Source organism: Bidens hawaiensis, unplaced genomic scaffold (genome assembly GCF_021521415.1).
Source record: "Bidens hawaiensis isolate Kalapana, Puna unplaced genomic scaffold, B.hawaiensis_p1.1 tig00010738_1, whole genome shotgun sequence".
Taxonomy (NCBI): domain Eukaryota; kingdom Viridiplantae; phylum Streptophyta; class Magnoliopsida; order Asterales; family Asteraceae; genus Bidens; species Bidens hawaiensis.
This window is the reverse complement of record NW_027491823.1, coordinates 74,916-147,004: the sequence shown is the minus strand read 5'-3', so window position 1 is coordinate 147,004 and position 72,089 is coordinate 74,916. Positions and strand designations below refer to the sequence as shown.

Here is a 72,089-nt window from a genome sequence, read left to right as displayed (position 1 = left end):
TGTAAAAACTTACTTTTATGGGGTAAAGAACCTAAACCTTCGAAGGAGGCAGTATTGTTTCGGTACAAATGTGCTAGAATTGAGTTAAGAGAATGGTAACTGACTCATAGATTGAATAATCTTTTATACTATTAGGTGGATTATCTTACAGAGGGTATTCTATAATCACTTTATCTCATTAAATTGTTGATTGTCTTGAATTTTCCTTCACATCCTAACTTGACGATGACGGTGTCTGGAGAATGATAGCTATACCGATTTAGTATGCTCTAAAGACTCCCTCAATACAGTATTGGCGATCTCACAAAGATTTTATTTAGTGAATGTAAATTTACTAATCCAATCTTTTACGGGAATGATCTCATTTTGATTGTACAATAATATGTGGAACTTAGCATGTCTGGAAACACCTCTTTTGCTTATATTATTACTAGCATTCGCTACAGAGCTGGCCATGAGGGGTGACAGGGTAGTCGACGGTCACATGTCCGACACCCGGCTACGCCCGAATTTGTTTTTAAAAAAAAGTTATATGTACTTTTATGAAAAAAATATGTATAATCAATGTTTCAACACAAGTACATAAGTACTAGGTTGGTCTAATGACAAAGAGGTATGACATTTAACCAAAAGGTTGTGAGTTCAAGTCTTATTTGAGACATTTTTAAGTTTATTTTTATAGAAAAGTTTTTTACACGACTCAAATCATAACCAAGTAAGCACATTTAAAATTAAATTGTTTAAATTCAACAAAATGTTACTTTTACTTTGGGTCCAAAAATATTTCCGTCTTTGGCCTAAAAAAAATTTCGCCTTCTCGGAGCCGGCCCTGATTCGCTACTAGGTCATTCATAAAATTACCCTGCCTTCCCTAATAATTTCAGATTGGGTATCGTTAGCAACACACGCTCGTCCAAACGAGTATTTCACATAGACAAGGAATTCCATTAATCTACAGGTCGTTTTGATTTTTTGGAACAACCCTAAGAATTAGCAAATCTTTTTGGAGACTATCTTTAAGGAGTCAAGATAATTCACTCTTATGAAAGTATGAAACTAGATATGCGTATCTGGTTGAGTAAATCAGCCATTTGTATGCCAGTTGGTGCTAGCTATATGCATACTTGTTATCTTTGCATTTGGTTCACTGGAGCACAATAGCAGCAACATATTCACATGACTTCACATGGATTTCATTAATGGCGAATCTTTTATGGACCTTCCTTGTTTATAATTATCAAGGTTAATTGTGAACTTATGAAAGAGTTTGCTTTAGTCATCATGGAAGTATGTTTAGGACTACATTTATTTTTTTAAAATATCTTGCTTTTACTTTAAGAGGAATCTAACTCACTTTTTCTTTAAAGTAATTTACTACTTGAAACAATCACATGCCTGGAAATTGATTCGAAAACAAGTCGACTTTGTAACACACGATACTTGTGAATTTGTGATTTTAGTTAAGAATCTCGAAGGACTCGTAACAATCAGATAAGTTATTTGTGATTTTGATGTCTAGTTCGTAGATTCGGGTCGGTTTTTCGTATGATTCATGTGATGGGAAAGAAAAATAATTTGATTCAATGTAGGGGGTTGCAGCAGTTCTTGATGGGTATCATTTAATGTGTTTCAATAAGTGTTGTTTCAATTGGCTGGGTGTCACATGAGTTTTGCCTCCCCTCCCTTTTGAGCTTAACTTTATTTTAATGAAACATGTTTCTAGCCATCCTTTGTTATTTTCACAAAAAAAATTATTGTTCACTTAAATAAACAATTATGTAGAGTCTGGTTAATAACAAAACTTTGATGCTTGAAGTTCGAGGTGTGTAAAAGTTTGCCAAAATTTTATAAAGTCAGAGGAAACAAACTAATATTAGACTAATATTGGCTATATTTGATTTCATATTTGTGGTTACAACAACTCACGTATAGGGTGTAACGTGTAAACAAGTCAAGCCATTCGTGAGTTACTTAAGATCACCTTTGTAAAAACTCAAATTGAGCCAACTTAAATAAGCTTGAGCCTTTAACTAAGCCCATTTGATAAACGAGCCCCATCGCTACTTATCGAGCTCTAGTAAGCTAACAAGCCTATAATTTGTACGTAAAATTTGGTAAAAATAACTAAATAATATATATTAATTGAATATATAAACATAATACATGAGTTAATAACATATATTTGTACATGAGTTAAACACGAGCTTGATAAATTATTCATCAAATGAAGAAACACTAACCGGACCCCGGGCAGGTTACTGGTAACCTGGGGGTTAGATAGATGTTTCCCACGAGGGGTTAGACCCTGAGAAGATGGTTCTTCTGATAACTTGCAAAACAGACACCGTGAGCTTGTCACTGAGAAGGGGGGGATTCCTCCTTGTGACCACCCTCCGGCGTGATGAATCAGACTAGATTGCTCTTTAAATATAAATGTATATTAAGAGATTGCTAGAGCAGACATCAGGTGTAATATGATGATATAAGATAAGATATGATGGTCATATCATTTGTGGTATTTATAGCCGAAGGTAGGTTTCCAAGGAGGTATGGCCGGCTGCAACAGTGTTCCTGTTCCACCAACAATAGCCTACGCACGTGCCCTGCTGGTAGTTGGTGGGTAGGTAGCGGCTGATAGCGACCAGGCCTGCTGTATACTATTCCTTTTCCACCAACTGCCGGCTACGCACGTGGTATGACAAGAGTTGGTGAGTAGGCAGCGGCTAATAGTGACATACAGTGTAGGAGCATGCTGCTCGCCATACTGTTGTCCATAAGCTGTCGTATCTTTAGTCAGATCTTTTTCCCATACCTCGTCAGGTACAGTACTGAAGATCTTCCCGTATCGTACGGACTGGCTTATTTGGGCGGGAGTATTCCCCCTCCCGCCCTTGTGCGGGATTGTTCCCGGCTTCGCTCATTCCTTCAGGTGACACTGAATGATTGAGAGCTAAGTGCCTTGTGCGTGTAGCCTTGCTGCGCGGGTGGCCTTCCCTAATGGCTTGTATCCGAGGCTGCGGGGACAGGCGGAGTCCTTCACCATTGAGAGGCATTTCCTGCGGGAACAGCTTGCGTACTGCGCGTAAGGACGTCACGTCTCTGAGCATGGTTGGTCCTGCGGATCCAGTTGGTTTCTGCGCAGACGTCCCTGTTCAAGGTGAGTCTTGCGGGTCCAACTGGGCTCTGCTGGGACCTACCTCTTCAAGTCCCCCCAGTCCAATGTTCTTCTCATGCGTGTTTAATAAAGTGAGGTGAACTTTTGGACTTGAGCAAAGGGTTTTTGAAGAGGGTTTATTAAGGTTTTCCATGGGGATTCTTCCCGCGGAAGTCCTTGTCACTTGCAGAAATTCCCGAGTTTCCTGCTTGGTCTTTGGGTATGATGCGGGTAGGTCTGTAACCTCCTCGCAAGTCAGGAGCGTTGAGTCCTACTTTTGTGGATTCTCCATGCGGTTTTGGTTGTTTTGAACATAGTGATCAATTATGTTAAAACCACCAATTCCATCCTGGAGCTTCAAACAACGTAGTTCTCGACGTTCCCGCTATGCGGGGATGTTATTTCCGTTTCCGCAAGCATTGCCCAGAAGATCCTTCTTGGTTTCAATTCCCAGTGGAGCGCTAGGTATGTGAAGGGTTTTGCCTTAACACTGTATCAGCGCTCGTCTTGCGGTTACTTTACTTCCAAGGTATTCCTGGCGTCAATTCCCTGCGGGTGCTAGGTATGTGAAGGGTTTTGCCTTTACACTGTGCCCGCACCAGTCTTATAGTTACTTGGTTGCCGAGGAATATTTGGCTTCAATTCCCTGCGGGTGCTAGGTATGTGAAGGGTTTTGCCTTAACACTGTACCCGCATCCGTCTTACGGTTACTTGTTCGCCAAGGTTTACTTGGCTTCAATTCCCTGTGGGTGCTAGGTATGTGAAGGGTTTTGCCTTAACACTGTACCCGCATCCGTCTTACGGTTACTTGTTCGCCAAGGTTTACTTGGCTTCAATTCCCTGCGGGTGCTATGTATGTGAAGGGTTTTGCCTTAACACTGTACCCGCATCCGTCTTACGGTTACTTGTTCGCCAAGGTTTACTTGGCTTCAATTCCCTGCGGGTGCTAGGTATGTGAAGGGTTTTGCCTTAACACTGTACCCGCATCCGTCTTATGGTTACTTGTTCGCCAAGGTAAGGGGTATTTTCCCGCTTACTTTTTAATATTTTTAAATTTTGAATTTTGAAATTCGAAAGGTTGGTGGAAAGATAGGAACAGTCCAAACCTCTGAAACGTCGTGCGACGGTTTCTTCTGACTGTGTCAGGACGTGCAGGAAGTTATGGTGACGTGACAGTACATGGTCATTCCAAACGCTTTTTCAGGCGCGTGGGCGCGATTTTTCGGGCGCGTGGCCGCGAAATTAATGGTACGCGTCCTGTCAACAGCTGTTGCCAGCTTGCTTTTTGCCACGTGTCACAGTTTCATTGCACATTCGATTTCTCTCTCCTCCGCATTAAATTCATCGCATTAATTGCGATTAGTATATAAAGGGGGAGAGGCCTCTTTATAATCCACACTTTCACCATTCTCTTCTTCTTAGCGATTTCCGGCAAATACTCACATTTTCAGGCAAGCATTTTCCCGAAACCGTTTTCTTCTTTCTGCAAGATGTCTTCACGTGATCTCGAGTCTTCGGCCGATGACAAGAGTACTGCTGGCGAGTGCCAGTGTGCTCTGCCCGGCGATCTGTATCGGTATGTTGTCAGGAAGTTCATGCTCGATCCTCTCGAGCCTGAGTTTCCTGAACCCCATCAGACCGTGTACGATGTAACACCCCGACCAAAGGCGGATTATACATCGGGGCGCCACATATTGTTTCATTACTCGTGACACTATTGGGTGTCAATATTTAATAAATACATTCATTCGCGCACGCGCAAAGTAAACAAGATAACATAAATCACATAAATCAATATATTATAAATCATAATATTCGAACAGTAATAACTTGTCTTGATACATTTTAATCTAGGTCCAAAATAAAGAAAACTTCCTACGTGTCCTCAAGCTCCAAAACAGCTACAGCAAACCTGAACATGTGTTAAAATAAACGTCAAACACTTGCGTGTTGGTGAGAAATCAAGTTTAATACAATACATAGATAACAATAAATCTGCGCGCAACATGTGTATGTCTGGTTGTCAACAGGGGTGTAATCTGATCGGGATCAACTCTAAGATTCATAGACTGCCAGTGCTCACAATTGAGCTCACAAACAAGACAAACTGTGCATGTGCAAACAAAAGAGAAAATCATAAACGATAGTTCTCCCGTGTTCATCTAATGGTACCATGAGAACTGCGGAATAGACCGACAAGACGGTTAATGATCCACACATACAAATAAACAGCCAAGTCTACGTCCTCAACACATGGGATACTGCGCGACTAAAGTTCATAAACAGTTTAAGACTCTAAGGTTGTATGAACACATGAACATCCCAAAACGTTAAAAATAAAAAGGGATTAGGTACGAGATTACTCACTTGATAAACGATGCGGTGTAAGATAAAGCAGGAACTAACTTTAAACAGCACAAGTTAACCTATAAATAAGATTATTGTTTTAATGATTTGTTTTAATGTCTTGATTATAAGTTAGCATAATTAATAAGTAAATTATTATATATAATATATTACCGGAAAAGCAGGGCAGAACAGGGAGGAAGACGGAGGCAGAGAGGAGACGGCAGAGAGAGCAAGGAGGAGGTTAAATTAAGTGTTTGTGTGTGATGTGTTAGGAAAAATAACATTATTATTTATAGAGAAACCCTAGGGAACACAATCCCTAGAAAAGGGGAAAAGATCTCCAAGACAAACAGAACAAGACAAAACAAAAGATAACAAAAGATATCAAAAGCAAGTTCAGAAAAGTAAAAGATATCAAAAGATATGGCAGCAGGGAAAAAGAGAAAAAGGCTGACAGGGAACAGTAAAAAAGCATGGGCGGGTCAGATAAAGGTACTGGTCAAAGCATGGAAAAACAGATCTCAAAAGATAATGTCAGTCACTTTTTCTGCCAACCAATGGGGTTGGTGCGCATGCTGCGCCGAAAGTAACTTTTCAGACATAAGACAGGTTAGGTCAACAGCTCAGAAGATAAGACATCACAAAAGCAAACGGCTAGATTAAACAGAAGAAAAGATAAGTCTAGCGCGAGAAAGCTGCGCGCGAGAAGGCTAAGGCGCGCCGCGGGAAGAATCACATTTCTTAGCGCGCCGCGGGAAGAATCACATTTCCTAGCGCGCCGCGGGAGGAACTACAATTCCTAGCGCGCCGCGGGAGGAACTACAATTCCTAGCGCGCCGCGGGAAGAACTATAATTCTTCGCGCGTCGAGGGATGAACTACGATTCTTAGCGCGCTGCGAGAAGAACTACAAATCCTTAGCGCGTCGCGGGAAGAACTACCGTTCTTAGCGCGCTGCGAGAAGAACTATAATTCTTCGCGCGCTGCGAGAAGAGTTCGTCTCGCGTATCGCTGGAACAGATGGTCTTCACGCAGGCTTCCTTGCAAGGAGTCTGGCGCGGGGAGCTGCGCAGAGAACCTTAGGCGGGAAGGAACAAAGGACAGCAAAGAGTAAAGGAGAGAGGGAAACAAGGCTTAAGGGCGGGACGGCGACAAGAGGGAAAAGAAGGCGGAAAGAGAGAAGAAGAGGGACGGGACGGCGGAAGGAAAGAGAGAGAAAGAGGCGGGAAGGAAAATATATTATTATTATTAAAAGTAAAATATAAGTATAAATAAATATTAAATCACAAAAGAAAGAGATCGGGTCAGAGAAACGGGTACCTGGGTCGGGTCGGATCGGGGCAGATGTCACAGTCTCCCCTACTTTAAGAAATTTCGTCCCGAAATTTATCTCGAAGTAGGTTGCGCAGAGAACAGGTGCGGGTACTTGATCTTCATCTGATCTTCCCTTTCCCATGTAAACTCGGCTCCGCGCTTGGACTCCCAGCGAACTTTCACGATAGGGATGCGACTGCGCTTGGTTTGCTTAACCTCGCGATCCATAATCTCAACAGGCTTCTCAACGAAATGCATAGATTCATCAACTTGAACTTCATCAAGTGGAATGTGAAGGTTCTCGTCAGCTAAACACTTCTTGAGATTGGATACATGGAACGTTGGATGCACATTACTGAGCGCGGGCGGCAGGTCAAGTCTGTAGGCAACTTTTCCTACACGCGCGAGAATCTTAAATGGTCCAACATATCGAGGAGCAAGCTTACCTTTATTCCCAAAGCGGACAACACCCTTCCAGGGCGACACTTTGAGGAGAACAAGATCACCAACTTGAAATTCGAGAGGCTTTCGCCTGCGATCTGCGTAACTCTTCTGTCGGCTTCTGGCAGTCAGCAGATGATCACGGATCTTGGCGATTTTATCGGTTGTCTCTTGAACAAGTTCGGGTCCTGTGATTTGAGCTTCTCCCACTTCGCTCCAACAAATCGGGGAGCGGCACTTACGACCGTAAAGTGCTTCAAATGGGGCCATACCGATACTGGAATGATAGCTGTTATTATAAGAGAACTCAATCAAAAGCAGGTGTGAATCCCAATTACCTCCAAAATCAAGAACACAAGATCGGAGCATATCCTCAAGAGTTTGAATAGTTCGCTCAGACTGACCGTCAGTCTGAGGATGATATGCCGTACTCATGTCCAAGCGAGTTCCTAGCGCAGATTGGAGAGATTTCCAAAAGCGAGATATAAAACGGCCATCGCGATCGGATATGATGCTCAAAGGAGTACCATGGCGGCAGACAATTTCCTTGACATAAAGCTGCGCGAGATGCTCAACACGGTAATTTTCACGAATGGGCAGAAAGTGAGCAGACTTAGTCAATCGATCCACTATTACCCAAATGCTATCATGTTTGTTTGCTGTCAAAGGTAACTTGGTAATAAAGTCCATCGCTACACATTCCCATTTCCACGTAGGAATTTCTGGTTGTTCGAGCAAACCAGATGGGCGTTGGTGTTCAGCTTTTACTTTAGAACAAGTCAGGCATCTAGCTACGAACACCGCAATATCCTTCTTCATACCGGGCCACCAATAAGTAATGCGCAAATCCTTGTACATCTTATCAGCGCCAGGATGAACGGAATATCGAGATTTACGCGCTTCACTCAGGATATCAGCGCGAAGATTCTCATCAAAGGGAATCCAGATGCGATTGAGATAGCAGAGAATTCCACTCAGATTGGGCACAAAATGTGCTTCCGCGCCACACGCTAACTCGGCGCGAAGGTTACCATTACTGATGGATGCGCGCTGCGCGTCACGAATGCGCGATTCAAGGTTGCTTTGAATCGGCGCGAAGTGAAGCTGCGTGCGCGGCAAGATACAGTTAAGCTGGCAGGGTTTTCGGCTGAGCGCATCGGCTACCACATTAGCCTTACCAGGATGATACCGGATCTCACAATCGTAATCGCTGATGAGTTCGTTCCATCGGCGTTGCCTCATGTTAAGTTCCTTCTGATCAAAGATATGCTGAAGGCTTTTATGGTCAGTGTAGAGGATACACTTAGTACCATAAAGGTAGTGTCTCCAGATCTTCAAGGCAAATACGACTGCACCAAGTTCGAGATCGTGAGTTGTATAATTCTTTTCATGAACCTTAAGTTGCATTGATGCGTAAGCGATAACCTTGCCTCGTTGCATAAGAACACAACCGAGACCTTGGTTGGAGGCATCGCAGTACACGACAAAATCATCATTACCCTCAGGTAGCGCAAGAACAGGAGCTTCACATAACAATCGCTTGAGCGTCAGAAAGGCTTCTTCTTGCTTCGAGCCCCAAATATACAGTTTACCTTTGTGCGTTAGAGCGGTTAAAGGCAAAGCGATCTTAGAGAAGTTCGAAATGAATCGCCGGTAGTAACCAGCTAAGCCCAAGAAGGAACGGATCTCAGAAGGAGTGGTCGGCGTAATCCAGTTCTTGATTGCTTCAATCTTGGATGGGTCGACATGAATACCCATCTTGTTTACAACATGACCAAGAAACTGTATTTCATCAGACCAGAATTCACACTTGGAAAGCTTGGCAAAGAGCTGCTCGGTTCTAAGCTTTTGCAACACCAACCGAAGATGTTGCTCATGCTCGGCCTTGGTCTTAGAATAAATCAGAACGTCATCGATAAACACAATCACGAATTTATCCAAGAAAGGCCTACACACCCGATTCATTAGATCCATGAAAACGGCGGGTGCGTTGGTTAAACCGAAGGACATGACCAAGAATTCAAAATGGCCATAACGAGTTCGAAAAGCAGTCTTCGGAACATCTTCATTGCGGATGCGCAACTGGTGATAGCCAGAGCGGAGAACAATCTTGGAAAAACAAGAGGCACCTTTGAGTTGATCAAAGAGGTCGTCAATACGCGGTAAGGGATACCGGTTTTTAATGGTGAGTTTGTTTAACTCGCGGTAATCAATACACATGCGAAACGATCCATCTTTCTTTTTAACGAACAACACCGGAGCACCCCAGGGCGAAGAGCTAGGGCGAATGAATCCTTTAGCAGTCAACTCTTGAAGTTGGCTTGCCAATTCTTGCATCTCAGCGGGCGCAAGACGGTAAGGAGATTTAGCTACGGGGGAAGCACCAGGGACAAGATCAACACGAAACTCGACTTCACGAGCGGGAGGGATACCAGGAAGATCATCAGGAAAAACTTCAGGGAAATCACGCACAACGGGGATATAGCGAAGCTTCTTTTCTTCAGCAGGCTTAACCACATGGGCTAAGAATGCAATACACCTTTTCCGCATGAGCCTTCGGGCTTCGGCGCAAGACATAAGTTTAAGACCGCGGGAGGGTTTTTCGCCGTAGATATGCAGATCACCATTGTCTCGAGGTATGCGAATCATCTTCTTGGCGCAAATAACTTCGGCGCGATTATGCGTAAGCCAGTCCATACCAATGATAACATCAAAACTTCCAAGAGGCATGGGGATGAGGTCGATTAGAAAATCGTTTTCGTTAAGGTTAAGCGTGCAATCTTTAATCACTGAGTTAATTAAAACAGTTTCACCATTAGCCAATTCAACTGAAAAATTTTCTTTTAAATCGTTGCGCGGTCGCGCAAGCTTCTGCTCAAACGCGCGAGAAATAAAACTTCGATCGGCGCCAGTATCAAAAAGTAAAGAAGCATAAAATCCGTAAAGCAAAAATGTACCATTAACTACGTCATTATTCGCTTGCGCTTGGTGCGCGGTTATGTTAAAAGCTCGTCCGCGTGTCACTTGGTTCGAAATCTGGTTCACCGGATTCGCTTGCGTAATCTGAACTTGTAGTCTCGGGCATGCGTTCCGGAAATGACTGGGATCACCGCAGTTGAAGCACGATCTGGGTCGTGGGTTTTGGTAGGTTGGTTGTGGGTTCTGCGGGTAGACTGGTGGTGTTGGCGCAATTGGGTTGGCGGGAAGGACTCTACAGTTTTCTGCAAGGTGACCAGCGCGGCCACATCGGTTACAAAGTCGACATGGGACTTGAGGTGGGTGGTGGAGTCTACAGGTTGGGCAAAAGGGGTGGTTTCCTGTGTAAGGTTTCTTAGTTGGCGGGGCAGGGAGTGCTGGATTGGTTAGGGTATAGTTGTGGACTACAGGAGGTGGTGGGTAGGCTGACAGTGGGTTAGGCGCGTATACTAGAGGTTGGTAGGCGGGTTGCTGGACTATGGGCGGGCTGGTAAGCGCGTAGACTTGTCTGCGCCTACGTTTCTGGTTATGGTTTGAGGGTTCTGGTTTGGTTTCTGCGGGTTCAGAGACAGTTTTGGTGGGTTTGGTCTTCTCAGTTCCCCGCAGGAACAGGGTTCCTGCTCTGACATGGTTGTCGCTGAGCACAGCGGCCAACTCGATGGCGTCAGAGAGGGTTAGTGGGTTCCTGGCCCATACAGAATCTTGAATTTCCATGGGGAGACCCCCAAGGAATTTCTCTATGGCTCGGCGGGAAGGGGTAACAAGGTGAGGGACAAGCAGGCTTAGTTCATGGAAGCGCGTCGCGTACTCGCGCGCTTCGCCACTATATTGCTTCAAGTTCCAAAATTCTTCCTCCAGGCGCTTAACTTCGTTGGGAGGGCAGAATTCTCGCGTCAAGAGATCCTTAAATTCCTCCCAGAGCATGCTGGAAGCAGCTTCTGCGCCACGCGCATGAGCTACTCCATTCCACCATGTAAGCGCCCTTGATTCCAGGACACTGGAAGCATACAGGGTTCGTCTGTCTGAGGGGCATTGGGTGTGGAGGAAAGTGTTTTCTATTTTCTCAAGCCACTGGAGCATCACGGTGGCTCCTTCAAGACCTGTGAACTTTGGAGGGTTACCCGCGTTAAAGGACTTAATGTTGTAACCAGAGGTGTTGGTATTGTTTTGGCTCAAAGCTTGGGCTATTGCGGCGGCCATTTCCTAGGAACGTTGCAGCGAACGTCTGCGCGCGGCTTCTTTCTTCTTGAGATGGCGAGCTGATAGCGGAGGCATTCTATAAAAGTTTTAATTTTAGTTAATATCTTGGTTTTAGCGCAAAGTATAACCTCGAAAAGCTTGGTTTCACGGAGTCAGTTACTGTCAAAAGTTAAAGTAAAATAAATGATCCTAAATGCAGACTTAATAAAGGTAACAAATTCGAATCAGAAATCGACAATTCATGTATCACCATGACTTTTCGGATTTTCAGATCCAACGAACGAATATGTAAGAAAAATCAATAAAAATCGAAATTCAACAAAAATCGAAATATCGCGGAATAAAACATAAAATCATATACTGCGCAAGCGCGAGCATATTCATAAATAACGAGTAATTAACAATAAGCGCGAAATCATGAGATTTCTCTCATGCGCGAGAGGGGACTCTTAGGTATTCTAGGCCGTTACGTCTAACCACCTATCCTAAAGTCAACGAGCTCTGATACCAATCTGTAACACCCCGACCAAAGGCGGATTATACATCGGGGCGCCACATATTGTTTCATTACTCGTGACACTATTGGGTGTCAATATTTAATAAATACATTCATTCGCGCACGCGCAAAGTAAACAAGATAACATAAATCACATAAATCAATATATTATAAATCATAATATTCGAACAGCAATAACTTGTCTTGATACATTTTAATCTAGGTCCAAAATAAAGAAAACTTCCTACGTGTCCTCAAGCTCCAAAACAGCTATAGCAAACCTGAACATGTGTTAAAATAAACGTCAAACACTTGCGTGTTGGTGAGAAATCAAGTTTAATACAATACATAGATAACAATAAATCTGCGCGCAACATGTGTATGTCTGGTTGTCAACAGGGGTGTAATCTGATCGGGATCAACTCTAAGATTCATAGACTGCCAGTGCTCACAATTGAGCTCACAAACAAGACAAACTGTGCATGTGCAAACAAAAGAGAAAATCATAAACGATAGTTCTCCCGTGTTCATCTAATGGTACCATGAGAACTGCGGAATAGACCGACAAGACGGTTAATGATCCACACATACAAATAAACAGCCAAGTCTACGTCCTCAACACATGGGATACTGCGCGACTAAAGTTCATAAACAGTTTAAGACTCTAAGGTTGTATGAACACATGAACATCCCAAAACGTTAAAAATAAAAAGGGATTAGGTACGAGATTACTCACTTGATAAACGATGCGGTGTAAGATAAAGCAGGAACTAACTTTAAACAGCACAAGTTAACCTATAAATAAGATTATTGTTTTAATGATTTGTTTTAATGTCTTGATTATAAGTTAGCATAATTAATAAGTAAATTATTATATATAATATATTACCGGAAAAGCAGGGCAGAACAGGGAGGAAGACGGAGGCAGAGAGGAGACGGCAGAGAGAGCAAGGAGGAGGTTAAATTAAGTGTTTGTGTGTGATGTGTTAGGAAAAATAACATTATTATTTATAGAGAAACCCTAGGGAACACAATCCCTAGAAAAGGGGAAAAGATCTCCAAGACAAACAGAACAAGACAAAACAAAAGATAACAAAAGATATCAAAAGCAAGTTCAGAAAAGTAAAAGATATCAAAAGATATGGCAGCAGGGAAAAAGAGAAAAAGGCTGACAGGGAACAGTAAAAAAGCATGGGCGGGTCAGATAAAGGTACTGGTCAAAGCATGGAAAAGCAGATCTCAAAAGATAATGTCAGTCACTTTTTCTGCCAACCAATGGGGTTGGTGCGCATGCTGCGCCGAAAGTAACTTTTCAGACATAAGACAGGTTAGGTCAACAGCTCAGAAGATAAGACATCACAAAAGCAAACGGCTAGATTAAACAGAAGAAAAGATAAGTCTAGCGCGAGAAAGCTGCGCGCGAGAAGGCTAAGGCGCGCCGCGGGAAGAATCACATTTCTTAGCGCGCCGCGGGAAGAATCACATTTCTTAGCGCGCCGCGGGAGGAACTACAATTCCTAGCGCGCCGCGGGAGGAACTACAATTCCTAGCGCGCCGCGGGAAGAACTATAATTCTTCGCGCGTCGAGGGATGAACTACGATTCTTAGCGCGCTGCGAGAAGAACTACAAATCCTTAGCGCGTCGCGGGAAGAACTACCGTTCTTAGCGCGCTGCGAGAAGAACTATAATTCTTCGCGCGCTGCGAGAAGAGTTCGTCTCGCGTATCGCTGGAACAGATGGTCTTCACGCAGGCTTCCTTGCAAGTAGTCTGGCGCGGGGAGCTGCGCAGACAACCTTAGGCGGGAAGGAACAAAGGACAGCAAAGAGTAAAGGAGAGATGGAAACAAGGCTTAAGGGCGGGACGGCGACAAGAGGGAAAAGAAGGCGGAAAGAGAGAAGAAGAGGGACGGGACGGCGGAAGGAAAGAGAGAGAAAGAGGCAGGAAGGAAAATATATTATTATTATTAAAAGTAAAATATAAGTATAAATAAATATTAAATCACAAAAGAAAGAGATCGGGTCAGAGAAACGGGTACCTGGGTCGGGTCGGATCGGGGCAGATGTCACATACGATGCCCCCAGAGGCAAGATCGGGGTTTATGCAGCATTCTTTGTCTATGGGAATCTTAGGTTCCCATTGACAAAGTTTGTTTACCGTGTCCTTGAGAGGCACGGTGTTCATCTAACCGAGTTGCACCCCATGGCGATCGCCAAGATTCGCCACTTCGAGTGGGTGTGCCGGATTTTGGGCATCGAGCCCCATGTTGACCGCCTGATGACCTTCTACACTTGGAGGTGCATCCAGGGGTGGTATACCCTGACAACCCGTATCAAGGGTTTGAAGATTTGCGCGACCGAGCGCAGTCTTCGCGCGTGGAAGCGGGAGTTCTTCTTTATCTCCGCTCGCGCCATTCCCCTTGCCATGAAGTTTAAGAATGGGCAAGCTCTCCCAAGCCTTCACGCCTCCAACTACCAGGAGGCGGAGTGGTTTTCGAGGATATCTCGGATCCAATCTCCGGTTTACCGGTTTGCGGAGTCCGGGATGGTCATGTTGGGGATGAGCCGGGTCTGGAAGGCGGCGGACGCGCAGAAGGTTCCGATCGTCCTCGAATACGGTTCGAACTCTGTTCCTTACGGTATGCTTTCTTTCCTTTTGTTGATTTTAAATTTCTTCTAACTTTTTCCCTGTTTATTTCAGAGGGGAACGACCTGAAGTCGCTCCTTAACCCGCGGGAGGCTGACGGTCCCGCACGGATGGGTACTCGCGCTCTTGACGAGAACGAGTTGCCCATCCTTGAACAAACTGCGGATCGGTTCGTGGAGGTCTATCCCATAGGCCATGAGATCCTTAGCGCCAGGCGGCCAGGTAAGGCGCTCTTCAACCCTCGACCCCTCAATGTTGAAACCTCTGCTGGAATTCCTCTAATCGTCTGTTCTGATGAGGAATCCGCAGATGGTCCTCTGTTGGTGCGGAAGAAGAAGGCTGCCGGCGGGAAGGGAAAGGAGAAGGTGGCCTCCACTGCCGATCCGGTGCCTCTGTCTGACTCGGAGACTGAGAGTGAAGAGGTGGCGGGGAATCCCGGTGGTGATAAGACCACTGCTCCGGAGGTTGCGACTGTCCCCTCCGGAGAGCCAAAGAAGACGACGGTGACCGGCACAAAGAGGCCGGCTCCATCGGGTTCGTCCCCGCCTCCATCGATGACCGGCACAAAGGGACCTACCTCTTCATCAGATGAGCTCGAGCTTAATTATTTAAACTTGAAACACACTGAGTTCCCATAAGTTAAACAAGCCAAGCTTGAGTTTAGAGAAAGCTGAGACTCAACTTGGCTTACTTACAACCCTACTCATGATGTACCTTCGACAATAAAATAAACTATATGAAGTCTACATATCTAAAAGTATAATATCAGGTCATTCCGACCTTCAAGTCAATATTAAGCTCAACGCAACTGAAGAAACGTGGATCTACTCACTGGTAGCAGATCTACTTTCCTCGGGTTTGATTATACTATTTCACCGATGGTTCTTCTGGATCTGTGTTCTTCCACCTACAAAACGAACAGCGCCGTTACTTACCCCTCAGAAAGGGACAGAGGGGTCCTCTTTGGGGTAACCCTCCGGCGTGAGAATCAGTATGTTGTGGAGAAGATAATAATAATATGTGTCAGGGAATCTCAAGAGTATTGCTTAATAGCTCAATACCCTCTGATTGTGAGACTGTGTTTGTATGTAACTGACTGTGAGTGAATGTAATTCAATATGATTGAATGTGATATCACTGCCAGTAACTGTCAATGATTGAGTATGAATGTGTCATCAAAGTGGAGTTGATGCTGTATTTATAGTGCTAGGGTTTCCACTGGTTGGGCTCAACCTCGTTGGCCTCCTCCAATCGCACTGCGCCACGTGTCCTCTGGGACACCTGGCGCTTTCTCGTTGGTTGTAATCACGTGGTAGCACATGTGTCATGCTGAGTTGTCGACCTTTCATTTGGCAGCTGTCAACATCAGCATATTCTTACTCCTTAAAAAGATGCCTTCTGGAAGGTTGTCTGACGTGCACAATCAAGGTTGCCCTAATCCTGATTTGGATAAGGACGAGGTCGATTATGTGCATGTGTGATATGCGCCAATCCTGAGGATGCGCGAGGTCTTCTCTTTATTCTCACGCGCAGATATTTTATGCGCAGATGTGATATGCACGAGCATGTGATATGCGCCGCGCGCTGATGCGCTGCGCGCATATGTGATGCGCGAGCATATGTGTGCCTGGGCAGATGTGATATGCACGAGCATGTGATATGCGCCGCGCGCATATGTGATGCGCGAGCATATGTGTGCCTGGGCATATGATGCCTGAGCATGTTTTGTATGCGCCATGCGCATAGGTTTTGGCTTTGTGCTTTCATAATATCTTTATCTTGTGGGTTGACCCGCCTTGCTCGGTGTTGAGGCGGGTACATACCTCTTCAAGCCCCCCCAGTCTAATGTGTGTCTTATCTCGCGCGAGCGCGGTAAGATGGATATTAGACTTACTGATTTTTGTCTTTTAATGGGGTTTTGTCATTTTCCTGGTTTTTTCCATGGTTGCGCGAAGTTCTATCCATTTGGTTGAAACGAAGGGTCCAAGCACGTGGTTGGTTGGTGGTGACGTGCGCCGTAAACATGTCAGACGTTTCGTGTGCTCGAGGTGCTACAGTTGCCTTTCATGTCCCCTCACACAGCTGTCTTGAACACGTGTCGCGCTCGCATTGGTTAGCACCTGCGAGTGGGGGCGCGTCTCTGTTCCGTGGCAGGTCGGTTACATTTTTATGTCCCCTCAACAGTGTTAGGGACACGTGCCGCGCCCTCGTTGGCTTACACCTGCGAGTGGGGGCGCGTGAAATCCCATCAGTTACCACTTTTCTCTCTCCTGGGCCTATAAAAGCAGGCCCTTAGAAAAATTTTTTATCTTCATCTTCATTGTTGCTATTTTTCGAGTTTCTGCCTTTCATATTCTGAATTGAGTATTTTCATCGTTTCGAAACTTCTATTATTTGCTGCTGCAGTTGTATGTCTGATAGTTCAGACTCGTCTAGCCCCTCAATCACCTCTATTGCCTCTCGAAGACGCCGTGTGAAATCTGTGGTGATGTCGACACTAAAGCAAAAGGGGAAAGGGAAGAGGGTTGTTGAGACCACATCGGAGGAAGTAGGGAGGACCAAGGCCACCAAAAGGTGGAATGAAATCCCCTGCAAATTGAAGCAGGCTGATCTCGACAGCCTTATCGCCTCTCAGGGCTTTCCCACCCTGTTTGGCTGCATGTTGCCTAGGTCCGGGCAAACGACGGCGGACCCGCCTGCCGGCTATATATCCCTATATAGCCACTTTTTCACCCACTGCAACCTTCGTCTCCCGATAACAAGGTTTGTGGGTGCACTGCTGAAATTCTATGGGATTCATATATCCCAAGTCCATCCGTTTGGACTCGTGCGCGTGACTCACTTTGAGTTCATGTGCAAATCCCAGCGCGAGGAGCCGACTCCTCGGCGCTTTCAGTATTTTTACAAGCCCAAGATCCAAGACAATTGGATCTCTTTTATTCCTCGCAGTCAGAAGGTGAAGTGCTCCACTGTTTCATTCAAGAGCCTTCATGACTGGTCTGAGAGGTTCTTTTACATAAGGGCTGGTGTGATCCCCATCCGTATGACCATGCGCTCTATCTCTTCTGCGCCTGCGGATGAGGGTGTCCTCAAGAACCCAACTGGCGCCTGGGTTAAGAAACTGACCGCCGAACCATCCCCCGCTAAGAAAATTCGCGAGGAGGCGCTGGTGGGGGTCGGCATGAGTAAGCTATGGGCCGACAGCGCGCTTGAGCCCGTTATCCAAGTCGACGGGTTGTGTAAGTTTATTTTTTTTTATTGCTTTATTTCTTTTTCTGCGCGAACATAATTCTTTTGCTGATATCACTTGACTAGTTTTTGCGCAGTCACCAAGGATTATCTCCTTGCCGCTTATGATGATCAAGTGGAGGGTGGCTCCGTCGCGCTTGGCGCTGGGGAGGTTGGTTTCCCAGATCGCTTCGATGACATGTTCATCCCAGTGGATCTGGAATTTGACTTTGACAGTGACGCGCCTGGTAAGCCTTCGCACTTATGCTCATTCCTTTAGAATACCCAAGTTTATTAACAGTTCTGTTGGTTGTTTTTGCAGATGCGCTTGAAAACTACGAGCTGGAGCTCGCGGAAGAGGAGGAGGAGGAAGAGGAGGCGCCCCTATTAAAACGCAAAGCTAAGGAGAAATCTGGCGCAGGGGCCAGTAAGAAACAGAAGAAAGATGACACCCCTGTCGCTCATCCCCATGCTCAAACGAAGGGACCTAAGGAAACCCAGGTGTTTACCACCAAGGTTTCTTTAGCTTCCCTGCCTGTGAGAGTGGGCAGACCTCCTGTCCACTTGAGGTATGGTGGCGTCACCTCCTCCGTTCGCGCGGCTGAAGAGAGAAGCAGTGCCGCGCCTGCAACAGGTATACTTTGCTTGTCTTCATCTGGTTGAATTGTTATTAAACCTTTGCTCCTTTGAATGTTTGCAGAACCGGCGACGGTAGCAGATCAGCCGCAGGCGCCACAAGGTGCTGAGGCTGCGCCGGGGGCTGCTTCGGAGTCCCCTGTTCTACCCTCTGAAAAGGGTAGAATGAACTTTATGGCGATGTTCGCCGCGCGAACAGAATTGCGCCAAGGTATGTTTTGCACATTTGTCTTATGAATTTTTCTTTTGGATTCAGTCATAAACCATTCTTCCTTGTTGATTTGTTCATAGGAGTTGTAGCTGGCGCACAAGTTGCTGGTGACACTCCTGGCGCCGTTGCCGGCGCCGCTGGTTCTGCTCCTGCTAGTGCTGAGTCTCCCCTTATTGGGATTACCAAGGAGCAGGAAACCGTATTGCGCGCCGAATTGGCGACGTCGAGACCTCCCTCACCTCCTCCTACACGCAGCCCTCCCCGCGAGACTGGTTTGGAGCCCTCCAGGTCGCAGGAGAAGAGGCCTATTGAAGAGGATGAGGAGGATGAGGGGGCTCAAGCTGAAGACTCCTTGGGAGACCGCGCCAGCCCTGCGATGCCACAAGAGTTCGCAGCGCAAACTTCTGGTGGGGCTAGCGCTGACTTTTCTGCTTCATCCCCGCAGGTATGTTTTAATTTGCTGCTCCGCTGCGCGTACCTCCATATAAGTATGTTTTATGACTTAGAACATTTCTTGTGTTTTGCAGGGAAGTGACCACGTTTACCGCCCGAGATGGAACATTAATGAAGACAGTTCCTTCCAATCCATGGGCGTATGCGAGGACTTCTGGGCTCATGCCGTGCCTCCTACTGAAAGGAGGTATCAGGAGGAGCGCACCCGCGCGGACTTGCTGAATGACCATATTTTCGCTGGGTCGGCTTTCTTTGCTGCCTCCCAGGAGCTTCGTCGTGATTATATTAAAGTACGCGATGCTCTTGTGGAAGCCCAGCGAGAGGCTAAGGTGGCCGCCTGGAACCTTTCTGATGCTCGCGCACGAGCTGAGAAACTCCAGGCGGAGCTCAGCGAAAACCGAGCAAGTGCCAACACCGCCTATATTAAGCGCGGGCATGAGCTCCAAGCTGCGCGGGAGAAGCAGCAGGTGGCGGAGGCCGAAGTTGCCAAGTACGCGCGTAGAGTGCGTGTCTTGGAACAGCAGGCTGAGGCGCGTGACCAAGCTATCGTCCAGAGTATCACTGAGAAATCATCACTGGAGAGCGAGGTTGCGCGCCTGAAGAGGGAGTTGGCGGCCGCGCAGGCCGATAGAGATGAGGCCTTGGCGACGGCAGCGTCCAGCCAGGAAGCACTTGGTGCTGCGCAGGCGGAGAAAGTAAAAATTTTGGCGGCAGCAGCGTCTGACAAGGAGGAGCTAATAAAGACCAAGGAAACTGTTGAGTTATTAAACTCCCAGGTTCCTATCCTCGAGACGTCTGTTGCTGGCCTCGCGCAGGATCGCCAATGGCTGGTGTCACAGGGCATGACTCGTTGCGCTTTGGCGATGAAATATTCCGCCGAGTTTCAGGCCCTTGTGATGGACTGCAATGCCGCCGCGCGCTTGGTGGGCCGAGCTGAAGGGTTTACGGATGGGTATGAATATGGCATGTTGAAGAAGAACCCATCCGAGTACCCTTACAAGAGCGACGCGGCCTGCGCGGACATGGCCGCGGTGGGGGAAAAGTATATGAATACTCCCATCCCCATCCTTATGCAGGTACCTTGACCTTAATGAGTTTTACTTAACTAATTTTTCCAAGTGTTTTGTACTCAATACATTTCTAATGATTTGCAGATAGCTGCGCTTGCTGACCAGCCCGACCTCGGCGCGCTAAAGAAGTTGCTCGATGAATGCGAGAGGGCTGGTGGCGATGATGGTGGCGCCGGGGATGTTGCCCCTGCCAGCGGCTCTGGCGCGGCGAAAGAATCTGCTCCTGACACCGTCGTGATAGAAGACTCCAATGAGGAGGAAGAACTTGACTATGGTCAGTTCGGAGATGAGGAGCAGGCCGCGCCAGATGCTGCGGGAGATGATGAGGGTGATGAAGTGGCTGACGTCGACGTGGAGACTTGAGAAGCCCTTCATCAAATTTTATATATATTTTTTTTATACTTGTAATTTGTAACTCATCATACTTGTAAATTTCAATGCAATGGAATGAAACTTGTTTTCTCTTTTTCACATCTTGCGCATTTCCATTCATCTCTTCATGTTTGCTTGTATAGATATAAGATATGCTTGCACGTTAAAATAAGAACAAGGTTGTAAGGAAATTATTCACTTAACCTCTGTTCTATTTTGTTTGTGGTTTCGCAGTATCTTGTTTATGCTGACATGCGCGCTATCTTTTCATTATTCCTTTTTTGCGCGTCGTTGTCACGCGGTTTTTATATGGAAGTATGAGTTTTAGCCATTACATGTCAGCGTGTGTTACTCAGATATCCACTATGATTCCGCGCGCGACCTCGACCTGAGACCTTAACATGATATGGCATGTACTTTGCCTTAGTTGTGTTTAAGGATTTTTATGATCAGGCTGCGCGGGATGTAAGATGGATGTTTGTGAGTGTTTTGAGCTAAGGCTCTTTGTTTTGGGCTAAGGCCCTGACGTTTTTAGAGTTAAGACTCATTAACGTGTTTGAGCTAAGGCTCGTAAGTTTGGGCTAAGGCCCTGACGTTTTAGAGTTAAGACTCGTTAACGCGTTTGAGCTAAGGCTCGCGCATGTATGTTTTACTTCGTTTTATTTTGTTTTGAAGTCAATATAGTGTTGTCATATTGCTCCAAATTAATAAAGGAAGTGTGAAACATGTATGCAAAGTTAATAGAACAAATATTGAAAGATAGCGCGAATCATCATTCATGATGGCTTAAAAGCCTTGATTACATATTTGAACTTTTACATGAAGCATTTTCTAAGTTGTGCCGCGTTCCACGCGCGCGGTATCTTTTTTCCATTCAAATCTTTTAAAGTGTACGCGCCTTTCCCCAAATCTTCTGAAATTTGATAAGGTCCCTCCCAATTGGGGGACATTTTTCCTGGGGGTATCGCGCGGCTAGCTTCATTGTTTCGAAGGACAAAATCATTTTTCTTGAAGTGGCATTCTTTAACGCGCTGATTATAATATTTTTCCAGCTTTTTCTTGTATTTGGCTTCATTGATGATAGCCGCTTCTCTGCGTCCTTCAAGCAAGTTGAGGTCCAATCTTCTTTCGCGCTCGTTATCAGTCTTGCTCATCATGAGTACCCTATGGGATGGGCATCCAATTTCTGCTGGGATCATAGCCTCTGTCCCATAGGTTAGGCTGAACGGGGATTCGCCATTGCTAGTTTTGCTTAGTGTCCTGTGCGCCCACAGGACATTAGGTAACTCTTCGACCCAAGAATGAGATTCTCCCTCCAACCTTTTCTTCAGCCCATTTAACAAACTTTGATTCGCGCGCTCCACCTGGCCGTTCCCTTGAGGGTGGTAGACCGAAGTGAAGATTTGGTTGATGTGCAATTCTTTGAGCCAGCTGGATATCTTCCTGTCAGTGAATTGTTTGCCATTGTCGCTCACAATTTCCATAGGAAGGCCAAAACGGCAAATGATGTGGCTCCAGATAAATTGCTTCATCGCCTCAGCTGTGATTTTTGCTAGTGGCTTGGCTTCAACCCATTTCGTGAAATAGTCTACTGCCACTACCAAAAATTTCACTCGCCCTTGTGCTTGCGGCAGGGGCCCCACAATATCAATGGCCCATTTGTGGAAAGGCCATGCGGAGGTCACTGGAATCAAGTTGTTCTTTGGCCGCATGGTGTTTGGCGTGTGGCTCTGACATGCCTTGCATTTTTGGATTTCTTTGAGCGCATCCAAGTACATGCCTGGCCAATAGTAGCCTGCGCTCATTGCCTTGGCAACAACCATGCGCGGTCCAGCGTGTATTCCGCAGATTCCTTCGTGAATCTCCCTAATCACATAGCTTGCGTCTTCAGCATCCAGGCATTTCATGAGCGGTCCAAGATAAGAGCGTCGATATAATGTACCCTCAAGTAGTTCATAGTTCTGCGCCTTGTGTCTTATCTTTCTCGCCTGTGCGCGATCGTCCGGTAACTTCCCCTCCTTCAGGAATTCCATTATTGGAGTTATCCAGGATGAAGGGGTTGTATGAATTACAAGAACAGATTGCGTTTGCACTGACGGGTTGCTCATCACTTCCACCCTGACATCTTTGCCAAAGTGATCAAAATTAGTTGAAGCCATCTTACTCAACGCGTCAGCAGACTTATTTTCGCTGCGCGAGATGTGTATGATTCTGAAGAAGTCAAACTGCTCGACGAGCTTTTTTGCCTGCTCTAGATATAGAGGCATTGTGTTCTCCTTGGCGTCATAAAGGCCGTTGACCTGAGCAGCTACCAAGTAAGAATCAACATGAGCCTCTAGCCTTTTAACTCCAAACTTGCGCGCAATGCGCAGACCGGCCAGCAGGGCTTCATACTCAGCCTCATTGTTGGTACTCTTGAAGTCCAACCTAATAGCATAAGTATATTCATGATTATCAGGGTCCACCAGTTTGAGGCCTGCGCCGGACCCTTCGCTGTTGGAGGCTCCATCAGTGAATAGCCTCCAAACATCTTCTTCATCATTTGCTCGCGGAGGGTCTACCTCTCGCTGAGCTTCTTCAATCTTTCCCTCTGGGATTTCCGTGATGAAATCCGCTAAAACTTGACCCTTTATTGCTGGACGGGGCTTATAGGTGATCGTGTGTTCACCTAATTCCAGCGCCCACTTTGTCAGCCTTCCGGAGAGCGCAGGGCGTCGCAAGACTTGCTGGATGTTGTAACCAGTCAGAACTTCAATAGGATGACCATTGAAGTATCTATGGAGCTTGCGCGACGCGTGTGTTAGTGACAAAACTAACTTTTCCATGATGGAATAGCGTGTCTCAGGGTCTGTGAGCACCCGACTCACATAGTATATTGGCGTTTGGATCCCCTTGCGATCCACCAATAATACTGCGCCGATGGCGCGGTCTCCAGCTGATAGGTACAATGTAAGGGTTTCGCCAGGAAGTGGAGCTGTTAGCGCGGGCAGCTTTATGAGACATTCTTTTATCTCACTGAAAGCTTGCTCAGCCTCAGGTGTCCACTTGAATTGGCTCTTCTTCAAGCAGTTCCTCAAAGTGTTAACGAATGGAGTAGATTTGCTGGCGTGGTTCGCTAGGAACCTGTTGATTGACACCAATCTACCATTCAGCTTCTGAACCTCTTTCATGGTGGATGGTGAAGGCATGTCAAGGATGGCTTCCACCTTTTCAGGGTTCACCTTGAAACCATCCTTAGTGACCATTACACCAAGAAATTTCCCCTCTTCCGCGCCGAAAGTACATTTGCTCGGGTTGAGCTTCATGTTAACTTCCGTTAGGCGCTGAAGAGTTTCCTCGATGTCTTTAAGCATTTGTCTCTCCTCCCTGCTCTTGATCACCAAATCATCAACGTAGACTTCTAGATTTCTTCCGATTTGTTCACTGAAAACCGAATCCATAAGTCTCTGATAGGTGGCGCCCGCATTCTTTAAACCAAAGGGCATTTTTGTGTAACAAAAAACACCCTTGTCGGTCCTGAAGGCCGTCTTGTCTTCGTCTTGTGGTGCCATTTGAATCTGGTGATAGCCTTTGTAGGCATCCAGGAAACACTTGAGCTTGAATGGCGCCACGGAGTCCACCTTTGCGTCGATGTTTGGGAGGGGGTAACAGTCTTTCGGACATGCTTTGTTGAGGTCCTTGAAGTCAATACACATCCTCCATGACCCGTTGCTTTTCTTTACCATCACAGGATTGGCTACCCACGTCTGGTATCGGATCGGGCGGATGATGTTTGCGCGCAACAGGTCCTCCACTTGCTCATTCATGGCCTTCGCCTTTTCATCCCCCATGATTCTCTTTTTCTGAGCAATTGGCTCCACCGACTTGAACGTGTTAAGAGAATGTTGCGCCAAGTCTCGCGGGACCCCAGTCATATCGGAGTGTTGCCACGCGAAGACCGACGTGTATTTTGTGAGCAACCTTTTCATTCTCAATCTCGTTTCGTCTGAAATGGTAGCGCCAATTGTGACCGTTTGCTCGGGGAATTTTGGGTTTAAAATCCACTTCTCTGGCGCATTGTCCGCCATTGGAAGTTTCATTCTCCCTTCCCGCGGCGTACTTGTCACTGCGCACAAATGATCGCGGTAAACAAATGTTACGCCTGTTGGTGTAGGGAACCCCAATGCGCCGTGCGCTGGCGACGGTACAGCATTAAATTGGGCAATCGTTCCCCTACCCAGGATCATATTGTGGCATGACGTGGTGGGCAAGACCAAGAAGTTGACAACTTCTGCTCGCTTGTGCTCATCATCCCCCATAGTTAGTTCAAACTGAATCTGGCCTAGGGGATGGATGATTTCATTTGAAACACCACAGATTGGTGCGTTCACAATTTCGAGCCGCGCTTGGTCTGCCGGGTCTAACTTTCTGAAACATTGCTCATACATAATGTCAGATTCGCTTCTAGTGTCCACCAGGACTTTTGACACTTCGTAATGAGCAATGTGTGTGGTGATGACGAGAGGACTGCTTATTGAAGGGCCTCCCCTGATTCTTGGGAAGATGACTTGCTGCTCGCGCCAATCCCCGTGGATTTGCGCGCTTCTCTTTTTTGACGTCTGCCCTTGTCGTCCCCCCTCAGCCACACAGATTCTTTTGTATTTCTTGCTGGCAGAGGCTCCTTCCGGTTGCTCATCTTCTATTCTTTGGTTTTTCACCAAGTGAGCTAGCCTGCCTGACTTTACATCCTTCTCGATCGCATCCTTTAAATGATGGCATGCGTCGGTGTTGTGGCCCGGGGACCTGTGAAATTCACAATATTTGCCACTGTTTTGCGGTCCCTTGTAGTGTAGTTGCTTGGGGGGCTTGAATTGGACATTCTCTGTACTTAACACCTGTGAAGGTGTTTTAGTGAGGGGAGTCCATATTCTTGGCAGAGGTCTGCTAGGATCTCTGCCGCCCTCCCTCTTGTCACCCTCCCCGCGATTACGAACATCTTTTTGGGGCTGGGGTGAGCTTGGTTGCGCTTGTTTTTCTGTGGAAGAAAAACTTGTTGGCTGCAACCTGGACCATACAGAGTTCTGTTTGGCCCTCTTCTCCTTGCTGCGCGGTGATTCAGCCTGATGCGCTCTTTCTCTTGCCCTATCTTGGGCAATCTGTTTCTCATTTCTCGCGAAAACTCGCGATGCCTCCATTAACTTGGCCCACGTGGTGGGCATGCCATCTTTGCTCACGAGAGCTCTTCGTAATTGATCACTGCGCGCGCCTTGTATAAAGGCCACGCGCAGGAGTTGCTCGGTTATACCTCCGATTGCCAGGGACTCCTGATTGAAACGAGTGATGTAATCTTCAATCGTTTCATCATTCCTGCGTATGCAGTGCATGATGTCATCAGGATCGCGCGTGTGCCTGCGCTGCTGTACGAAGTGGGCTTGGAACTTTTCTAATAGTTCCTCGAACCCATCAATTTGCCCTGTCGGCAAGCTCTCGAACCATACCCGCGCTGCGCCCGTGAGGCAGCGAGCAAACATATGACACCATGTTGGCATCGTCCAGCTCTCCAGGTTTCCCGTGTTGTAAAAACCTTGCAAGAAATCGTCTGGATCTGTCGTGCCGTCATACTTACCCAGACCACTTGGCATCTTGGTCTTGTGCTGGATGGGAGCCTGCGCGATGCGCGCAGTGAACTTTGAGTGTTTCACCAAGATGGCTGGTCTGTAAGGTGTGGTTACGTCCACTTGCCCTCTGACTGGTGGGCTGTACGGCATGTGCAGATCCAGATCGGCTCTGGCTCCAGGCGCCATGTTCACAGGTGCGCGGAGCTGTGAGCCTCCTGCATGAGTATCCCGCGTCTTCCTCATGCTATGCACTTCTTCATCACTGAACTCAGTATGTGCAGTGTGAACAGAATGTCCTTCTTCCGGCGCGCGCGGCCTTTTTGTAGTCTGCTTATCAAACGCTTGCCTTTGTGTTTGGTCGGCTAGCTTCTTCTGTTTGACCATTTCAGTGTACTTTTCCATCAGACGCCGCTGCTCGTTTATGAGCCATTCATTCGGATCATTTGTTTCTTCTTCTGGACCCATTGGTCCTTTCAGTTTCGCGCCGGCCATATTTTGTAACGTGAGATCGTCTGGAGGAGTTTCAGTCTGGCCGTGAGGGGTTGTGACGAAGGGACGGTTGCTGGTGGTACGCGTAGAATCACGCGGAACCCTCAGAACCTGCTGTCCGTCGTTAACACCCTCACGTTCAATATCCTCCAGAGCTTGATCAACGTTACGAGCGCCAGAAACCATGGTGAATGATTTTTTTGTAGATCTGATGAGATCTGATTGCCGATGTAACAGTGGATGGCGCCAATGAAGAAACGTGGATCTACTCACTGGTAGCAGATCTACTTTCCTCGGGTTTGATTATACTATTTCACCGATGGTTCTTCTGGATCTGTGTTCTTCCACCTACAAAACGAACAGCGCCGTTACTTACCCCTCAGAAAGGGACAGAGGGGTCCTCTTTGGGGTAACCCTCCGGCGTGAGAATCAGTATGTTGTGGAGAAGATAATAATAATATGTGTCAGGGAATCTCAAGAGTATTGCTTAATAGCTCAATACCCTCTGATTGTGAGACTGTGTTTGTATGTAACTGACTGTGAGTGAATGTAATTCAATATGATTGAATGTGATATCACTGCCAGTAACTGTCAATGATTGAGTATGAATGTGTCATCAAAGTGGAGTTGATGCTGTATTTATAGTGCTAGGGTTTCCACTGGTTGGGCTCAACCTCGTTGGCCTCCTCCAATCGCACTGCGCCACGTGTCCTCTGGGACACCTGGCGCTTTCTCGTTGGTTGTAATCACGTGGTAGCACATGTGTCATGCTGAGTTGTCGACCTTTCGTTTGGCAGCTGTCAACATCAGCATATTCTTACTCCTTAAAAAGATGCCTTCTGGAAGGTTGTCTGACGTGCACAATCAAGGTTGCCCTAATCCTGATTTGGATAAGGACGAGGTCGATTATGTGCATGTGTGATATGCGCCAATCCTGAGGATGCGCGAGGTCTTCTCTTTATTCTCACGCGCAGATATTTCATGCGCAGATGTGATATGCACGAGCATGTGATATGCGCCGCGCGCTGATGCGCTGCGCGCATATGTGATGCGCGAGCATATGTGTGCCTGGGCAGATGTGATATGCACGAGCATGTGATATGCGCCGCGCGCTGATGCGCCGCGCGCATATGTGATGCGCGAGCATATGTGTGCCTGGGCATATGATGCCTGAGCATGTTTTGTATGCGCCATGCGCATAGGTTTTGGCTTTGTGCTTTCATAATGTCTTTATCTTGTGGGTTGACCCGCCTTGCTCGGTGTTGAGGCGGGTACATACCTCTTCAGCAACTAATAACAAGTTCTAGATTTTTCAAAAAATCGTTTTTAGTTAGGTCCAAATGTTCAATCCAATGAATTTGTAAGTACACGCATTTTAAATAAGAGTTACACAAGAATCATGTTAGCTCGGTCATGTTCTCTAATTCATTTTTAGTAGACAAACCTAGTAAAATACCTTTTAGATATTTGTCACTTTATTCCCAAAAGAAAAGATGTCACGTTATAACGTTATTAAAGAGAAAAAGACTTACTAATCAACTTGACTTAATTCACATAATCTTAACTTGTGGGCCATCTTACACTCCATATATATATAGCCATCTTGCAATATCCTTTTTAATATCAGGACAAATTCAAGCATCTGAATTCAGGTAATTGCATATTATTATTTGATATTTTGAATTCATAGAAGAAATTTAATTGCTTGCTTATTTATTTGTTTAAAAATTTTGACTTGAAATTTTATCATGATATGAATTATGATATATGTTCAACCATAATCTAAATTTGCAGAATATTATTTGAAACCATAACTACACAATGCCATCTGCGAATCCTGAAACATCCGAACAAGACCGAGAACCATTCGTTGAGGTGGATCCATCAGGAAGATTTGGGCGATACAGCGATCTGTTGGGAGCCGGTGCTGTAAAAAAGGTCTACAGAGGATTTGATCAAGAAGAAGGCAGAGATGTGGCCTGGAACCAGGTCAAACTAAGAGGCTTCAATGGCGATCCGACGGTCCTTAAAAGACTGTTATCAGAAATTGAACTGTTGCAAACTCTAGAGAATGAAAACATCATTGCTTTGTATAGTTTCTGGAGGGATGTTGAAAATAATACTCTGAATTTTATCACTGAGGCGTGTGCGTCCGGTAATTTGAGGGATTATAGGAAGAAACATAGACGCGTGTCGCTCAAGGCTATGAAGAATTGGTCAAGGCAGATTCTGAGAGGGTTGGAGTATTTGCATACTCATGAACCGTGTATTATTCATAGGGATCTTAATTGCAGTAATATCTTCATCAATGGGAACATTGGAAAGGTAAATATTTTCTTCTATTCCAGTTTATGTGATGCTTTGTGTATTATGATATTAAACGGGTCATGTTCGCGGGTAGATGGGTGAAATCACATATTTTATATTTTTGCATATTAATACTTAAAAATTACAATTTATAACCAAAAGTACAAATGTAGGGTTCTAACCAAACGAAACAAAATTTTGGTTTTTTGTATGGGTTCATTTCAGTTATGGGTCAACTTTCGGTTTTAGGTTTGCGTTTGAAAAGAATGGCCCAAATTAATAAATTTAGGTCTAAAATTTTTGGTTTGAATTTTTTGTTAATATATACTATATATAATGCATGAAACATGGGCAAATTAAGACACCAACATTTTAAGTAATCCATAACTTGTAAAGCTTAAGGTACACCTTCTATAGCATGTAACATAGGGACAAACTTGTCCATTAGAAAATATACATGAAAAAGTTACAATTTTGAACCTTCATCTTTACTCAACTTTTGTAAATTTAAAAAATTATTACAATTTTGAACCTTCATATTTACCTATGTATTCTTTTTTATTTTAATTGTAACCAACTTCCCACCAACGATTTTCCAACGGCCGTAACTTTTCATACATTAATACATTTTTTTTAAATTACACCATAAAAACGAGCATTTTATTGTCTTTAATTTGGGTATAGTATTGCTATAGGTTTTTTCAATTAAAAAAATTAACATGTTACATATAGGCGTTCACAATTCATTTTTAACGGTTTCTAAGTTAAATAGTGAGCTAAGCCGTTGGTTTGATTTTTTTTTCATTGAAAACGAAAACTAAAGCGTCGAAAATTTAGACAGAATCGTTACTAATGGTTTGGTTTCGTGCATTGAGTTTCAATAATAAGTTTACAGTCCGGTCCGGTTTTATATGGCCTATTTTTGGTATAAACCGTAAACCGAACTGTTTTCTATGGTTTGAACATTCAGAAACCAGCTAATCAAAAGTGGGGATTGGTTTAAACGTTTTCAAGATTTCAAACGAACTTTGAACATCCGTAATTGTTACATGATTACTAGGATTTTGGTTTCCCGCAGCATCGCGCGAACACCCGTCTAGTCACCTATTAATGCATTTGGGAATCAAACCTTTGACCTGAAATCATGAACTTGAACTATAACCTTGATTGTTAATTTCCCTTTTACATTTTAAAATTTGGCATAAAAACTCTTAGGTTATGCCATAAACACGGTGCACGACTGCACGTGTCACAATTATTTCTCTTATTTCATTTTTCAACCATTTGTGATATATAAATTTACAAGTTTGCAAAAATAATTTTTCTTTATATTTCTTTCATTCAACCAGTGTAATGCAGAGTTTTGTAACCTGTAATTGTTCAAAGTTAAAAAGGTCAACTTGTGAACCGGCTAGGATAACTTGAACATGACCAGTTTAACTAAACATGTTTGTTCCTAAAACTAACTAAAACCTATTTACATTGCCCAAACCCATCATCCATGTTCCGTTACATCTAATTGCTGATTATTCAATAATGCATAATCACTTTTGGACAGGTAAAAATTGGTGACCTAGGTTTAGCAGCGGTGGTAGGTAAGAACCACGCGGCACATACATTACTAGGAACACCCGAATACATGGCTCCTGAACTATACGAGGAAGACTACAATGAATTAGTGGACATTTACTCATTTGGAATGTGTTTACTTGAAATGGCTACAATGGAAATACCATATAGCGAGTGTGACAGTATTGCTAAAATATATAGAAAAGTTACAAGCGGTGTTATGCCTCAAGCGTTTAGTAAAGTCAACGATCTTGAACTAAAAGCGTTTATTATACGGTGTGTTGGTCAACCAAGAGCAAGACCTTCTGCGTCTGATCTTCTTAAGGACATGTTTCTCGTTGAGACTAATAGTGAAGAGAGTGACAATAGTGCCTAAATTAATATGTATTCATGTGTTTATGTAACCTTTGTGTTCTCCAAATGTTGGTGGCTTCAAGATCAAGATTCAAGATCATTCTTCATGAAAGTACCAATCAAATTTGTAATATTCACGATCATACCCTTTAATGAAATTGAACGAACAAGTTTTATTGTTTGTGTTCGTTGACTAAGCAAGCCCAAATTTTCTATATAATGTATGCTCGCTTTCATATTATTTCAAACTTTTTATAATGATGATAATGTGAATGTAATTAATCAATTTTTATTGTAGTTGTTAAAAACATAAAATTATACTCCCTCCGTCCCATTATAAGTGTCTTAGTTTGATTTTTCAAGTCTTTTTTGTTTAACTTTGACCGACAATATTTTTGTTTGTGTTATATAATACTTGATGTAAAATATATGAATGGATTGGGTTTTAAATGTATTTTACATTGATATAATTTTCATCAAGTATTATGTGACACGAACAAAAATATTTACGATCAAAGTTGCAAAAGAAAGACTTGAAAAGTCAAAATAGGACACTTATAGTGGGACGGAGGGAGAATAAAACTAGAATTTTAAGAAAAAAATCATTTGAAAATAATAGCGTGTACTTTCATATGCTTGAAGAGTAACTACCAACATATACCCAACTACAGATATTGATAACTGGGATTGCAAATACCTGTACTATTGTCATCACTGGCGAGGAATTCTTGGCTCAAGATTACGCGTACAAGGTCCAAGTTCAAGAGTCAAACCAAACACGATACTTCTTTTATGTAAAGTAAATTGAACACATACTTCTTCCAGGCGAAGAGAAAGCGAGCACAAAACTGTTTTTATAAAATGTGATTTATAGCTTTTAAGTTTGAAGTTGTGATGAGGGACTGATAACTCGAATGGTCATCCGATGGGTCGATAAGAGTGTGAATGATACGTGAAAAGACAAATAAATCTAACATGATTTTGAAGACTAACTTTGATTAACAAAGTGAGTCATGAGTTGCGTCAATTTATTAGATTGACAGGTTGTTTTTTACTTCTTAAATAGTATTCAAATTTAAATGGGTGAAACTTGACAGTATTTACAAAATTTAAAAACTTAATGTGAAAAGGAGCTTGATGTATTAATTTTGACATGACATTCAATCATATGATAAATCCTTTCGTGTGCAATTTTATGTCTATCAAACGTTTTCCGCAACGTATGTACTATGTAGCCTTATCAAGTTGTCGCCTTGATTCAAGTTGTTCTAAACTTTTATTAAATAGAAAATCATGAAAGTTATTATTTTTTCTAGGCAAGTTGTCATTTACAGAAATAAATGACGATGCGTCGAGCCGAGAGACGATAATGGGCCCTTTATAAATAGGCATGCAAGGTATCATATCATCTTCCACACTTTCAATACTCTCATATCTAACAACCCTCATACATTACTCTCTTATGAAACATGGGGTTCTTTTCACATCACGTGATGCCCCCTCCTACGGCGAGACTGATAGTTTTGTTCATATTAGTAGGTCTGAAGATTGATGAAGAATTCTTCTCCTTTGTAACCTCGTCACCCTTCTAACCAAGTTCACCGCATTGATAAACTAGCACTCCGTATCGGCCTTGAGCTTATAAACTCATTAGCTAAGAGTCCAATCTCGTATTGCTCCAAACAAAAATCCATGACGGAGGAATATAATAATATGGAGAGGCTAATTGATGCAGGATATCTCTATTTTTTAATATTAGATTTTTAATATCTTTTATTAATTGTTTAATCTTCAAGTTTCTTAATATTTATCCTTCTTATTTAGTAAGAAAAATAGTCTTTATTATAAATTGGATGTTAGGGTTTATTGTTTAGTTTGATTTTTTATTAAGTTTTATATTAAAAGAACATTGTTCTGGGAACTTGTGGTTCAGTTTATCGATATTTGATTAACTAAAGTGTCATGAGTCATTTGAATGATTCCGTTCAAACAATTAATAAAAGATATTTAAAATATGATATTCAAATAAGGAGATATACTAAATCACCAACCCTCTCCTTTCTCCCGCACCCCTACCAATGGTTTAGTTAGCGTCAAGCTACCTTTCACCACGCAAGAGGAATGATGTCCTTCTCAAATCTCCTCTACTTGAATATGATTGGATATGAACTTCTAAGGAGAGACTCTCACTCCCGATTGCACCATTAAAATTCTCTTATAACTAAGTTCTTTAATCTCACAAATTAAGTTGAACTCACACCTGATCTGTATGTCAAAAATGTGAATAAGATGGTACAAAAGATCCGAAAGATCACCTTCAAATATTCCTTTTTTCTACGACTTCCTTTATTGAAACATAAAGATTTTACAATATACTTTCTAAAAATAAAATTCTTTTATTCAAAGATTCACAACAATAGTCCATCACTCATCATTTAAAAAACGCACGAGTATAAGTCTTATACGTGACACATTCCTAGTTTAACAACACGTAACTCTAAACATTTATCAAACATTCCCAAACTATAAAATAAATATCAACAAATACAAAACATTATAGAGAAACATATTACACATATCATGCCTTTTCTTTCGTAATCAAGTATATGTGATTGTACATACATTGATACAAAGAACCACCAACAAACGATATCAACCATTGATGAAGCCACAACAAGCCATAGATCCACGTGGGTCACAGGGTAACCCATGCACTGTCATAAGTAGGATCTATACCTAGGATTTTGCCATTAAGTATATAAACCTCAAGTTGGAGACCAAACGATCCTTCGCTTTTATCATAATAATAATATCAATCAAAAGTTTTTATCTTTTTAATTTCTTTTTTGTTTCTTGATTTCTTCCCACCCATCCATCCACACGTATTCACCATTACCCCCAATTTCTCATTCATATTTTATTAATATCAATCAAAGTATTTATTCATTCACACATTTTGTGTTTGTTCCTCCTTCATTCTTCTTCCTTTAATTATTATTATTATCATCAACAGCTTGAATCACATAGGGGGCAGTCTTGAGGAGGATGAACGTGCCCTCGGTTCTTATTATACCTCCTCTCAGATCCTAATTCAACCCCCAAGATTCAATCTTTTTTGGTGGGTTTTTCATCAAGATTCGTTTCGTTTAATCAAAGTTTCATTTTTTATATCTTTTGCTTTCAGGGTTGTTGTTCGATTGATCCGATGGTTTCTGATTGAATCGGTAATTGATAATTGAAGTTTACTAATTGTTGTTTGATTGAAATCTTGAATATTGATCATCGTGAGGTACGTTGGATTGTTTAATTTAGATAATCTTGATTTACATTTTTTGCTTTGTGAATGTTGAATATTGATATTGGATTGGTTGTGTGATTTGGTGTTTAGAAAATGCAATCCGATCTTGGCAAGCTGTTCATTGGTGGGATATCGTGGGACACGAATGAAGAGCGTTTGAAAGAGTATTTCAGTAGCTATGGCCAGGTTTTGGAAGCTGTGATCATGAAGGATCACACCACGGGCCGGGCTCGTGGGTTTGGGTTTATTGTCTTCTCGGACCCTGTCGTTGCTGAACGAGTTACCAAAGAGAAACACAACATTGATGGCCGAATGGTAAGGTTTTTGTTCTTCGATTTTCATTTTACAGTTTTGCATTTTTGGTATGTCTTAGGGCACGTATGCCGTATGGGTACTTTGCAGGGGATTTGTGCTACCTTATTCATGACTCTTTGCTATATTATTTGTTAGTATCATAATTTTTTTACTATTCTGTGTAATCTATAGTTTCTTAGTATTATATTTAGTACCTTATCCATGTCTATCTTTGCTATGATATTTGCTTCCATTATATTTTTTCTAGCATTTTGTCTTATCAATAATATACTGCTGGTATTTTCAGTACGTTACTGCAATTTTGTTTGTTATCATTTTGTATTACAGTAGTTTACTACTATTATCGTTAATTCCTTATTCATGTTCCGCTCTGCTATTATTATTATTATTATCAGTTAACTACTGCTATAATCTTTTAGTACCTTGTTAATGTCTCTCTGCTACTTTATTTGTTACTATTATAGTTTTTCTAACATTTTATGTTTTCAGTAGTTACTGCTATAATTTTCAGTACCGTATTCGTGCCTCAACTATTTTATTTGTTCACATTATAGTTTTTCTAACATTTTTTGTGTTATCACTAGTTTACTTCTATTATTGTTAGTACCTCATTCATGCTCCTTTGTTTGTCACTATTACAATTTTTTTTTATCAGTTAGTTTTATCGGTAGTTTACTGCTTTTATTTTTAGTACCTTTTGTTTTGTTTCTGTTTTAATTTTTTGTGTCACACTTTATGTTATCTGGATACTATACTTTATGTGTCAACAAAAAGTTTTTGGAGACGATGGTCACAGCACGAGCAACCTCTCTATCCTCTAGGATAGAGGAAAGGATTGCTATGAGTGGGATTTTACTTGGTATGTTTACTTGTTTGTTTTGCGTGATTTAGATTCAACAATGGAACCAACTTTGTTGCAGGTTGAGGCCAAAAAGGCGGTTCCTAGAGACGATCAAAGCACTATTAGTAGATCAAGTAGTAGCATTCAGGGTTCACCAAGTCAGGGCCGAACCCGGAAGATTTTCGTAGGCGGGTTAGCATCAACTGTAACCGAGAATGATTTCAAGATGTATTTTGAACAATTTGGAACGATCACAGACGTTGTTGTTATGTATGATCACGGTACTCAAAGGCCACGTGGGTTTGGGTTTATCACTTATGATTCAGAAGACGCGGTCGATACAGTATTGTTGAAGACGTTTCACGAGCTTAACGGTAAAATGGTTGAGGTCAAACGAGCCGTCCCGAAAGAGCTTTCACCGAGCCCGGCTCGAAGCCCACTTGGTGGGTATCCTTACGGGTTGACCCGAACTGGTAGCTTTCTTAACGGGAGTTATTCTCCGAGTGCGGTTGGGATTGGTGGCTATGGGGTTAGAATGGACGGAAGATTCAGCCCGATTCCTTCTGGCCGGGCCGGGGTCAGCCCATTTGGGTCTGGGTATGGAATGTGTTTGAACTTTGAGCCTGGGATGGGCGGGAATTACACGGGTGGTGCTGCTTTTAATAGTGTTTCGGGTTATGGAAGAGGAATTGGGCCAGGCCCAGGCCCGTATTATGGAGGGAACTCGAATCGGTTTGCGAATCCGGTAGGTTTTGATGGGTCAAATTCAACTTCTATTTTCAGTACCAATCCTCGTAATTTATGGGTTAATGGCGAGCTCAACTACGGGTCAAACTCAACGGGCTCGACTGGGGTAATTGGTGGGGGTATTTTGGGGAATAATGGGGTTAACTGGGGGTCTTCTCAAGGTTCAATCAATGGTGGTTCTAGTGGTAATATTGGTTATGTTGGTGGGGATAATAATAATAACAATTATGGGTTAAGAGGTGTGGGTTATGGAAGAAATGCTAGTGATAGTGTGGGCCCGACATCATCGTATGGTGGGTCGAGTGTAAGTTATGACGGCCCTTTTTCGGATTTCTATGGCGGTGGTGGTGGTAGCGGGTCGGTTTATGGGGTTGACCCTACTTGGCGGTCTGGAAATGGTGAGCGAGAGGCTCCTGGCCCGTTTAACGAGTACGGGTTAGGTGGTGGTGCTGATATTCAGGGTAAAAGTTCTTCTGGTTATGTTGGTGGTTATGGTGTTGCTAAGATGCAAGAAAGCCGAGGTATGGTTTTTGGTAAATTAATAATTTTTTTTAATATTTTTGAAGTAATCATGTGCTGGTAATGTAAGTTATGTAACCATTATGATACTTCAACCGAGGATCGGTTGAAGTAAAAATATTAATATTTTTTTAATATTTTTGAAGTAATCATGTGCTGGTAATGTAACCTGTCTGGCTAGTTTTGACAAAATCTGAATCGAATCGCTAACTTTGGTTTGAGAAAAGACAAACCAAATCGCCTAGTTTGGTTGGGTACGCCGAACTTGCTGGTTTTCACGTTTTGATGGCTCGGTTTTGGCTGTTTAGCGGTTTTAGACAAAAACAATTTGCTACTTTTTAAAAGCATAAACGTGAACCGAACTAAAAATAATGGATTGTTTATGAATACAATAATAGTATGTATATGTAACTTTATATTTGTAAAATGAAAAAAATAAATAGTAAATGTTAAAACAGTGGTTCGGTTTACATGGCCTGGTTCCAAGTCCAGATTGTAAACCATTAGACTTCAAACCAAACCGTGAATCGGGCCGTACATGTTTTAAACTGGTCAACTTTCTTGGCGGTTTGGTCTGTTGCAGCTGTTTATGAGCATCCTTAATATAAATACATGATTTATGTTTATGCCACCCTTAGTTTTAGAAGTTTTCACTAAGCCTGACGAGACAAGCTGGGGTTATTTTGTCATTTTATTGTATTGAAGTATTTGGATGACCTATGCATATATTATCGCGTTTTGTATACTTACATACTCGTTTTTGTTTGTTACAGGCGTCACCGGGTAGTAGAATGCAAGAAGTTATAGCTGCAGTTTGGTTTTATGAGGTGATATGTGAAGGGTTATAAGTGTTTTTTTAATATTTATGTTTTAATGGATTGAATTTTTAACTTACATTTTTGGTCCTTTTCGAGTGAGATGTAAAATCGGTTTGCGGCGTATAGTAAAAAAAAAAGAAAAATGTGTCATCTTGCATCTCTCGGGTGATACAAAAGACGATGTTTTGCCTGGGCAAGGTTTAAGGTTCGGGTTTTTTGGTTTTTCTTTTCCTTGTACTAGTGAAACTGCAAAGTTTCATGTCGTTATGGTCGTTTTCAGGGTTTGGTTTTTTATATTTGGTTTTGCCAGCAATGAGTTTTGTTTAAACTCAGAATTGTACTAGAATTATTATTGTTGGTTTTTATTACTAGTGTTAAAAATTTGAGGGATACTCATCTTGGGTTCCCATTAATAAGTTATCTTGACCTTGTTAGTTTTTTCTTTTTTTCGTTACATGACCGTCAGTTTTAACAAACATGTTATTTATGTTTGTTTCATTAATTCAGTAAGTATGAGTAAATGTTAATTTACATTCGTGAACATAATGTAATCTATTCATTAAGGGTGGTTTAGTTATTTTCTTTTATATACATTTAGATTTAAGACTTTGGATTATATTTTAGATTATGCTCGCTTAAATAATGATTTTGTTGTTTATGCGTTTATTTATAAGTGTTTACTGTTTAGTTTGACACCTTAACGAATAAACATAAACAAAAACGAACAAGCTTGTTTGTTTACCGACATGCTTTGTAATTTGACTGAGTAAACTGTGTAATGTAGGTAGACATAAAGGAATAAAACCCGCAAACAACCGAGCAAAATATGTGTTTAATGATCAAGAAAGTTAGCATATTGTAAGTAGGTATTAGACAATAAGATTACTCTTACCGAAACCCTAAACTCTTAACATGTAGCTCTGAAAAACGTACCAAAAATTAAGCAAATTGTGTTCAATGATCAGGAAAGCCTAAAACGATGTCACTTTGGTAGTTCCGTCTCCTAAAAAAAAATGAAAAGTAAATGGTTCCCATATATAAAAAAAACTTTAATGCCTAAAAAGCATGACCGTAGAAATTGATAGGCGTTAGTTGGATGGTGACTAGGATTAATTCGGCATTAATTGGAAGGGACTTTTTATGTATACTTTTAAAATGTTTTAGATATATAGTTAAGTTTATACTTTTTTTTTACAATAATCATAATTCATATATTGAACAAAATAATCCAATTATAATAAAAAGGTGGGTAAGCGGACAACAAGCTGCGCCACCACCCCTTTTGAATGACAAACACGATCATACTGAAAACAAAGTTATAGTTCTTTGGCGTCGATAAGTCACCGTGCACGATCCATCGAACAACTTCAGGGGCAAGTGACCCAAATATATAAAAAACAAAAGGAATGAAGATGTGTTGATTCTCGACACCTGGTGTGCTTAACAATTTTTCCTGATTCTGCTTTAACCCAAATTTTATATACCATTGATATATAAAATTAAAAACTGAAAGTAATAAGTGTAAAATTATAAAACGAAACAGGGGTTAGAGCATTCACATCCCATCCCCCATCACCATCTCTATAATTACACTAAAAAACACTACATTTATCTCTCCTGTTAAATTAAATAATATATTTTATACCTTTATCATTACAATTTTCTCTCTAACAAATATTAAAAAATAAATAAAGGCAAACAAAGTTCCCCAAATATTTCCCTAAATTTATAAAAAATTACTACATTTTTCCTTCAATCCTATAATTTACGCTCACAGTCGTTCAAAACTCCACCGTATAATTTACCGATCTCTCCCAAGTAATTATGGGAGATGGGATGGGAATGTAACTGTTCCCAAACTTCTTCAATAATATCATCCCTCTTTGTAGCTTGCATACTTATCACAACGGCACACCAACCCAGGCCCAAATTCCCATTCTGATTCAATTCTGACCTCTGATTTTGACTAGCGCCGCCTAATACGAGGATTTGACTCCGATCAGCAACCGTTTACAACTCCGGCTTGTATCACAGGTAATTTAGTAGAATGTTTTTAGCTTCCTTCAAGCCTGAGATGTTTTGATGCAATGCTTGCTGTTGTGTGATTTCATTTCAATTGTTAGCTTTTATTAAATCTCATCCCTTTAGGAGTTGAACGTAAACCATTACGGATCTGTATAATTGGATCATCTGAGTCTGCTGCTGATCCAAAATCCTTTAGAATAATTCGATAAAACTTACTTGAATACAATTTCTGATTTATCACTTTTTAAAAGTTCAGTAATTGAGTAATTTGAGTTGGTTTCTGCCTTCTGAATAACTGTCTCATGGTTGTGTGCTTGCTAATCGTTTCAAGGTTCACAAAATTGATGTTATTTGCCTGGCAACTACTGTTCTATCCAATGTTTTCAGACCCGGACCGGACATCGACCCGGAAGACTTACCGGGTCACTGGTCGGACCGGTGTCCAATCCGGATGACATCATATATATTATATATTATATATTATGAATGTTGATGTACTAGTTAAGGCTTATTGGATATTTGTAGAAGTAATCCACAGAACCCCATTTCTCTTTGCAATATTCTATCTCAACCCTAAAGTTAATAATACTATTTTTAACTTTTTTTTTTGTTGCAGGATCAGGGAGCATATTTGAGACACTAAGGATGGCAAAACCGTTAATAGTGGTAGTAAACGAGGACCTAATGGACAACCATCAAAGCGAACTTGCTGAAGAACTTGCAGAAAGAAAACATTTATTTTGTGCTCGCCCTCAAACGCTCTGCCAGGTTATCAAATCGCTTAATTTGGATACTATTGTTCCATATGAACCCGGTGATGCTAATCCAGTTGCTAAATTAACCAATAAGCATCTTGGTTTCCCTGTTGATTAATCATAATTCAGAAGTCTTGAACACTTTTACTCATGTAGCAGTTAACATTACATATACTTATGTATTTGTATTCTAAACTTAAGACAATAAATATATACTTCCTGTTGATTGACGATTATCTGAAAAACTGCGGGTTTTTGAGGGATACAATCCAAAACTAGATTAGACGCAGGCTTTACTTGATTAACAAGCAATCCGCCTGCAAATGGGTTGGCATTAGCGCAAGTGGTAGTCTTATAATCTAGATATTTGGTTGAACTGGGTCGTGGTAATGGGTTGCCGGTTGAACGCTTGAACGTGACAAGAATTTTAAAAATTGACATGAATCTATAATATTGATAGTTTGTATTTATAGCACTTCCCTTAGACATTTTATATTATATACAATTAACGTTGTACTATGATGATGTTGGCTTGGCAATTAATGACCAATATTAACTGATGCCACATGATTAGTTATGTTGCCTCCTAAAACCTCACTAAGAAAAACTCAATGGACAAAGTTTAGTTAAGTGAAAAGAGTACAATGCGTATATTTCTCAGTATGTAGAATCCCATCTTTTGTGAGTGTTGTTTGAATTGATTCCTGATATAGTCGTCTCTGATCTAAACTATGCCAGTTGTATGGTCTTCTCTTCATATATAGTCTTTAGGTCCTTAACATGGTCTAAACCGTGTATGGATTGAGATCGAGCTATGTGTGATTGTGTGAATATGATATATATCTTGCATAATCAGAACCTTGGACTCCGTGGTTTTTTTATAGTACAAATTCATTTCCCGAGCTGCTTAAAGATCTCAATGTATCATTTAAAATGCTTAATGATGCCGTCTTGTTAGAAACCTTACCAGGGAAACTTAGTGAGACAAATATATAGCTAAGGGAAGATAAGTGTAGTGCACATTACACATAACTAACAGCATGCTTCATAATGATATTAAATTGGTACTTTAGGACCTATAAAATAAACACATTCTAATGGACAGTTATATTGCTCATTCATCATCATCAGCCTTACCTCTACCACTTTCTAATGGACAGTTATATTGCTCATTAAAAACATTATTAAGAAAACCCCATTGGACAAACCCGAGTGAGGGAAAGGGAGTGCAATGTGTCACTTTTAGAATTGTCTTTGCTAATACATGTATCCAAAACACAATATCATGCCTCATTTTGTTTGCAGGATACATTAATGCTCCGATCAAAATTATTTAAGGTAATTCTGGACCAACTATTTCTTCATCCTCTTCTTGAGGATGATATAGATCTTTTTCTCTATCAATCTAACAGAAATCTGTTATTGTATTCCACGAATTAGCTTCGTCCATATTAAACTAGTTTCCTCTCACTCTGTAGCCACCTCCAACCCCAAGTAGAAGTCAACCCTTCTTTGTTGAGGCAATACGATGGTTTAACTTTTTTATTTATCACGTAGTCAAAGGTAGCCAGAAAAGTTTCGCAAAGCAACCCCATTCCCGCTAAATAATCGAACAAATAATTATTGATGTTTCTCATGTTCCTCACCATGTCCTAAAGTTTATAACAGATATTGATGTTCCGATTTATAAACTCCCCATCAAATACCCCTATGTCCTTCCAAATTACTCCGGGAATCGTTTTCTTAAATAGGTCCATTTTGAACCATCTCATCATGTTTCCATGGATCGAATTGATAGCCTTAGCCTAGAGATGTGACGGATTAGATTTAAACTGCCACACCATTTATTGAGCAAGGACAAATTTGAATATGTAACAGACACTGAGACCCCCAACTCTTTGAAATTCATGATTCTTTCCCAAGCCACCTGGAATTCTAATTCTTACCGACTTTGATCATGCCTTTGGGTACCATTTTGCTAGGTTTCCAATTTCCATTGTTTTGACTTGATGGTCATTAAATGCATGTTACATAACTGAATGTTAATATATTGGCATGCTTGACTATAGGCAGGGAATGGTGTATGACTTTTACAACCAAAGAGCCCTACCTCATCTGATCTGGATTTTGACTAGGCAAAACCTGTGGCCATCTATAATCTGGGTTTTGTTTAGACTTATATCTTGGGCTCTTGACCATAGATAGCTTTGAATCGTTATCAACATTGGCGAAGTAGTGTAAGTTTACCTGTTTTCGGCCGAAAATTTATTATACGTAGTGTAAGTATAGTCTTTTTCGGCTGAAAATTCGAGCCCCCCCCCCCCAATCGTTTGTGAAACTTTGTATACATTTTGAGCTCGGCCCCTGGTGGCTCAGTCAAAGCTTCGCCACTGGTTATCAACATTCAAAAAAAGAAAAAAAACAAAAGAAAAGTGCATGGTCACTTATCCCAGTAGTACTACTGGTCCGTTGAGGGACTAAAACTGTGTTGTTCTTCTATATACGATTCTCATAATCATAAAAATAACGAAAACGTATATAAACTATTGACATTACGAAAATACGACTTATTTTGGTTTGGAACGAGGGACCCGATGATATCGGAGTGTCATTAAAATCTGAAAAAGATGTTAGAAAGTGGAAGTGTGGCAGTGCTAGCCTTTTCTTAGGCATTACAAAAACTCATCTAATTCTTAGGGGTGTTCATCGGATCGAATAATGAAGTTTCAAGTTAATCGAATTAAATAATCCGAATAATTTATTTTTTGCTGGTATTCGTATTCGAATAAAAGTTGAATTATTCGATTCAAATTCGTATTCATATTCGAAATTCAATTCGTATTTGAAACTCGAATTCGAATTGAATACGAACCGAATCAAATAAATTTGATTTTATTTAAGTTCACCTATGTTAAAAATGTTCAAAAAACAAAATCATAATTGTAAAACACACAAATATTAGTTTAAAGTTACTACAATATTATGTAATAATAAGTTTAAAATTAAAATACAAATGATATGGGATAAAAAAAATCATAATATATGCTGTTGGGTTTAAATGTTTTGTAACTAATGAACATTCATGATTTATGGATTTGGCCCAATCAAAAAATTATATTAATTTGAATTCGAATTTCAAGTCGAGTCAAATCGAATAATAAATCTTAAATTTATATTTGATTACTATACTCAAATACAAATCGAATTTGAATTTTTTAAAAACAAATTCAAATTTAAATAATCAAATTCGAATCGAATCGAATTTTAAATGTTTCAAATTCAAACGAAATTTTGAACGTCCCTACTACTACTTAAATAAAACAATAGAAAAAGATGATAATAAATTAAATATAAGTAAATAAAGAAAAAAGAAGGGAAAAACGATGGCGTTTTTGACTTTTTTTCTTGCCTTTGGAAACAAATATTTTTTTTACATTCCCGACTTTATCGATGAATTATTTATATTTATTAATATATAACCTTAGTTTTAAAATTGATCATGTGTCTTTTTAATCAAGTAACCGCGTTAAGTTACCAGATATTTAGGCTGATACATAACCGTAATCTATATATAAGACTACAAACAGCTTTATTATTCTTTACAAACCTTTCATAACACGCACAGCCTGTTTCGAATTTCTTATAGCTAGAGTCGATCGATTTTCATTCAAGAACATGGCTAAAATCTTGAATGTGTTTTTCTGCGTTTTGTTATCGTCTTTTGCCGTAATGTCTTCCGCTCAAAGTTGCAACAATTTCACGTTTTCTAGCAACCAAGTTTACGCTACATGTGTTTCTTTACCGGTTTTGAATTCACATCTTCACTGGAACTACCACCCCAACGGCACCGTCGACGTGGCTTTCCGCCACACTGGAGCAACCACATCTCAATGGGTTTCTTGGGCTCTCAACGTTGATGGGTCGGGTATGATCGGTGCTCAGGCTACTGTTGCTGTTACGAGTTCAACTGGAGCGGTTCGGGTTTATACTTCGGCGATAAAGGGTTACGCGACCGGTTTGCAAGAGAGTTTGTTGAGTTTTAACGTGTCAAACATGTCCGCAGAGAGGGTTAATGGTGATTTGGTGGTTTATGCGAGTTTGGTGTTGCCTAATGGTCGGACGAGGTTTAATCATGTGTGGCAGGTTGGCCTTGTTAATAATGGTGTTCCGGGGATTCATTCGATGAGCCGAGATAATCGGAATGCTGTGGGCGAAGTGGATTTTATCACCGGTCTGGCAAAGGTTTCCGGCGGTGGTAGCGTTGGTGGTTCACGACAGAGGTAAAAACGTAAGTTATCTTTGTTCTATTTTTATTTAAGGTAGTTTTAACTGCTCGTGTTTGCGGGTTGGCGTGCTAACAATAAACATACCGAGACATAATATGCCATGGTATTTTTAAGCCGAATACAACATTAATATTAATGAACACGAATATGAAACTTTTAACCCAGTTTTTTATATTTGATTTTGTCGCATATTAGTATTTTAAATTCAAATTTACAATTTAACAACAATAATGGAAGTATATAGAACAATTATGCTAGTTCTCTTTTATTATAAACTTAGTTTATGACAAATACATTATTTAAGAAACAAGATAAAAAAACAAACAGTTTAAATGGCTCAACCCGCAAACTCGCCTCGTTATCACGAACACAACGAATGTGTTTGCGGGTTCGACTCGAAACTTGGTGAAATTGAAAACCCACGTTAAATAATTGAGAAGTTTTGCAACAATAAACCAATTTGAATAACATAAAATACTTTGTTTGATACTGATTATGATAAATATTGTTTGACTGTAGACTCATGGAGTATTGAATGCGTTTAGTTGGGGAGTATTGTGCCGATGGGAGCAATGTCAGCAAGATATCTAAGGGTGTTTAACGTGGCTAATCCAGCTTGGTTTTACATCCATGCCGCTACCCAAACATCAGCCTATGTTGTCGGTGTAGCCGGATGGGCCACTGGACTCAAGCTTGGAAGCGAGTCCACCGGAGTCAAATACAATGCTCGTAGGAACATTGGAATCATCCTGTTTGCTTTTGGAACACTTCAGGTACACTTAACACATAATGATTCTAGCTAATATCTTTCACAATGTTCACATATTATTTACATAATATTTAAACTGAAATTCATTAGCTGCTGTTATTAATAAGCCCTCAGTTTTTAAAAGAAATTTTCTTATATCATACACTATTACACTTAAAGAAATCAAAATATAATACGGAGTAAATATATATTGGATTCACCCAAAAAGTTTTTTTATTATTCCAGAAATTCCAAAAATTGTAAAATATTGGTTTAAACTAACAGCTTGGCTGTAAAATTTGTAGGTCCTTGCTCTACTTTTGAGGCCTAAACCAGACAATAAATACCGAATCTACTGGAACATCTACCACCGCGGTCTTGGATATGCTGTAATCATCTTGAGCATCTACAACGTCTATGAGGGACTCGGAATCTTGGAGCCTGAGAAGAAATGGAAGAATGCATACACCGCCATAATTAGTTCTTTGGCGGTTATTACACTTTTATGTGAAGCTTTAACATGGTTCATCGTTTTGAAGAGGAAGAAAGAAGAGAAGCAAGCAGAAAGTAATGAAGCAAATGGTCAGTCGGCAATGGCATAGAAGATGGAGAGATATGGGACTGGTAGATGTTGCATGGCAAAACTTGTGCATTCTTTTTTGAGATTTATACAATACTTTTAAACTTGGAGACCAAACTGTATGTAGGAGATGTATTTTTATCAACTGTTTGAATCGTGAATAGTTTTTAAAAGTGTAATCAGTTTATTATTATCATATGATTATTATTAGTTTGGCTGGGTCTGTTTGATTTTGCATTTACGTTTTAAGTGTTTGTGCCTGAAATAAGTCGGCCCAAAACAATAATTTTGGGGAAAAAAAAAGTCTTTTAGTCACATGTTCTTATTGAATCTGACAATCTGAGTATTAAACATTTGGCCCAAAACTCATAATTTGGATCCTAATCCAATAATAAAGATTCAACCAAGTTTATTGTTCTTTGAATCTTTGTTACATACTTCGGTTTGGTTTTGGAGTTCCTTTCAGTTTTAGAGCGAGGTATAACTAAAACCAAACCATAAATTTTGATAGGATGTGAAACGCATTACAAGATGGATGATATAAATAAGAATTTTGAATCTAAAAGAACCGTTTTCGTGACTGTTGGCACAACGTCTTTCAATTTCGGGGATCCTACATCCCTAAAAGGATACACTCATCTTGTCATTCAAATGGGTCGGGGATCCTACATCCCTAAAATGGTATCTTGCATCAAACCAATTTGTAGTTATCTTTATTGATTTTTAGTGATTAAAGATTTAAATTACGATAATGGATTTCAATGTAGTGACGAAGATGGATCACTGGTTGTAGATCTCCATTCCCTCACAATGGGTCATTCCATTCCGTCCTCCATTCCTGCATACCAAACGATATCTTACTTTTTCATCGAGCATTGCAGACTATTTGAAATCAGCATCTCTAGTTATAAGCCATGCAGGTATTATTGACCTTTACGTATATTAACAATTAGTTATAAGTATATAACCCGAGATTAAGGTTAATTAGTTATATTAACAATTTCTGACACGACATGGAAACATGCCATGAATCTAACACAAAAGTCATGGTTTGGGTTGAGTCTAAAAGATTCATATCAATTTCAAGTTGAATCCACAAATACGTTCAGCTGAATCGATTGTGTAAAGGTTGGCCCGCAATAATCTGTTTATCTTTTTAGTTTCTTTGAAATCTATTTTTATGTTAGAACTCAAATAGTGGTATTTTATGTCAAGAATAAAAATTTAGAAAATTAAATTAAAATTAACAGGTTTTATAATTTAAAAGTAATTATTTTATATACATTTGCATTATTTTGTTGTAAATTTGTAATTTTCAAGTATTGATGAAAAGGTAAAATTTAGAAATTTTGGGATAAATGGGTCTTGTCAATTCAGGAATATATGTGCCGTGTTCCAGTTCATGTGTTTGACATGATTTTCGGGTTCCTGTAGCAAGTATTTGAATATTCTTCTTAAATAAACTATTTTAAAACTCTTTTTCTTTGCAGGATCAAAACTCTAGACACTAAGGATGGCAAAACCGTTAATAGTGGTAGTAAACGAGGACCTAATGGACAACCATCAAAGCGAGCTTGCTGAAGAACTTGCAGAAAGAAAACATGTATTTTGTGCTCGCCGTCAAACTCTCGGCTAGGTTATCAAATCGCTTAAGTCGGATACTATTCCATATGAACCAGGTGATGCTAGCTAATCCAGTTGCTAAATTAATCAATAAGCATCTTGGTTTCCCTGTTGATTAAACATAATTCAAAAATCTACAACACTTTTACTCATGTACCAGTTATTATTACATAGTTATGTATCAAATATTTTAAACTTCAGACAAGAAATATAAACTTCATGTTGATTAACAAAGGAACCCGCCTGCAAATGGGTTGGCATTAGCGCAAGTGGTAGTCTTATAATTTATATACTTGGTTGAAACCCGAAAGCTACGATCAATAAATGGTGTAACTTGTTATAGTTAATGGTTCAACCAAAGCTAGGGGTATTTAATGGGTCGTGGTAATGGGTTGGTGGTTGAACACTTGAACCTGACAAGAATCTTAAAAATTGGCATGAACCTATAATATTGATAGCTTGTATTTATAGCACTTCCCTTAGACATTTTATATTATATAAAATTAACATTATACTATGATGATGTTGACTCGGTTATTAAGGACCAATATTAGTTATGTTGCATCGGAAAAGAGTACAACACATAGATTTCTCATTATGTAGAATCCCATCTTCTGTAAGTGTTGCTTGACTTGATTCTTGATAGTCGTCTATGTTCTAAACTATGCAAGTTGTATGGTCTTCATAAGCATACAATAACGAATTTAGAGTCCCGACTACGAAGTAGCAGGAAACAAAATTCGTACACATAAGTTGTTCAGATAGTCTAAACCTGAATGATGAATAACAATAACCAAAATAGAGTCCTTGAGCGATAAATAGACTTTGAGGAAAACCTACATTTGTTATTGAGATATAGACTATAACTTCTATTTGATGATTGTGCTAAATTTAAGGAGCTTGTGTAGAAACTTCAAAACCATATTTTATAAAACTTGTATATAAAATACATCTTTCCTTGACAGATGGAGTTATCTAGTAGCAAGCCTGTCATTTCTGAAGCTTCTTTAGTAGGAACTGAATGGTGTATGACTTTTCCAACCAAAGAGCTCTACCTCATATGATCTGGATTTTGAGCCAAACCCGTGGACATGTCCGAGTACTTAAGGTCTCTACTGTGAGGGTCTTGTTTAGACTTATATCTTGGCCCTAGATAACTATATACAAAGCGTTACCGTATTAAAAAAATAATTAAAGAAAATACATGGTCACTTAAGCCCAAGAGTACTACTGTTCCATTGAGGGACTAAAACTGAGTTGTTCTTCTATGTACGAAAACATAAGTTGTGACATACCTAAAATACGACTTATTTTGGTTTGGAACGGGGGACCTGATGATACCAAAGTATCATTAAGATAAAGAAAATGTTAGAAAGTGGAAGTATGACTCGTTGCTTGCCTTTTCTTATACGTTACAAAGCTTAACTAATTTTTCGAAAATAGAAAAAGATGATAAAAATCCGTAATATAATTAATAAATAAAAACAAATATAGTTGTGTGGTTATGCTGCATGACACCTTCATTGTCCCACATTGTCCCATTTTCATTCAAAGTAACACCCCTATTATTCAATTTTAAAATCTAATTATCTAATTAAAACAATAATAAATAATTTAAACCTACCATATATTAGCCGTGTTATAAGGATTAATTATGAAATTTAAAATTCTACTTTTGATTTCCAGATTTGTTTTTATAATTTTAAAAGTTAAGATTACTTTCATTAAATTTGATTTCCATATTCCTTTTATGTTAAGTTTGAATTTTCAAATGCCAACTAAATGGGTCACACATTATTATATCTATAATAACTTTTGAGAATAACCGGAATCGACCCATTTCACGTCTATTTGCGCTATACAAGTTTTACCAACATAATAAACATTGTTTTAAGTAAGTTATTTTTGGGTATAATAAGTTATGCGGTTATTCTGAACGTTTGCTGATTTAATCTTTAGGTTTAGTGTCAGTTTCATAACGAAGCTAACCAATAACAACCAAATTCGTGTTGCTTTAATCATAAGTTGTATTTGTATTCCTTTAATATGTTAATTTTTAATGTTATAAATTATACCAGTGATAATACTTTTTTCTACTTTGACATATTAATGTTTTCAGTTTAGTGCCGGTATCATACCGAATGCACGTTAATGTACTGCCGCGATCATAACGAACTTCTATCAACTGAACGGACGTTAATGTATCGTTGCATCTTGGTGGATACAAACCTAGTTAATAGCTAAATAACATTTAATTAACGACTTTAGGAAACAAATAGTTTTTACTAGTTTATTCCCGACTTTATCGTTGAGTTATTTATATTTATTAACATATAACTTTATAAGCTTAGTTTTAAAGCTAATTATGTCTATTTAAATTAAATAACAGCGTACGTTACCTTATATCTAGGCTAATACATAGGTTGTTTACTTAACTAGTCCCACTACCGTAATCTATAAATAAGAAGACAAAGAGCTTTAGGGTTTATTATTCTTTTACCAACCTTTCATCACATTCATACATCCATCGTCCACAAAGCCTGTTACGAATTTCTTACAAGAACATGGCTAAAATCTTGAATGTGTTTTTATGCGTTTTGTTATCGTCTTTTGCCGCAATGTCTTCCGCTCAAAGTTGCAACAATTACACGTTTTCTGGCAACCAAATTTACGCTACATGTGTTTCTTTACCGGTTTTGAATTCGTATCTTCACTGGAACTACCACCCCAACGGCACCGTCGACGTGGCTTTCCGCCACACTGGAGCAACCACATCGCAATGGGTTTCTTGGGCTCTCAACGTTGATGGTTCGGGTATGATCGGTGCTCAGGCTGTTGTTGCTGTTACGGGTTCAACTGGAGCGGTTCGGGTGTATACTTTGGCGATAAAGGGTTACGCGACCGGTTTGCAAGAGAGTTCGTTGAGTTTTAATGTGTCAGACATGTCCGCGGAGAGGGTTAATGGTGATTTGGTGGTTTATGCGAGTTTGGTGTTGCCTAATGGTCGGACGAGGTTTAATCATGTGTGGCAGGTTGGCCTTGTTAATAATGGTGTTCCGGGGATTCAATCGATAAGTCGTGATAATCGGAGTGCTGTTGGCGAAGTGGATTTTATCACCGGTCTGGCGAAGGTTTCCGGCGGTGGTAGCGTTGGTGGTTCACGACAGAGGCAGAAAAACGTAAGTCATCTTTGTTTTATTTTTATTTAAGGGTGTTTAACTGCTCGTGTTTATGGGTTGGCGCGTCTAACCATAAACATACCGAGACATAATATGCCATGGTATTCTTAAGCCGAATACAACATGAATATTTATGAACACGAATACGAATACGAATACGAAACGTTTAACCCAGTTTTTTTTGTATTTGATTTTTTCGCATATTAGTATTTTAAATCAAATTTAGAATTTTACAACAATAATGGAAATATATATAAAACAATTACGCTAGTTCTCTTTTATTATAAACTTAGTTTATGGCAAACACATTATTTAAGAAATAAAAATAAAAAACAAATTAATAGTTTAAACGGCTCAACCCGCAAACCTGCCTGTTATCGCGAACACAACGAATGTGTTTGCGGGTTCGAATCGAAACTTGGTGAAATCACAAACCCACGTTAATTAATTGAAATTGTAACAATAAACCAATTTGAATAACGTAAAATACATTGTTCGATACTGATGATGATGATGATGATGATGATGATGATGATGATAAATGTTTGGCTGCAGACTCATGGAGTATTGAATGCGTTTAGTTGGGGAGTATTGATGCCGATAGGAGCCATGTCAGCAAGATATCTAAAGGTGTTTAACGTGGCTAATCCCGCTTGGTTTTACATCCACGCCGCTACCCAAACATCAGCCTATGTTGTCGGTGTAGCCGGATGGGCCACCGGACTCAAGCTTGGAAGTCAGTCCACCGGAGTCAAATACAATGCTCACAGAAACATTGGAATCATCCTATTTGCTTTTGGAACACTTCAGGTATATATTATCTTTGACATTTTTTATCATATATAAATCAATTGAAATTCATTACCCGTTTAAGTTTACATTTTTGGAAGCCTTCAATTTTTGTAAAAAGAAGTTTTCTCATGTCTTACACCAAGAGAAATCAAAATATAATAAACATATATTGGGTTCATCTTTTTTTTATTATTCCAGAAACTCCAAAACTTTAAAATTTGTAAACATATTAGATCAAACAACTAACAGTTTGGTATCAAAATTTGTAGGTCCTTGCTCTACTTTTGAGGCCTAAACCAGACAACAAATACCGATTCTACTGGAATATCTACCACCGCGGTCTTGGATATGCCGTAATCATCTTGAGCGTCTACAACGTCTATGAGGGACTCGGAATCTTGGAGCCTGAGAAGAAATGGAAGAATGCATACACCGGCATAATTAGTTCTTTGGCGGTTATTACAGTTTTATGTGAAGCTTTGACATGGTTCATCGTTTCGAAGAGGAAGAAAGAAGAGAAACAAGCAGGAAGTAATGAAGCAAACGGTCAGTCGGCAATGGCATAGAAGATGGAGAGATATGGGACTAGTAGATGTTGCATGGCAAAACTCAGTGCATTCTTTTTCGAGATTTATGTAATACTTTTAAACTTGGAGACCAAACTGTACGTAGGAGATGTATTTTTTTTTATTAACTATTTGAAGTTTTGAACCGTGAATAATTTTTTAGTGTAATCAGATTGTTATTACTATACGATTACTATTTTGTGTAAAGAAATTTAAAATATTATGGTTGAGTCTCAATTACTACCGTCATGTGTGATATTTTGTGTAGAGATTTTTTTTTCCGGTTTTCCTTTGTATGTGTTAGGTACTTAAGTTTGGCTGGGTTTGTTTGATTTTACATTTATGTTTGAAGTGTTTGCGCCTGAAAAGTTGGCCCAAAAGTCCAAAACGATAAATTTGAGAAAAGGAAAATTTCAAAAATATCTTTTAGCCACATAGATTATTAGTTTCTAAACTGATCAAAATTAATTATATTGCCCGCTTTAAATCCGAGTCATTTCTAACCAATTTGCTTTAATGTTATTACTATTGGAATCAGCTCCACATTAAGATCTTTGGTTTAGTAAACCAAACATTAAAACTAAACTCAACTTAACTAACAAACAGCTACCAAATGATGAAGATAGAAATGAGATGCATGTCTCCAGCTGACTTAAGCAAACCTTGTATCTTCTACCAATATAATTAGGACCAACAAAAGCAAGTTGATGAAGAAGATAACAAAACTTAAAATCCAACTACTAGGCATCAATAAAGGAACTGGCTAGGCACATCAAATTCAAGAAGGCAGGTTGTCGGTTGGGTATAAATTAACGAAAGATAACAAGGTCAAAAGGAAGGGTTCAAAGAACTTAGAAGGATCATTTTCACAATACAAGTATTCCAAGTTTTCAATTTGTTTTTAGAATTTTATATTAAATATAGTATAGAAAAGTATAAATCTATAAGGTTAGAATCTAGTTAAACAAAGTGAAAATCATACGAGTTGTAACAACGTGAATATTTCGAGTTCAAAGTATCAACTTTCCAAAGTCTAAGGACTAAAATTTCCAAAAATCCAAACTTGTGGGTTAAAAGTGAAAATATTTTTCCCGACCCATCGCGCTACGCGATGAGTCAGAAGAGACTCCCATCGCGATACGCGATGGGGTGTCTGACAAGTTGTGACACGTGTGCCACGTGGCACACGGTGGCATCGGTTGCCGCCACGTGTCACACTTGGCAACACGTCCGCCACGTGGAGCGGCGTCTGCCACGTGTCAACACATGGCAAGTCTACGTGGTGATTCACCAGGCCTATATCGCGATACGCGATAGGCCTGCCCAGGGACCCATCGCGTATAGCGATGGGAACCAATTCAAAGTCTATAAATAGCAGGTCCGGGATTTCATATTTTCACATCCAAACTCAGCTCTCTTACCTCTCTCTAGCTTCTCTCTAAAACCCGACAATCGTATACTCGATCCACCTCGAAAGTCGTGCCATAATCCCTCGTAAAACGTGTCCCAATCCTTTGTTTGTGCATCAACGTTTCCTCGAAGTTCGTGCCACCCTCCACCCATATACCAAGACGGTGTTTGTTGAAATGGCAATGAGTCTCGATAAGCATGCCAATGTGTGTTGAAGTTGGTGTTATTGTTTGATGACCAAAGAGATCAAGCGGCGTTGGAGTGCTGCTCAAAGTCCCTAGAATTTCGATACGCCACTAAGGTTAGGCGTAATAACGAGTACAATATAGTTCAATATTATATTCAAGGCTTAAGCCTTAAGTCGAGGTTATACTCGATACCTCGATAAAAGAAAAGAAAACATAACAAAGATATGAATAAAAGAATGAATATTGAATATTGTGATTATATATATATATGTGTGTTAATATATATGTATATATTCTTTGTTATGAAAATATTATTTAATGAATAAAGAGTATTCTTAAATAATAAAAAAATGATTACGTTTCTTAAAGAAGAAGAAACGTCGGGTTTCCAATATAAACTAAAGGTTTATAATTTACTTTTAAACTAAAGGTTTTTTAAGTAAAAGAAAATGAACTAAAGGTTCATCAAGGATTGAGATAAGACTAAAGGTCTTAAGCCGGATCGTGTATCCGACTAACAAATGTTTATACTCGTACTATAGGTGCGAGATAAAGAAGGGAAAGACCCTTGGACGGTGAGTGAAGCCGATCCTAAAGAGATAAGGTGAAAACGCCCCCAAACTTTCAAACTTGTTTTCAAATAAGTCAAACTTGTTATATGAAATTGTTTACAAGTAACTATGTGTTCCTAAAACCGTTATAACTATGGGTATAAACCTAGCCCTCGGCTCAGGCTGTGGTATACATATGTCTGGATCCTTACATAGGTGGTACTATGCGATGTATGGGCATGATCGCACCACCCTTGTTCATAGGACGCTCTCCTGCAGGGAGTACGACCTTATGTGTATATTTACGGGTACTTAACTAAGTCGAACGCTGCGGTGTTTGCTGAGGTGACCTAGAGTAGAGACTCTAGTTTATAATGTGTTATTTGACTTTGTTATTCCTAAGCCACGTTGGGCCGAGGCAGGCGTAGTCTCGAGGGGTAATAAAGTAAAAAGAATTTATTTTGCGTCAGCGTGTTCATCAGCATTCGTTGCTGACGTATTTTCTTACATTTTGCAAGTGAACAAGTTTAACACTTGGAGTGACGAAGTGCTTATATATCCGATGGCTCGGATTTTATTTTGTATAAATATAAATGGTGGTTTGTAAATATAAACAAGTAATCTTTTGTTAACAACTCTAAACGGGTGATTTATAATCCCGTCTTTGAATGTATATATAAAAGTTATGTTTTGATCCATAAAGTTTTATAAGTTCTCCGCAAATTAACGCAGCTCTGATTTATTAACAATATTGGTATCAACTATTGGGTCACGCTCATAGGCCTAAGATGGGGGTGTGACACGAGTTGAAGCCATGACTGAAAATACATGAAACAACGTTATATAGGTAACATTATCTTTAACTAACATAATTAGATCCGACCGTAGATTTGATGAATATCCCAAACATAGATACATTTCCTCTTATGGTCTTCTATTTCAAATTGTTCTCCTTGATTGGTCTGATCAAAAAAACATTTGACCATAATTGCAATTCAACGTTCTACATATTTCAATCAATGTTTCTATAAATATAGGTGGTGGTGACAGATGGAGGATACACCAATTAGGCACGTGTCACAAATAGTACCAATGTTTATGAGATTTTAATCTTTTATAGTATTCGTATTGAATACAAAAGCCTTTTAGATGTTTGGCAGATGTAATGATGTTTTAAGGTAAACCAATCCACTAAGCACAATTTTAATAAACTCCTTGGCTGTTCTACGGAGTCTTAATCAAACCAGTTACTGTAGAGAATTAAACTATTTTAGTGGAACTCTAAAGATTTGTTACACGTTCTCATCTTAAAATAAACCAAGTTTGGAAAAACACTTTCTTGAAGTTTGTTGACAATTTTTTGAAAACTCTAGTTTTAGGAAGATCATATTTCAAAACTTGATATATATGTGTAGCTGTTAAAAATTATAAAGAACTATAAATAAATTTAATATTTATGTTAATCCAAATCCAACACTTTTTATGACATTTTTACGTACTTAAAATCTATACAGTAATAAATGTTTTTGGAGAAACATGTCATGACAAACAGATTTCAAATATTTATTTTCATATATATGTAGGAAACTTATAAAACAAAACATAGAACAAAAGTATTTATAATCTTTATGATTTTTAGCGTTTTAAACATGTCAAAATATTTATAAAATTTTTCCTTCACACAGTACCTTCTATTAATGGTGGATCTCTGTGTGTGTGGGGCGGGGGGAGGGGGTGTCTACGATACCCCTCAACTTTTTTGGAGAAGTGTAATTTTATATTTCGTATACCCTAAAACTTTATGATCCGTCATTTTTATATAACAAAATCCTTTCTTGATGATATGCAGCTTTTTAGGGGAACTCTGAATTTTTCTTCTAGATCCGCCATTACCTTCTATCTGATTTATTGTGCCAAAGTCCGTTAATAATTGACGTGCCGAAGTCCGTTTATAATTTGAGGTGCATGTTAGAGGAGTACATATTAGGCAACTCAATGTCTTGTACGTGATTGAAACAGTTGAAGAAAGAATATATATGGAGTTCCCTAAAGAAGCTCTATACCTCAAACCTGCTGCTTCATAATTTCCAATAAATTGCTTCATTTCTATCTTCATCACTTTATAAAGTCCAAATCCAAAAAGTAAAGTGCAAGTAGTTATAATCCAGTCATTGAATGTATCAATAGAGATGGGTAAAACAAAGTCAACTCGAAGTGCAACATACTTCTTCTTGTCTCTTATGACACTGATAGTAGGTAACCAAGCTGTTGTTGTTGATGTGAAAACTGAAGGTGCGAAGGGAGATGGCATAACCGATGATGGCCCGGTAACAACTAACAACGGCATACATCTTTTTAAGTTTTCATGTGTTTCTTATTATATTAATTTCAATATTATATTATTAGTTTCAGAACCATATTAACAAACCAAAAAAACTACTAAAAAATGAGTCATTTTCCAACGATTTTTCTATAAAAGTTGTGTGGAAAAATACATCTTGGAAAATTCTTTTCTAACAATTTTTCCTTCTTGCAAAATTTTTACAAAAGTAGTTCCAACAATTTTCAACAAAAGTATAATACAATAGATAGCAAATATATAATGTTCTTCAATAGTTTTCAATGAAAATAATAAACATAAATGGTAAATGTATATATTTGTGGAAATTTTTTGGAGAGTTGGCAACAAATATTGTTACTACTTTTTGCAATACTGTAGCAAAATCAGAGCTAGTCTTTTTTTGTTAGAAATTCATTTGAAATTTGTTGATATTACATAAAAATTTGTATGAAATTTTCGTAAAAAAATGAGTTGTTTTTATAATATGATACATGATCCATCTGTATAAAATATGGTAGAGTGGGGTTGGTGACACATACGAACCCCATGTGTAACAATTGAACCAAATGGTAAAATGTTTATACGGTTCTTCTTGTAGATTTTAAAATAATATTGTTTCAAAAACATATGCCCACGATATATATACATGCATATTTGTTCATTTATATTTTCTATTGTGTTAAAATAAGGTGATAATGAGCGCTTGGAAAAAAGCATGTGATGCAGCACCACCAAGCTCGTTGGTGCTTCCACCTGGGACTTACATGGCATTTCCTGAGCTTAAATTCAATGGTCCGTGCAAAGGTCCGATTGAGATAAAGGCCACCGGAGCTATTATCAAGGCTCCGTCGGAGCTTGAGAAGTTCAAATCCGACACTTGGGTTCGCATTAATTATATCGATGGTTTAACCATGACCGGAGGTACATTTGACGGCCAAGGCCAATCATCATGGAGGAATACGAAATGCAATAATTGCCAAAAACCAGTCGTAAGTGTTTTTGAAACCTCTATATTTTAATTCATCCATGTCGAGGTTTCTCTATTCCTGTTAATAAAAGTAAAAGACCTAATTAAGATAATTTAAACCCATCTTAGGGAAAATTATGAACATGGACAAATTAACAAGAAAATATGTTAAACTAGACATGGAAAATCGCATTCATAACGGACCAATCAAGTTACGTCACATAAGCCCACCCTAGAAGGCTAAAAATTAGCCAGGCCAATAAACAATGATCAAAAGTACTACGAGTTCAAAAAAACAACCAACAAATCAATACATTTATGAATGACTAGCTTAGTTTTAGCGACACTGTTAACCGCCCCGCTAAAGCTTAGCCTTCGCTTATGGATACCGACTAAGGCATATCCCCTACCTTGCATAGGTATTATTTTGTGTGGTTATTCACGTGGATCTGATTGTACTTTTAACCGTTGGTTAAGTTTTAGTCAATGGACCCAATTGTACTTTTAGTCAGCAATTTACAAGTAAATGTCTATTTTGTTAGAGTAATTTGATCTACTTATCTGTTTTTGTAATTTTCATGGAATAATTAAGCTAGGGAAAAAGATTTGTTAAATTTCAAATTAGTTTCTAATACATAGAAAACCAAACATGCATCATATAATTACATGAATATTATGAGTGTTTATATCCGTTCGTCTCAAGGTATCGGATTAGGTTTTGTCAAGAATTCAGTGTTTAAAAGTATAACTTCAATCAACAGCAAGTACTTCCACATGCATATACAAGGTTGTGACAACACACGCATTGACTACATTACCATTGATGCACCAGGAGACAGTGTCAACACCGATGGAATTCACTTTGGCCCGATAAATGGGTTCAACATCACCAATTCCATTATAAAGACGGGTGATGATTGCATCTCTTTTGGAGGTGGAGCACAAACATCCATGTCGAGAAGGTGAGCTGTGGACCGGACATGGGATTAGTGTTGGAAGCTTAGGAAAAACCCAGGAAGAAAAGCCTGTGCAAGGAATATGGATCAAGAATTGCACCTTGAGTGGAACTGATAATGGAGTAAGGATAAAAACATGGCCTGGTGGTTTTCCAGGAATTGTGAATGATGTGCATTTTGAAAATATCGTTATGGACAAAGTGGCAAATCTAATCGATCAAAATTACTGCGCCGGTCGTGTTTGCGAGGTATCAAGCATATACTCCCATCTACCTTCACACAAATAGTGTCAAGAGATAAAAAAGACTAAATTGCGCTCATTTGCTAAAACCGAAGCGAATATACAAATTAGTGAAAAGTGAAAGTCATTTTCGTAAATAACTCACTCCATAATTTAGATATTCAAAATAACAAAAATTATAATTTATTCTAAAAAGAAAACTATTATTTTAAAATGTTAGAACATTAAGTATGTATTTTTTTTTACCTTTTACAATAGGTTTTGATTTATTTAAAATATTGGTTATCCACTAAGACTAAGAGTAAGAAAACGTAACTGTTTAGGTAAATAGTTTCAAACTACACCTATTCGTTAAATAATTATAGGAGAAAATGTGTTACTCTCTTTAGACTAAGTCCTTGATTTCTTAAAAGTTTGTGAAAATGCAAAATATAGCCGCACCACATGCAATTTAGTCTAAAGTTAATTTACATTTACATTTTATGAATAACTGAAGGTGCACCATCAAAAATAAAGATAACAAATGTGAGCTTTAAGAATATCAAGGGAACATCAAAAACTCAAGTGGCAGTGAAGCTTGATTGCAGCGCGGCGTCACCATGCGACACTTTGGAGTTGGCTGATATCAACTTGACATACAGTGGAGGACCAGGACCGCTAACTGCTACCTCTCGATGTCTTAATGCCAAGCCTAAAATCGTAGGCCAAGTCATCCCTATGGCTTGTACAACTTAATGTGTCACATCATACGGTAGTTTAATTTGAAACATCAACTGACAACTGTCTAGCCAAATTGTTCAGTGTATATGAGAAGTTTAATTTAAAAGCTCATAATGTAATATGAGAAGTTTTTAACTATATTCATATGGCATTTGGACTAACCTTTTGGTCAACCCTGACTAATACAGTCAACCCCATCCCAAATTCAGCATTGACCTTTAAAAAGTCAAAATTGACAGAAGATCCAAGTTTAACAATATGGTCAACATACCCGTGTAAATTCTTTCTGCCTGACATGCTAATGAATTTCTTCTTGCTCGTTCAAATGACTATAATACCCCTATTTCCGAAATCCACAGTTTTGACTATTGACTATTCCACATGTTTTGCATTAATTTTGACTTTCCCAATCAAGTATATCAACACTAGGTTTCATGTTATTTTGGCTGGGTGTTCAAAACCGGATATCTATCTGGAATATGTATCCAATTTTTGGATTGGGGTTTGGATATCCGAATCTTGAAAGTCAGTAGGTTTGAAAAGAAATAATTAAAAACTTTAAAAAACTTATTTCGGATATCCAAAAATTATCCAAAATATTTGAAACTTATTCGATATATCCGAAAAATATCCAAAATTTCTAATTATTAATTATTATTTAACATTTTTTAAAGGAATATATCGGATATCTGAAATTTTTCTAAATTGACTATTTGAATCCGAAAGTAAATTTTTTACACATTTTTACTGATGAGTTTCCGAAGTAATATCCTATATCGGAGGATAATGGCCGTATGTGATACTCCTTTATTTTGCAGTCTTGCTCAACAAAATAGACCAATCATGATGTGTGATGACATTTATTTCCTTGAAGTGAAATAAGCAAGTCTTGATCTAAAGAGTTCGACTAAAAACAATGTTGCAAAAGTCGTTAGACGGATCCTAGGTGGCTGACTGAGAAGTTTGGTGTACTTGGAGTACTCAGATAATACTCGGACATGGCAAATACAAAAAAAAAATGGATGTTATATATATGCCAAATATCATAGATTACTAATAATTATAACAAAATAGGTGAGTATCAATATAAATAACAAAAATACAATTTTAAATACAAAATTATTCTAAAAAATGTTTAATTATTAATTAAAAAATATAAATTTGTTCTTCAATATCATAGAAATACGAATTATGTATTATTTTATCTAGTTAAAATCGGCTTAAGTTAACCGACTAGATATGATTATGGCTGAGGTTGACAATCTTTAATCGATTCTTAGTAACTATGCGGTGTTAATGAAATTCGTCTCGACGTCATAAGTTGTAGTGACTACGCGGGAAGTACTCGATCTTGTAGAATTGCTTTTTTAACATTGACTAAAAAAATAACTAATCTTTATACCCCGAGTTATCGGCATATATCTCTCCAATCTTGCAACAATCTTATATACCTACCTGGAGCTTATAATATTGTCCAAATGGAAATAACACGCTCTTTATAAAACTTTTGCGATAATGCTATGATAATGGTATCCAGTACTATTGGAGTTGGAAGGGCTATTAAAATATACTAGTGGACCCTGAAAATTTATAGTTTAGACCATTCATTGATAAGACATTTTTAAGCAGTGAGTTTTTAGTGTTTTTATGACGTGATATCCGACTACAAGTGTTTTTTTGTGTATTTCGGGATGCTTATTGTGAATGCTCTTAATTAGTACATCAAAATTTGTTCGATCCTAATCTTGAATAGTATTCATCGTATTTGCTACTAGTATGCTCCCATATTTACAACATCTAGGTCCTTGGACTTTGACTTATAGAATTGTGTAGGTGTTGACATTGTTACTCTAGTGTTGCCCATTAACCCTCTTCCCTCAATGATGATTAATATGGTAATCATTCAATCAAAGGGCAAGGGCCTACATTAATATATGCCTCTTTACTAACCCACTTTCATCACCAACACTCTTATTAACAGGTGCATAATGTGTTAGTTTGTTTGAATGCTATATAACGGAAAAATATATATCCTTGACTTGCTATTTTGTTACATCATACTGTGATCTATCACTGGCTCAGTAAAGGATGGCATAAAATCCAGAACCCGATAGGAAACCCGAGATATTAAGGATACGCATTTGGATATCATACCAGTTATGAAATTAGTGTCAAAATTAACAATATATGGGTTTGGGATGGGTATTGCATAACATTACCCAAACCTGTTTACTCGGACATATTAAAATATTATATAATCATAAAAGGAATATAATTAAGACGTTGAAAATTGAAATTATTAAAATTATAGTTTTGCTAATTATTTGATATTTCAAGTCGGTTTTGAGGTAGGTTTAAGATTTGTTTTAGGTAATTGCACGCCTACCAACGAGTAACTTCCACCACATAAAATGATAAACGCCAAGACATGATTCTGGTGGGTATACGCCCTACGTAAAGAATAACGAATACCAACATATACATGGGACATGATTAAAGAATTGCCCTTGATTATATAATACAAATTGAGAATACCAAATTACACGTCTCATACACGGGCCATTTAACATACCTTATGCGGTTCTGATTCCACCATGGCTATATATATGCTACCCTATCACAGTATCAATAAGTTTAATTATGTCTTCATTCAAGAGGGTATCCTTTCCATTAGTTAAAAGTTAACAAGTAATATATTATGTTTGTACATATGTACGTATATATGCCATATAACTTAGTGGTTCGCTTTCACGAGGCAGTATAATGTGGAAAGATAAGGGACATATATGTGCAAACAAAAGAACAAAAAGGTGAGGAATATTTGATTCATCTTGAAATGCGCACAAAGCTTTGTTGCAACTTGCAAAAAATCAATGATAGGCAAAAGTTAATCAATCCTTTTTTTTAATAGCATTTGGAACTGTCCACAATACTCGAGAAGTCAAGTGACTTTTTTAGACTGAATGTTAATTGTTCATACTGATTTTGATGTTTCATGTCTGACTCACTTAAGAACACCATCAAGGAAACTCACCGTTGTTGGAAAACCCCTCTTAAGTCATGTTTCAAACTTCAAGACCTTAAGAATCTCAAGTCTTAACCATCATCCTTATGGATAACCCTCAGAATACCAAATGCACAGATTCTCCAACTTAATTATTGGTCATGTTTTAAAAAATAATTGTCTCTATGGAGAAATCCGGGTGGTAAGGACTAAGGAGTATATCTCCTATCAAAATAGTGACGGTTCAAATCCTATGTTGTACGATTGGTGACGGTTATAAAAAAACACAATTGAACCGTGTAACGCTATTTATGTTACGCTTCGTGAATAAAGAAATGAGATCATGTATGAAACACGCTTATAGGCGGCAGGTAAGATTACACAACATAAAATATGAAAGAAAAAGACTGAAGTGAGAATCCGCTAAAGAGCACTAACATAAACATTTTCATGATAAGTACCGGCACTAACAAACCCATCATGACATCCACTATCTTAATTAGCTAGGCCATATATATGCCATTTTCTTTACTTCATTCCTACATACCATCTCTTATAAACACTCATACGAAGCGTATATCGTCTGCGATCAGGCTAAACATGAGAAACATGAAGAAGAATCCTAAAGTAGTCGACGAAAGCATGTTTACGGAAGGAAGTGGGACTGAGTTTCCAAATATGGCTCAACATACAAGGGAAGGTTTCTCGAGTGGTCTTACGATTGTATATAGCATCATAAAAGCTCCACTCTCACTTCTATCATGTTTGTCATCCCATCCACATATAGGTGGTGCCACTGATGGAGTTTGGGTGTCTGGAGAGTTTACACGGATGTCTGAGATTAATCATCTTATGGTTAATGATAGCATGCGCTATGTTATTTTGATGTAATCAAACAGGTCGATCTAAGCAGTAATTGGGGTGATAAGATTTTTCATATGTTGCTATCTTTTGTAGTCTTGTATCTCTGTCCATATTCTTGTATAGAAGATAAAAGTTTAGACAAAACAAACTAGTTTTATTATTTTTGTTGGTCATCCGGACAAAGTTAACACTCAACAGAATATGATAAATATTGAAAATTAAATTAAACATATAGTTTTTATGTGATTATTATTAGTATTAGAACTCATGGTGCCGTTGTAATTACTAATTAGGGAAGGGTCGTGATCGATCAAGGAAACAACCATTGAAAACTGAAGGGGTTCAATAATTTTTCATGGGGTTTCTAGGTTTGATCATCTGAGATTCAATGAAGAATATAAAGATTATCAATCAATTAAGAACTTATTGGATCAAGAAGTTTGTTTCCAAATCACATATATACCAGGTTCTACCTAATTTAATTTTAACATTGAAATTCAGAATTGATTACTCTAGTTTAAATTCATTTGAATTTGAAATATTGAGAGTCATTGAATTTTGAACAAGAACATCGGTTTTGTTTTAGAAAAACACAATTGCCTTCTTGAAAACTCATTCGTTATGGAATTTCCATGTTAACCGGCCAACTTGTGGTAAACATGATCGTCGCGTAAAGTTTCTTATTGTATTTACCATTCCGAGCTCATTCTTCAATCATTGTTAGTTCTTCTATTGTGTGGACCAACGTTAAGTCTAAGCGACACCACGAAGAAGTCCTTTTGCAAGCCAAAGAGATGATCTACATTTTTTACACTAGTTGAGCATATATAACTATGAATTCGCATAAAAAAATTGTTTTAACCCTCTTCTAGCAAGGGCAGGTGGAACCAGCATATGAGTTTGTACCAGTCTTCAAACAAATCATGAAACCTTGTTTGGGATGATCTATTTAACCCTTGGAAAGTTGCCGCACGATTTGCCCTTAACAGAAATGATAGTCACGTAGAGTCACAGATCACAGATAGAGAAAATGTCATTTGGCTTTCGACCCAAACACAATTGTCATCTCGAAATCTAAAATGAAAGGAGTCAAGAATGGTGATCATTTCTACAAGATCTGAAATTCCATTTGTCAAGGAACGTTTTCTCGTTCACCATAAAAATAGATATAACCTCATCGTATTCTACATGAACACGATGATACCAAATTTATTCTAGTTGAAATTGGTTAAGTTCGGTTAACTGTCTGCTGTATTTTTTTTTTCTTTGTTCTAGTTGAAATTGGTTTGGCTATGGTAGTTGAAATTGGTTTGGCTATGGTGTTCTTAACTCAAAATACAGAAATAAAACCACCTTGAACATAGAAACGATATAAAGAATGTACAATTGTACAACATTAATTGCATATTGGGGCTAATATAAAGAATCTGACCGATTAACCTGAAAACCAGCCAAATTTTTATTTCACTAATTCAGTAATTTGATAACATTAAAGAGACAATTCGTAAGAGTGGACATGAGAACTAATTAAAAGAAATAAAAAGGAAGTTTAACAATGCCTGGCTTCCCATGTACGCCGCTGAAGAAAAAAAAACTATATATGACTCCGGCAAACTCTTCTTTGCCGAAGAAAACAAATTTGCAGATCATGAAACTGCGAGCGCTACTGTCGACTGGTTAGTTTTCATGCTGATATGAATAATGTGATGATGCAAAGAAGTAAACTTGAAGGCTTGCAAACAGAAGCATCCCATCTTCATGATTTAGAGTCAAGTTAGCAATATATAAATACATACACGTTGAGAGAGAAGGTTCCTAAGAAGTGGCCATTGTTTCTTGTAAATAAGGGTATTTAAAAGGGACGCTGAAAATTTATTCGTACTTTTTATTAATTTGCATCATGATATAAGGGGATTAAAATTGTGGTGCCCTTAATTCAATATAAGTAATGATTCTTTTGTTTTTATTTTTTTAATTGGCTTTAAAACTATTTTCAAATTCAAAATTACATTAAAAACCACTAAATTTCTTCCACATTTTTAATTAAATTATTTACTCAAAACATCCTAAACCACTCAATAAATTATAAAAGACACACTCACAAAAATATATAGTGAATCACTACTAGAAAACAAGTTATTTTCTCACAAAAATTTCCTACATATTTCCTGCAACAAATAGTTTTAACAGATTTCTAACAAAAAAAAAATAAGCTCCAACTTTGCTATGATATTATCTAATAAACATTATGTTAAGTCAAAATAGTTTTTACAGGAAAGTAGCAGGAAGTTTACAACTACATGTTTTTGTAGCAATTTTATAAGAAAAGTTGTTGGAAAACGGTTGAAATTGATTTTCAAGCATGTGTTTTTTCAACGTAAAATTTTTGTTGAAAAACTGTTAGAAACTGGATTTTTCAACAAATTACCTACGTATTCAGTTGTAGAAAAGCATCTCTTTTCCTAGTACTGAATATAAGACGAGGGGTTTTCCTTTTCGTTTATTATAATGAGTGTATGAAACTGATCGAGTTCCAGCCACCGCATCACACGAGATTGCTCTTAATTTTTTTATATATAAAGGAATTTGATGTCCGCGACAAGAAAACATCAAACTTTATTGTTGAAAAAATAAAAATATGTATACATGTGAACATGCACCAATAAACGTGGGTAACATTTTCTGTTCCACTTCATTACTTTTAAGCTTCCTAAGGACCTAACAAGCTTAAAATTGAGTAAAATTGTCAACATATATACATGCATGAATAAACGTGTTTTGCTAAATTTTATATTAGTTTTAGGAAATACAGAAAATTAAATTTCAACTTGATTTGTGTATGTATGCCGGTGTGTATAGAGTTGAAGCCGGACTACCGATTCAAACTCAAATAGAAATTTATTGAAAACAAAAATGGAAAATTGGACCGATACAGCTGGATGGTTGAATGTCGGTTGGACAAGGGATTCAATATCATTCCGTTATACTAAGATGTTTCATATTTCAGTTTTTAGTCGGGTCAGATCAAAATCGTATCCACCGATATATTAATTTGATGGCCGGGTCTTAAGTCAAGTATTCAGTTGGTCGGTAGATCTAAGTCAAAGTGCATGAATTGCTTTACACATTTAAATAAAGTTTGATATATATATAAAATTACTAATCCATAAATTTATATTCTTATTATGTTGAAGCATCCAAACGGTTTACAATGAAGTGGCAGGTAAGCGGGCAACAAGCTGCGCCGCAACCCCCTTTTGGATAGCAAACTCACATTTAAATTTATCAAAAATATATATATACAAATTATTGGATGGTCTCAAGTTATATTTGCATCGTTCCTGAATTTTCTCATACGTATTGTAGTGCCCTAACTAAAACTTACTATAACATATTTTAATCCGTTTATATTTTAAGTGTTGTTTTTATCAAATATTTAACAAATTATTTTGTATTCAAGCTTATGTCTAATTATAGAACCGTAAACTTTTGTGCTGACTTTTGATAATCCGACATGATTCCTAGGGTGACAAAGGGACACGGCCGGTCAGGTGGCCGGTCACAGAAAAACAAAAGGACAAAAACATCCCTTGCATGCTCTCCTGATGAATCACCTAATACATTCGTTGTTTGTCGGATCATGTAGAAGGTTTTTGGGTGAAAGAATAAACTTGATTTGATTGACCAAGCAATGTGGAGGTGTTGAAAGTTGAAACACAAAACCCGAATAATAATATTATGCCCGCTCCAACACGTACATACAAGTCGTACCAGACTGCATGTGGCAAATAGTTTTTACACTGGCCGGGTTTGAAAATAATATGACCATGTGTTTTGTTTAGGAACAACGCATTCTAAAATGAAATAAATATATATTAATTACAATGTATCTAAAAGTTTTATAATGGAGTAAAAAATTTTAACTTATGTTTTTAATCATACAATTTTATATGAACGGCTAAGGCTCTTCCTAGTGGGCTGACAAATGCTCAAAAAATGGGGCGATTTTTGTGGGTAAACACCGCCACCAGGCAATTGGGGGGGGGGGGGGGGCATGACTATTTATCGCCTGGTTTGTGTTTATTATTATATATGTGTGATATATATATATGGGGAGAGCTATCATAAAAACAAGTAGTTTCCTAGAAAGACTAAGAATAAATCATAGCCATTAGATCATATCAATCAATGGTTGAGATTTAAAATTACCAAAAACCGTCATAGTTTCCTAGAAATACTCTATCAGCATTATAACCGACATAGTTTCCTAAATTTATTCTTTCATCATAGGTTTTAATGCCAAATGTCAAAATTCTATTGGTTCTTACCATTTCTAGGAAACTTCTTCTTTTCATTATATATATATAGGGCTATAACATCATTACACCCTTAAAACAAAACCACACCATTTGTTGGCTGGACGCCACATAGCGCAATTCATCCCCATTTTGTAGTTCCTTCTCTCAACATAGCCTAAATGAATTAACAAATTAGCATCAAGACAAATGGTTTCCAACGGCCATGTCCGGTTGGCAATTATCGACATATGCCAATAACAATAAAATAAAAAAATACATATAAAATAAAAGTGTTTAGAAAACAGATTTCGAGTATTCCATTGACTCAGTGACATGGGCTAGGACAACATGTTTGTTAAACTTGAACAAGTGGTGAGAACTGATCTTGTATCAACAGAACAAATAAACAAAACAAAGAACAGAAGGTTGGCCCGTTAAGTTTTAATCGTCTCTTTCTTAATAAACTGGAATGGAAAAGAATTGCAATTAAAAAGAAGACTAGTAGGGTTTATATAGTAGTACCCTGTACAATTTGACTCCTAAACAAACTAGGACACGTTAATAAACTTAAAATAAAACAATAAATCCTAAACCGATAGATCAGAACTATTCTATTATGTATGAGCAAGAATCATATAAAAAATCTGATTTATCGTTTCCATTTGATGCCTATAACTTGGAATTCTTTCCTCAGTCCCCGGATCAAACTTGCTATTTATGGTCTCCATATCATTTTGGTTGTAAAAAATATATGTTGGAATATAAAATATCACAAATGTAACCTCGGAATCCTCATCTTTGTATGTGGTATTCCCGGTTCTAAAACTATTGGAATAAAGTGACAGACTCAACAATTAGTCAACTGAGATGATAGTAGGTATGAATGTAGAACAATTATTGCCTGTGTACGTACAAGATGCTACCGCGGGACGTTGGAGTTCGCTACTGGCTACCGAGGAGGTTAAGAATAAAGACTTTGATAGTTAGTGTTTCCTATCAAAGTGTAATAGCAAGACTCTCTGACACTATTAATTAAGTTTATTGTAACCATTTAGTTGCTAGACAGAAGTATACAACGTTTATAAGAGAATCATAATTAAAGTTTGTGTTAATAATCTTTTTGCTCTCATTTTCAATTCCATGATCAATTAATAGGTTTAATAGAATAATATGAGTCGTAATCTTGGCAAACAAATTATGTTTAATTTTGTGATATGTTATTCTTTGGTGTTCAAGGTGTTTCAATTCCACTAGTTCACTTTCAGCAATTGTTTTAGTTGATTCAATCAAGATTTAAGAATGGTACAAAACTACAAACGACTTTAGCTTATGGCAGTGAAAAATGAAGGCACAACTTTTGCATCCAGGACTAATTAGAAACTTATCAGAAATATTGAATCTCTTATTACTAAACACAAACCGTAAATGTTTCATCCAATAGGTGTACAAGATCAAAGAAGTGCAATTCTAAAATAACAATGAAGAACGAAGAGTCGAAAAGTGATTAAAAAGTATTCGAAGATAACACTTTATGACCATAAAAGATAAAACATCCATGGCTTTATTCATACTCTCATCATTTTATACATCGTAAAACCATTATTACACTAAAACATTAAACATGGATGATTGTGTTATAACATATATATGATATGCATACATTTATTTTAGAACTATGGTTTTGCCATCTTAAGGAGTCGCTTCATTTTCGTTAAAGGCTATTGCTTCGGTAAGAGAGCGACAACACTGACTACATCCTCTATAACGGTACCAACGTCCACAACACCCAAATCTACAACCCCAACGACCACCACCACCACCCCCACGACCACCACCACCAGGCCCACCCCAACCACCACCACCTGATCCTCCTCCACGTCCACCCCATCCACCGCCACCACCAGACCCGCCCCAACCACCACCTGGTCCTCCTCCATATCCACCCCATCCACCGCCACCACCGGGACCTCCATATCCACCACCACCGTAGCCACCCCAACCGCCACCACCACTACCATACCCTTGGTTCACATGATATTCATCCGGAGCGTTTTGCACTAAACCATGAAAACATTATTAGATTGTATACACGCACCATTAATTAATTCATTAAATTAAATACTACAAAAATTATCTCATAAACAACTAAGACTCACCATTTCTTTCATCCTTAGATGTTTCGAGCTCTGTAGTCGATGAGACAAGAAGAACAAGCGCAAATAGAACGCATACAAGTGTAAATGATCTGATCTTCATATTTCAAGAGAAGTTTATGTTTCTATTTGATGAACAAGTCCAACGCTTAGGTATTTATAGGATCGACGAAGGATGCATTTGAGAAGCCGAATGGATATCGAGCATTTACTCCCGTGTATGGTTGGTGGTTGTTCGGGTATGATTTTGGATTCTCATAACGAATTCAAAGTGTTATGCCAAGTTTGAAAATAATTCTTTCTATAAATAGTAAAATTCAGCTCGTCCTCGTCTTGGTCATAAGTTTTTTTAATTTGAACGACCAAATTGTTGTGCAATCTAAGACAATTTTATGCCCAACATCCAACGGTATCAATATCTCTTTCATACTACTTGAAAGTAATTTAATATACGCACTAAAAAATTGCTTAAAAATATATTGGGCGTTAATACGGTATGATGGCGTTTGGGAATCTTTATTTCTTTATTTCACTGGATTGGGCCATAAGACTATAGAGTCAAGTGGGTTGCACATGAATATTGGATGGAATTAATTTAATACTGGTCTATAATGGACTAATGGTTCGCATATGGATTGGGCTTCATGGTTGTGGGAAGTGGCCAGTAGGAAACATTGGATTGCTAACACCTTTTAGCCAGCACAAAATTTGATCCAATCTAATTATTTTTCATCTTATTTTCTATTCTATTATTTTAGAAAAAAATAAATAAAGAAATATTATTGTTAGTTTTCCGGCCAGACACGAACCAAACCGAATCAATAAGGACCAACTAGGAAATTTTTATGTCCGCTTAGATGAAATGGGGGCATAAAAAGCAAATAAATCGACCATATGCTTATCTAAGAATTCCATGATGCATAATCGTTCAAAGCATATAGAGCTAAGGTATCATTTTATATTATGAATGATCAATCAAGATCTAGTGAAGTTCGAGCATTGTAGTACACATGAACAAGCAATAGATACCCACCGAAGCCCTATCGTGTGCAAAGTTATATTTCTTTCGGTACATGATAGGAGTAAAAGAGTGTGAATTAGAAGATTGCAAGTTACTGAAAATATAAGGCTTGAGGCCCTACAGCATTGGCTAAAGTTAGAGCTTGAGGCCCCCGAAAATATAAGACCTCTGTTTAAACCGTTTAAATACTTGTTTATATACCGAAATGCATATTAAAAACAAACATTTGGTATCTATAACAATTGTAGATGTTTGCTTGGTGGTTAAGATGCTATAAAACCTTTTACATTACTCACGTTCGTTTCTTCTAAGCAGCCTTCCTTTTTTTTATTTATTTTTTTTTTCCTGTTTTAGTTGTTTCTTATTTTCTACTAATTTTGCACAGATGTTCATTTCCACGAGAAAGTTGGACTCTTTTACATTAATATTTATATCTTTCTTTCGATTATATTATACATAAATCAAACTCTTTTATTAGAACAAAACTGAAAATTTGTAATTTTATATACCAACATGGAAAACTTCGGTAATTTGAAAATTATAAATTGTAAATTTTGTCATTTTATCTCTCTCTAACTTCCGGTGAATGCCTCAAATTTTTTTCTTCGCTTTAGACCTTCAAAATGGTTGGGCCGCCTCTAAAAGTCATATCGTAAATTCATTTGATTTCTCAAAGGAGTCCTCTAATAAAAAAGGATGTAATAATTTAAGAGTATAATAAAAAGAAATGGTAAGTCCATTTGAATTTCAAATAATGAAGTAGTACGTTGGTCAAGTCTTGTTGATTAATTGATTTTCCTGCTAGTCTTTAGATTTCTTGTATTCACGTCTAGTTTGTTTGACAAACCAGTTTATTTATTCGTGCGTTTCCTTATGTATTTGAATCTATCAAGTTAACTATTAATAGAAAGCAATCTTTGGCTTCGTCTCTCTTGTTTACAATTTATGTTATATATGTGATTTAAGTGTTCTTATCCAACATGATCCAATTAATTTCCAACAGTGTCATGATACTTTCAAATCTAATCAAGTTTTTTGTCTAATCGTATCTTCACAAATTTAAGAGGATGCATATAGAAAAAAGAAAACCAACACAAAATTTCGTACGTGTTCTTTAATTAATCCTTTCACTTATCTATAATTTTATCCATACAATTGATACAATATATAGTTTAACGTGAGTTCACATGACCAACACCGAAGATGCAAAATTCACAATTCGAGACGATAATTACGAACGACAAGTTTGACTACAAGTAACGTTTGATTTGATCACGTACTTTCACCTCAGTTTCAACGTGTCAACACATCAAGACACCTGCAACAACCTCAATCTTGACACGAATTATCGTATGCATGCTCATTTATCCAAAAACTAAATTCATATATAAATATACTCTGACAGTTTGACTAAAAATAACAA

General features: G+C 38.9%; 4 protein-coding genes and 3 pseudogenes across 7 annotated transcripts in view; all 7 read left to right on the top strand.

The window, feature by feature from the left end:
• The first annotated feature begins 27,964 nt into the window (after positions 1–27,964).
• On the top strand, positions 27,965–31,109 carry LOC143536110 (putative serine/threonine-protein kinase WNK11). The gene is made up of 3 exons (XM_077030176.1): positions 27,965–28,282; positions 28,425–28,955; positions 30,496–31,109. The coding sequence occupies exons 2-3, from the start codon at positions 28,452–28,454 to the stop codon at positions 30,880–30,882; spliced, it is 891 nt and encodes a 296-aa protein (XP_076886291.1). The 5' UTR covers positions 27,965–28,282; positions 28,425–28,451; the 3' UTR covers positions 30,883–31,109.
• A 2,369-nt stretch (positions 31,110–33,478) lies between these two features.
• LOC143536130 (heterogeneous nuclear ribonucleoprotein 1-like) lies at positions 33,479–37,818 on the top strand. Of its 2 annotated transcripts, XM_077030188.1 has the most exons (5): positions 33,479–33,978; positions 34,045–34,149; positions 34,249–34,473; positions 35,394–36,582; positions 37,354–37,818. In XM_077030188.1, exons 3-5 carry the CDS (start codon positions 34,252–34,254, stop codon positions 37,365–37,367), a joined length of 1,425 nt encoding a protein of 474 aa, XP_076886303.1. In that variant the 5' UTR covers positions 33,479–33,978; positions 34,045–34,149; positions 34,249–34,251; the 3' UTR covers positions 37,368–37,818. The 2 variants fall into 2 exon arrangements, with proteins under 2 accessions (XP_076886303.1, XP_076886304.1); XM_077030189.1 differs by lacking the exons at positions 33,479–33,978; positions 34,045–34,149 and having other exon boundaries at positions 34,196–34,473.
• Positions 37,819–39,325: 1,507 nt separating this feature from the next.
• LOC143536109 (uncharacterized) lies at positions 39,326–47,636 on the top strand (annotated as a pseudogene). The gene is made up of 5 exons (XR_013135830.1): positions 39,326–39,440; positions 46,304–46,478; positions 46,557–46,585; positions 46,644–46,729; positions 47,297–47,636. The product of XR_013135830.1 is annotated as an uncharacterized LOC143536109 (transcript).
• LOC143536129 (cytochrome b561 and DOMON domain-containing protein At5g35735 pseudogene) lies at positions 43,742–45,945 on the top strand (annotated as a pseudogene).
• Positions 47,637–49,979: 2,343 nt separating the features above from the next.
• On the top strand, positions 49,980–52,047 carry LOC143536108 (cytochrome b561 and DOMON domain-containing protein At4g17280-like). Its single transcript, XM_077030175.1, has 3 exons — positions 49,980–50,594; positions 51,150–51,404; positions 51,656–52,047. Exons 1-3 carry the CDS (start codon positions 49,980–49,982, stop codon positions 51,950–51,952), a joined length of 1,167 nt encoding a protein of 388 aa, XP_076886290.1. The 3' UTR covers positions 51,953–52,047.
• A 3,885-nt stretch (positions 52,048–55,932) lies between these two features.
• LOC143536107 (exopolygalacturonase-like) lies at positions 55,933–59,350 on the top strand (annotated as a pseudogene). Its single transcript, XR_013135829.1, has 4 exons — positions 55,933–56,428; positions 57,132–57,435; positions 58,113–58,620; positions 59,103–59,350. The product of XR_013135829.1 is annotated as an exopolygalacturonase-like (transcript).
• Positions 59,351–71,891: 12,541 nt separating this feature from the next.
• The window catches only part of LOC143536106 (uncharacterized), a 1,859-nt gene continuing 1,661 nt past the window's right edge, over positions 71,892–72,089 (top strand). Inside the window, exon 1 of the mRNA XM_077030174.1 lies at positions 71,892–72,089. This exon is cut by the window's right edge and continues 166 nt beyond it. The gene's annotated coding sequence lies outside the window, so the exon portion shown is untranslated.

Coding starts and splice junctions, on each gene's coding strand:
- LOC143536130 (XM_077030188.1), top strand. CDS start 34,252: ATGCAATCCGATCTTGGCAAGCTGTTCATTGGTGGGATATCGTGGGAC. Junction 34,474..35,393: donor ACAACATTGATGGCCGAATG/GTAAGGTTTTTG, acceptor ACTTTGTTGCAG/GTTGAGGCCAAAAAGGCGGT.
- LOC143536108 (XM_077030175.1), top strand. CDS start 49,980: ATGGCTAAAATCTTGAATGTGTTTTTATGCGTTTTGTTATCGTCTTTT. Junction 50,595..51,149: donor CACGACAGAGGCAGAAAAAC/GTAAGTCATCTT, acceptor GTTTGGCTGCAG/ACTCATGGAGTATTGAATGC. Junction 51,405..51,655: donor TTGCTTTTGGAACACTTCAG/GTATATATTATC, acceptor CAAAATTTGTAG/GTCCTTGCTCTACTTTTGAG.
- LOC143536110 (XM_077030176.1), top strand. CDS start 28,452: ATGCCATCTGCGAATCCTGAAACATCCGAACAAGACCGAGAACCATTC. Junction 28,956..30,495: donor TCAATGGGAACATTGGAAAG/GTAAATATTTTC, acceptor ACTTTTGGACAG/GTAAAAATTGGTGACCTAGG.